Source organism: Gossypium hirsutum, chromosome A03, assembly GCF_007990345.1.
Source record: "Gossypium hirsutum isolate 1008001.06 chromosome A03, Gossypium_hirsutum_v2.1, whole genome shotgun sequence".
In the NCBI taxonomy this organism is placed as follows: Eukaryota; Viridiplantae; Streptophyta; class Magnoliopsida; order Malvales; family Malvaceae; genus Gossypium; species Gossypium hirsutum.
This window is the reverse complement of record NC_053426.1, coordinates 10,825,931-10,898,019: the sequence shown is the minus strand read 5'-3', so window position 1 is coordinate 10,898,019 and position 72,089 is coordinate 10,825,931. Positions and strand designations below refer to the sequence as shown.

General features: G+C 32.1%; 3 protein-coding genes across 35 annotated transcripts; 2 read left to right on the top strand and 1 right to left on the bottom strand.

Annotated features, from left to right (window-relative positions):
• The first annotated feature begins 8,584 nt into the window (after nt 1-8,584).
• On the top strand, nt 8,585-11,761 carry LOC107886041 (uncharacterized). Its single transcript, XM_016809834.2, has 3 exons — nt 8,585-8,849; nt 9,107-10,622; nt 11,222-11,761. Exons 2-3 carry the CDS (start codon nt 9,223-9,225, stop codon nt 11,460-11,462), a joined length of 1,641 nt encoding a protein of 546 aa, XP_016665323.1. The 5' UTR covers nt 8,585-8,849; nt 9,107-9,222; the 3' UTR covers nt 11,463-11,761.
• A 10,209-nt stretch (nt 11,762-21,970) lies between these two features.
• On the bottom strand, nt 21,971-26,891 carry LOC107886042 (GDP-mannose transporter GONST2). Its single transcript, XM_016809836.2, has 10 exons — nt 26,066-26,891; nt 25,427-25,629; nt 24,719-24,929; nt 24,334-24,473; nt 24,100-24,229; nt 23,633-23,731; nt 23,331-23,485; nt 23,112-23,228; nt 22,576-22,673; nt 21,971-22,487 (listed from the first exon to the last, which is right to left on the bottom strand). Exons 2-10 carry the CDS (start codon nt 25,618-25,620, stop codon nt 22,444-22,446), a joined length of 1,188 nt encoding a protein of 395 aa, XP_016665325.1. The 5' UTR covers nt 25,621-25,629; nt 26,066-26,891; the 3' UTR covers nt 21,971-22,443.
• On the top strand, nt 26,891-47,862 carry LOC107886043 (uncharacterized). Of its 33 annotated transcripts, none has more exons than XR_005922319.1 (7): nt 26,891-28,044; nt 28,121-28,258; nt 29,157-29,263; nt 46,008-46,112; nt 46,199-46,267; nt 46,372-46,472; nt 47,614-47,831. XR_005922319.1 is itself a non-coding variant. In XM_016809838.2 (7 exons), the coding sequence occupies exons 2-6, from the start codon at nt 28,198-28,200 to the stop codon at nt 46,446-46,448; spliced, it is 378 nt and encodes a 125-aa protein (XP_016665327.1). In that variant the 5' UTR covers nt 26,891-28,044; nt 28,121-28,197; the 3' UTR covers nt 46,449-46,472; nt 47,614-47,831. The 33 variants fall into 33 exon arrangements, 6 of the variants coding, with proteins under 6 accessions (XP_016665327.1, XP_016665328.1, XP_040964305.1 ...); XR_005922352.1 differs by having other exon boundaries at nt 29,157-29,274; nt 46,049-46,112; XM_016809838.2 differs by having other exon boundaries at nt 46,049-46,112.
• Nucleotides 47,863-72,089: the final 24,227 nt, after the last annotated feature.

Below are 72,089 nucleotides of genomic sequence, written 5' to 3'. Positions count from 1 at the left end.
TTCCTTTGACAGATCCAACCAATCACTTAATTAGACATGCAAATGTGTTCCTCAGCAGACCGAATACAACAGATGATTGTATCGATTTTTTCAACCATATACCTATGAATACCGAATCAACGAGCTCTTTTTGACTTAGTGCGAATACACCTTTTTGAAATGATAGTCTCTATCTCCTAAACTGAAGAAACAACAAATACCAAGATGAAAATTTTTAGGTAGGTTCAAGTCTCATGGTTCCAAAAACTAAATCAGAATTCAACCTAAAGCTAAATCAAAGTACTCATAAATTAAAGAACAAGGGAAGAAAAATATTATTAAAATAAAAATAGAAAGTAAAGAAATAGAATAATTGTTGACTGTGGCGACTTCCCTTTCACATGTATAAGATAGTGAGAAAGGAGTCGCATAGTAGTGCACAACCACGTAGGGTTTTATATTTTATTTTTATAATATGAACCCTTAATTCTACTTAAACTCATCAATTTAATATTGAGGAGTTATCTAAAAAATAAAGTAAAAGATAAAATACATAGAAAATAAAAGTACTATTTTTACAATTAAATTGTATAATAAAAGCTCCCAAAATAGATTTTTGTCCATCAACTTAGTTGTTTGGCACAAAACTTTTACAATTGCTCACGTCTTCGTCATTTTTTTGACATTTATTTTTACATCTAATCAAAAAGTTAAATAATAAATTTAAAATTGTGCGTATTATTTGGTTTTCAATGTGACATCATCACATTCTACCGGGGTTATAGAAAATAGTACTAAAGTGAGTAATGGAATTAAAATTAGGTATCAATTAGGTCATGTACCAATTAAGATAAGTGATTAAATTCATAAGGTAAAGTATACACTAAACCATTTTTAAATAAGAGTTTAGGTTTAAGTTTAGTATAAGGTTGATGATTTATAAAAATTAAAAATATATATTACTATAAAAAAGCACATTTAAAATGAACGGAGGCAAGATGACTTCTATGTGTATCTAAGTTTAGACATCCACTTATTTAGGTTCATCCTAAATATAAAATAATTTATGTACTTTTTATAAATTTATATTTTAAAGCTTTTTATTAATGCTTATAACGTATTATAATGCAAGCTTATTACATGTTGTCGTATTATTAATTATCAATATTATGCTATCAAATCCTAACTGCGTTAGAAAAAAATTACCAACCCAAAAAAATTTAGAGTGAAGAAGGAAAATATATGTTAACTCGTTTTCAAATAAGTTTTTAATTACGATTTAATCCCTAGATAGTTTTGATTTTTATACCTTAACTATTTTTAATATACCAAAAAGTATAGAAAATGCATCTGATACGTGTCTTGTCATTGATGAATTTAGAGAAAATTAAAAGGAAATGATATATTAAGATGAATTAAGGGTTTAAATAAATAAGATTTCGACGGTAGAGGAATTTCCTTTGTTTAAAAAAAATAAAGATGAGGGGAATAAATTATTAAAATAAAGAAATAGACATGTGTTTCCTTTGACGAATAACAGGGATATTATAATTTAATCAGCTCTCTATATATTCTAGCTAGCTGGATTCTGTTAATCATTATTTCTTTTTAAACAACTCTATTCATCATTCTACTTGTCAATTAAACTATTATTTTTAGTAGTCTAAGTAGGTCTCACCAAAACAATTTAATATTGCCCTTAACTTTTATCTCTTTCAGGTAATTGGATTATTTTACATAGGTGTAAGTTTTTGTTACTGTTTGAGGTGTGGTACACGAACAAAATGAGGATTGGATATTTGGTTTCAATTATTATTTTGGGGACTGTTCAGTTTTTGATGTCGAGTTTTGAGGTGTTTTGGACGGTCTAGTTCTTCTTCAAAGACGGGAGTACAACAAGGTATTGATCTATACTGACACTTTAGAGGTGGTCAATACCTTTCAAAATAGACATTCGGCTAAATCGACCTTAACTTTGGTGAAAATGATTTATCTGATATTGCAAACTATGGATCAGTGGAGTATTAGACATGTTCAAAGGGAGAAAAACCAAGTGGTTGATCGCATTGTTAAGATGACTTCTGATAGTATAGAAGATGTGCATGTGTTTGTTAACGTTCTCGAGGAGCTCAAAGCTAATCTTTGTGCTAATAAAACAAATGACTTTCTCATATATGAGGGATTAATTTAGTTGCTTTTTTTGTGTTTTCTTTAAAAAAAAATTAAATTTACAGTAATTCTAAAATATTTCAAAACACACATTCACAAACATATATAAAATTCAATTAACAATTTAAGCACAATTGTCTTACAACAGTGATTCAAATCTAGGCTATTTTTAGGGAAAATGAATATCCGATCAATAGGCCATAACTAGGGACGAATCCAAAAACATCTTTTAGTAGGAGCCAGAATTTAATTATAATTTTTTCATAGATCAAAATATAAGTCTATTATGTATTAATTTACAATTTCATTATTTTTGAAGGGATTAAACATTTTTTTTATTTCTAGGGGGCTAAAGTGTAATTTTACTATATATTAGTTTATAATTATTTTATTTATAAGAGGACCAATTTGAACTTTTTTATTTTAGAGGTCAAAGTATAATTTCATTATATATTAATTTATAATTTCTCTATTTATAAGATGATTAAATTGAAAACTTTTCATATTTGAAGAGCAAAGAAACCTACTTACTCCCTCAGAATCGCGTCTGGCTGTTGTTCACATTTCGTTTTACCTTTTATTTTATTTATTGGTACAATTATGGTTCCTAACCTAAATAATCTCTCGAAAAAATGAACATTTGAGCAATAAATTACAGTTTAATTTCTTCATTTATGATAAAAATATGTTTTGATTTATTGGAGTGCCCGGCATGTAATTTTGTCACTATACCTAGCTTAGAACAGACCAACAAAATGGGAACTTCATTATCTATGTTCGGTATTTTTAATTAAAAATCATATTCAACAAAATCCCATAAGTTTATTGCGAATATTCATTTTTATTGTATATTCGTTACAATTAATTAACTTCCATATTTATTATATACTTCCTATTAGCGGTAACAAGTAATTATCTGCTCCCATTGTAGTATATGTCGTGTGAGTCACATAATAGCATCAATAAAAGGGAGAGCATAATAGAATATTGTGTTTCAACTTACGTAATTAGTATTATTGCCAATCGAATTAAGATTCAATTGATGATCTTATTAGTTTCGATTACGATAAAATAGATGTTAACAATATTAAAATTAAAATTATTAATTTTAACCAATAAGTGTTGGGTGTAATAGTAAGACATATTGCACTCTTAAAAGGAGATACATGTTCAAACTCTAAAAACAACATTATTGAGAGGAATAATCCCAAAAAATATTTTAAATTTGTTTGAATATATATAACTATTTTATTAACTTAATTTTATTTTATTAAAAATTTTAAATAAATTATTATTTTTTAACATTAGATATTTAAATTATTATATTTTTTATTCAAAATTATCTAAAATTATCTAAAATAATATATTATATTCTGTAATTATATTTACTTTTTTTTCTTCTTTCATTTCCTTTCTCTTTTGTTTCTTTTCCTACTCTCCTTTCGTTTTAAAGAAAAAAAAAAAGCTTGGACAGGTGAAATTTGCATGGGTGCACACATTTCTGGTTCTATACAGATATAGTAAAATATTATACTTTACAAAAAAAAATTAAGAAGTTGACAAGTGTTCTATATGGATATCGTAAAATATTAAAACATAAATATTTTAAAAAATAAACATAGTAATTTTTTAAGACTATTTATAGATAATAAAAAAACACTATCACTATCACTGTACCAAATATTAACCCTATTTATTTAGTCTTAACAATATATTTTTAGTAAACTACACAGTTAATTACCCAATTTCATAAGTTTTTATTTTAGGCATAAAAAGAGTTTACATTTTAGGTACTACCATTATAAACCCTTTTCCTTTTGATCATTTTTATTAATTATGTTTTACCCTCGTTTGTCACCAACTTTAATAAGTTTTCATTTTGATAACCTGTTTCATTTAGAAATAAAAATAAAAAAACTTAGAGCTTTGTTGGGAGTTAAGTTATTCGGTCGTAGAAATGAAACCCGAATTTTTCTCTGAAACTCAATTTCCTATAAAAACTCAATTTTTTCCTTCCAAAAACGCATATAATTTACTGAAAAAACCTAAAATTTTCCTTTTTTTCCGGGAAATAAAGCTAAAATTGGTTCTAAAATAGGGGAAAAAGAAATTAAAAGCATAAAAATGATTTTTATTGTAAAACCCATGTGTTTCCTATGAAACCTCTGGTTCTTCCCTGTAAAATTGTAAGTTTACTAAAATTAATTATATGAAAAAGAAATTAAAAAGTTAAAATGATTTTTTTTTGTAAAAACTTAAAACTTTCCTATAAAAACTTACGTAATTCATTGTAAAACCCTAGATTTTTTTTATTTTTCTTGAAAAACTAAAATTAATTGTAAAAAAGAAACAAAATAAGGAAAAAAATGGTTTTCTCAGTAAAACACTAAGTTTTTCCTATAAAATTCATGTTTTCCCTTTTTTATTGAATAATAAAAATTAATTTTAAAAAAAGAAATTAAAAAGATAAAATGAGTGATCAAAATGAAAATTTACTAAAGTTGGGTGACTAAAATGAATGTACATTAACATTGAATTAGCAATAAGTAATCAAAATGAAAACAATTTTTAACGGCAGTACTTAAAATACAAAATTTTTTTGATACCTAAGATAAAAGCTTATGGAAGTTGGATGACCAAACTATATAATTTACCCTAAACTTTCCATAATTGATATTTGGTTGTAGTTACCTTTTGTTGTTAACTATATTTCTTAATTATATATTTTTATATCATCTATAAGATTTATCTAATCTAATTTATAAATAAAAAAAAATACTTTATTAATTAGATGGATTTATTAACAAAATTTATTCAATCGGATTTCATTATAAAGTCATTTGCTAAAAAAAGTTTAATTCACAATAAATTAAAAATGGTATGCAATTGCTTTACAATGAAACTTTTGAAAATATAGAAAGCTTAAACTTTACACTTATAATTTGCACATGAATAAACTTTAGGTTTTATTTAATACGTACGTTATTAACTTTATTTAGTAAAATATATCTGCCACACATGTCAGAATATAATACTCAAAAATTAAAAGATGCCATTCTTTTTCAATTTATGATAATTAAAACTTGGATTTTTTCCAACTATCATCAACAATAGGTTTTAAGTTAAAATGTTTCAAAGTTAAATAAAAAATAATATAAACAAGCCAAATTAACGATATATATTTCTTTGATACTAAAAATTATAATTACACAGTCGAAGTAGTTTGTTTCTTATTTTTTGTTTTGCTCAACGGTAGTATCAGTCTTCGGTTTAGTCATCGCCCACTTTTTTCATCTCCCATCAACCCTTTCTTTCTTTTTTTTCTTCTAATTCAATTCACATGTTTTCTCTCTTTTTTAGTTTTCAGATTTATTTTGTGGGTATCTTTGTTGTCTGCACAATTTGTGATGGATAAACGATGGTGCATGTCATTCGCTAAAACTCCACTCGCCACTTATAATTTTTCTTGTAAAATGGGTGGTTCTTCACCAACTTCTTAATCTGTTTCTATTTTGAGAGTATTTTAGAATAATAAATGGTTTCACATGTTGATTTGGACCCGTGTTATATTAAGTTTTATATGTTTTCTATTTTTTATTGTTTAATAAGTCCTTAGTTTTAGAAGTTTTTGTCTGCTCTTGTAATACGTTTTTTAGTTTTGCTTATGTATGTAATCTTAGTTTTACAAGTGATTTTAACGATAATTTTGTTGCCATCATCTCTAGTTTGGTGAATGCTTAATTCTTTTGTCTTTTTGCTCACTGTTTTGGACCATCCGGGGCTAATTTCCATCATTCCAGATATGTCGTGCTTGAGTTGTGATAAAGCCAATTGTTAACATGTCATAATGTTCTATTGATTCTGAGTCTAAAGCCTTTATTGTGTTGATGGAGCTTATCCTTCACCATCTACGACGAGTATTTGCTATTTTTTCTCTGAATTGTATGGTTCCATCTATTGAATAAATTAATTAATTTACCTTAAAAAATAATATATAATATAAAAAAATATTTAGTACACTGTTACTTGAGTTTTTAGATTTTATAAATAGAGTAAAAAAATTTACAAGTATCTTATAGAAGGAAAAATAATTTTATGAACCTTTCTCATCGTATCATTTACTGTTCTTTATTAATTATTTAATAGTATTTTAATAATTTTTTTCACCGCACTAATTTTAGTTTTAAAAAGATAAAATAGACCGTAAATTTACAGAAAACCATAAAAATCTAACCATTATCTACCCTAACATCTCTTATCTCGAAATAAAAAGAAGTTTAATTATATATAAAATAAGGACACGTGTCTACAGAGCAACGGTTAAAGGTTGGTAGAACCATCACGGTTTCTTTGATCTGTCTCACCATACCAAAATTTCTCAGATGACGGTGACTGTTTTGACACGTGGCGCATTTAAAATATTTCTTCACCTCCTTTCTCCACGTGAGAAACCAGAATGAAACATTGCAGAATTAATTAATTATTTTGAAATATAATAATACGAAAAAATAGTTAAATATCAAATAATTAGAAATTTATCACACATAGATGTAAAAAAATTACGTATTCAAAATAAAAATACATATTTAAAAGTAACATATAATAAAATAATAAAATATAAAATTTTATATTACTTAATAATAACACATGAAATATGTATAGTATTAAAATAAATAAATTAATAATAACACATGAAATATGTATAATATTAAAATAAATAAATTAAATTATGAATAAAACTGAATTTAAATAAAAAAATATTATATTAAAACCAAGTCTAACTTGATGCATTTTCAAATTTATGATATATTATTTTTATTTTATTTTATATAGTACATGATTTATATCACATGCAATTCAGATATACTATATTAAAAAGTTCATATTCTAAGATATGTTCTGTTAATTATATTTAAAAGAATATTGGTATATATTAAACAAAAATTATATATTATTTAAAATATAAAATAATATAGATAAATTTAAACGAGTTTAGATTAATATATTAGATAAAATTTAAGTTCCATAGTTGGAACTAGGTTAAACTTAAATAATTGTATATAATATTGATATTACGCATATCAATTATCAAGTCATGTAATAGTTTCTCTCTAAAATTTAAAAAATAAAAAGAAAACTAAATGTAAAAATATGAAAAAACCTTGAACCTAATCATTCGGTAGCCGAATATTCGTTGGGAGCAGCAGAAGCGAAGTCAATCATTTTATTTAGTTAAATTATAAAAATTTCGAGGTAAAAGGTAAAATATTAGGTAAAAAGAAAAGCATAAATTGAAATATTGTTTTTTATAGGGTAAATTATAATAGACGTTATTCAATTGTGATTTTTTATTATTTAATCAAGAAAAATTTATAAAAAGATCATCTAACTATTAGTAGATATTTTTTTTGATCACCTAACTATTCAATTTTTTTTTGGTTGTCACCTAGTTAATATAAAAATGAAAACACTAAAAAACTCAATATAGTTGGGCGACCAGAAAGAAAAAATTTAATAATTAAGAGATCATTTTATAACTTTTCATAGTTAGATGATTACAACTGTAGTTTACCCATTTTATAATGGATTAATATTTAATTTTCTCATATTTATCTAAGGGATCCTAGGCTTCTACCACCCTGCTTCGAGTCTAGTACGGAATACTTGGTTTTTGTTTAGAGATTAAGACTAAATTATTAAAAATTGATATATTTTTTAAAATTATTAATTAGGCCATTTTTTGAAAAATTACAGAACTAGGCCAATTTTACAAAAATACTTCTAATTGGAAGTGCTTTTTACCATATTAGCACTAAAAGTGGCAGTATCATATCCCATATTATTTAAGAACAAGTTGCAAATGGATTACGAGTCTATATATATCCATATTCTATATCCCACATCGCTTAAGAAAATAAAAAAAATAAAGATATGTTTTATAAATTTTATTTCCACATTAATAGATGGCATCAGAAAATAAAAAAATTCATGTTACCACTTTTAGTGCTAAAGTACTTTCGATTGGAATTGATTTTTTGCAAACCAGCTAAAATCGACTTAATTATGTAAAATTTTTAAAAAAATCTAATTTCATAATTAAAAAAAAAGACATTTTTTATTAATTTAGTAAGAGATTAAAATGTTTTACATTAATTAATTAAGAGAGTAAAAATAATTTCTCCTTGTTCAAAGAAAAATTTTCCCTCGTAAAAAAAAAAAACCAAATAAATGTGAATATAAGTAGGTTCCCTAACGAATGCAAGTGGTTTTATGAATGGATTTAGATTTTTTTCATCATGAATTTGCTTTTTCTAGAATATCGTGAAAATTAAAATGACATAAAGTAAAAACTCAAAACAACCTGTGACCGGAACTCCCAGTCACGTACATCGCGGTTTCTGTTCATAGGCCTCAATTTCTTTCCACTGTTTTAACCGGCTTAGTCCGTTAGATATTTTCTCCTCTTTCAATAAATTATTTTCGTCGTTTAATTATTCAGAAACACTTATTGGGAAGGAGCCAAAGAGGTCATTGTATAAATAAGCAAAACCCTTTAGAGTGCTTTTTCTTCTTTGATAACCTTCGATTTCAAGCTTCGCCGGAGCTTTCAATCGGCGGCAGAAAAGAAAGGAAAAACGAGTAATTATTTATATTTTATTTTTTTCACTTTCTTTGAAGTCCGAACCAAAAAGAGTTCTGAAGTAAGTTACTTTCTTCATCAAACTAATAATTTCTTGTAAAAAAAATGGTGTAATAATTTTTCTTAGGAAGTCTGGAAATTTCACAGTTTTCGAGCTTCGAGATCCGATTTTCATGGTGCCAAATGTGGATTTATAGATCCCATAAGAGGATTTCTTTCTTTATTTGATGAATGGTGTTTTCAATTTCAAGTTAGAGTGAGTGATTTCTAAGAATTACTTTTTTTTCCCTCTAATTTTTATTTTCATTTTTTTTTCAGGTTACCAGTGAAGGATAAAGCTTACGGTGTGGAGGTTCCAATTTTGCAGAGCAAGCTTTTTTGAATTTGCTTAAGGTTAGAAAGCCATAACTTTATACCGCCAAAAGCTTTTACAAATGGTAGTGAAAGTTGCGGCAACGTCGGCGCGTTTACAATGGTCGAAGCCGAATCTTCCTCAGGCTCCTTCTTCTTCCCAAGCTTTAGCTTCAGCAATCTCTTCACCTTCCCTTCCGCGGCGTTGCCGCAGCGACGGCGCTCTCGTTCTCAAGTCCGTACAAAGACTGAACCGGTCGGCTCTGTTCGGTTCAAGCTCCTCCAATATCCAAGGGTCCCGATCCTGCGATTTGCTCAAACCGAGATCCGGAACTTCACGACGAGCTTGCAGCGCAAGCTTAGACGCGTTTTCTGATGAAGAATTTTCCAAGAAAATCCAAGAATTGGCTCTCAGATTCCAGTTATCAGACAATGACGGCACAACCACCAACAGCAAAACTAACGGAGACGATTTAGTTTCCGAACGGGAAACGGAAACGGAAACCGTTCCCGATTTCGAAACTGAATCTTTTGAATTTACTGAACAGTTGTCAACTATAGAACGTAAAGCCAACAGCGTTGATCTTCCGGTTTCGCTGCGAATGATTAAGAGGAAATTACAATGGCAAGAAGGGTTTCGAGAGGCAGGGGAGTCGGCGTATTGTTCGATGAAGAAGGCGTTTTCCTCGATGGTGTTTATAATCCGGGAGCTCCATAGCTATACTCTGCAAATGCGAGAGCTTTTGTTTTATGAAGATTTACAAGGGATTCTCGTTAGAGTTCAAAAAGAGATGCACGCTTCATTCGTTTGGTTGTTCCAACAGGTCTTTTCACATACACCCACTTTGATGGTCTACGTGATGATCCTATTAGCGAATTATTCGGTTCATTCAATGGGAAGCAACGCCGCTCTGGCAGCAACCGCTGCTGCGAATCCGACGCCGGGGTCTTATGTTGCTATGGTTGACGTTCAAGATCAGAAGGATTCCAAGTTCGATTCTTCGTCGATAAAGTCATTTTCAGTGTCGTCATCGAGCGGGAAAACCGCTTCCATCGGGGGGAACAACGGCGGCGGTGGAAAAGTCCGGTCTGTAGCCAACGGAACAGACGGGGACGGTTGGTTTAACAAAGCAGGCCAGTTCAGAACCATCTTTCCCGATGGTGCTTCCCAGTTATCATCCCCCGGAACAACAGCAGAAACACAAAGCGAATCAACCAGAGAAGAAGAGCTTACTCTTTGGAACTCAATCGTCGATGAAGCTTCGAAAATGCTCGCTTCATACAGAGACGAAATGCTCGACCATGAAACAATTCAGAGATTCGTTTCGCCGGTGACGGCGAACATCGAACCCGACGGTGATTATGAAGATTATATAAGAACTGAGCTTCTTTATCAAACGGGGTTATCTCAAGACCCCACTAACTCTCTCCTCCTCGCCAATTACGCTCAGTTTCTTTACCTTGTTGCACATGATTATGAGAGGTACAGAATCTTCCCCATCTTTTCATTCAATTCCATTCAAATTCCCTTTCTTTTCAATTAAATCACTACTAATCAAGATGAAAGTAAACCCGTACTCGATTACTGAGTTGATTAGCTCCAAGTAGGAATTGCAATAATATCTTTTTTTTTTCTTCGACGTATGAAATCATTTAGGTCAAATTCTGGTTTTGGCATTTAGAATTTAGTTCTTATTTTTAATTTGACATAAATTTTAGTATAATGGAAGGGATTAAATCTAAAATATGATCAATAATTTACAATGACCTTTTCAGAAATTATTATGATCCACTGTCGTTTCGCCCGTACCGGGATGGGTTTTTCTTGAATATCTGATAAAAGAGGAATGTGTGGTGGTGGTAGCAGCATCGTAATGTTTCCCCATGGCAAAATCGAAAATATCCCAATATGATAACTTTTTTTCCGCACGTGATCACTCACGCGCTAATGTGTAGTCGTTAATGAACATTTGACTTGAAAAAAAAAGGATTTTTTCCTCCAATTAGACGCGTGAGTTAAGTTAAACTTTACTACAGCTGTTATGACTAACGATGTTTGGCGTTGAAAAAAAAAAAAAACAGAGCGGAAGAGTACTTCAAGAAAGCGGTAACAGTGGAGGCGGTGGATGCGGAAGCGTACAGTAAATACGCGAGCTTTTTGTGGAAAGCGAGGAACGATTTGTGGGCAGCTGAGGAAACCTTCTTGGAAGCCATTGAAGCAGATCCGAGCAACTCTTATTACGCCGCGAATTATGCTCATTTTCTATGGAGCACTGGCGGGGAAGATACCTGTTTTCCTCTTGACACTACTCAAGACGCTTAAACCAAAAAAAAAAAAAAAGGGAAATAAAAAATATTTTAGAAATATAACCCTGTGGAGTAAATCCTATGGCCACCTTCTCTCTTCTTCATTTGTTTGTTTTTTATTCTACCTTTTCTTCTTCCCGATTTTTGTTTACAAATCAAGAAAAAAAATAAAGCTAGTCATGAAAATATTTTAAAATGTTCAAGAATTTCACGGTCTAATTGCTTTCTTTTCTTAACCTGTTCATATTATAATATCTTAATAACATTTGTATCTTTTCATAATTAAATGTAACATTTTTATATCTTTTGAATTTATATTTCTTTTAAGTATAATATAATTAAAGTATAAATGTAAATACATGTTAAGAGTAATTATAATTATTAAATTATTACAACATAAATAAATTAAGAATTAGTATAATTTAAACTAAAACTTTTGCACATGACAATGACACATGATAGAATTTAAAATTCCATTTGCCCTCTTATAATTAAAAAGATAATTTAATCTAATTAATTTAATTTAATTTAATTCGATGCATTTTATTGACAAAAAACAAATATTTTAACTTAATCCAAAATATCTCAGTGGTTTTTTAAAGAATAAAACTATTTTTATATTTATTTTATAGTACATAAAAAAAATAACTTTTTCGGAGTTTATGTGTCATTAAAATATGAAAGTACAAAGAAATAAGTCGTAGTTAGTTGTTATAGAAACTAGTGTTATTGTTTTGAATACGCGTAAGCATTAGGTTGGCGGAAGTTGGGGGCTAATAGAGGTGCATGGAAGTAGGGATTCACGTGAGGAAGAGACATGGAATGGAAGGAAGCTGGCGGCAATGGGATACTTGTTTACCACTGTGCGGTGCCCTCTGCATCGCCACTTCATATCTGCAATTGATGATGGATACTTAGCCCTTTGGATGCCCGATTAGTGTTAGTGCGGCACGTTTGAAGTATTTTTCCTTTATCTATCATTTCTAATCTAATATTATTAATAGTATTTTTTTATTCTCACCTCACAATTATAATTGTACTTGAATTTTAACACATTTTATCGTTATTTTTAATTTCACTGTTAGAATATTCAATCTTATTATTATATTAACTAATTTTACCGCCACTATTATTTTAGTATGAATTTAGATGGACGTTACGTTTACTTACAGTTAATGTAAAAAACAACTCTAATGGTAAGATTAAATATTACAACGTGAAACAAAAATTAAACTAAACACTATCACATTGCACCGCCCATACAAACTTATACTATTAAAAATAAAGACACAGTGAATTTGCATTTAAACACGAAAAAAATAATCCAAACACAGGAGATTCTAGGGGGCTGGCATGGGCTCCAGTCCCCCTAAAATAAAAAATTACCATTAAGACCCTCTAATTTTTTTTAAAATTTTAAATTAATAAATGAAAAATTGTACTTTAACTCCTTCTAAAATTATAAAAATTTGATTTAATTCTTTAAAAATTATAAAGATATAAACTATAAAAAATTAAAATTTTATTCACCTCTTAAAAAATTATTTTGACTTCACCCTTGAATCCAAATAAAAAAAATTAATTTAACCCTCAAAATAGACTAATATTTAAAAATCTAAATTAATCTGATGCTAAAGTAACTGGTTTTTTTTTTTAAATTAAAAAGTTCACTTTGTTAGGTTCACACCAGACCAAAATAAAAAAAAATTTTAATTGTATGTTTCCTCTTATATTGCATTCAGAAAAAAGTTGGATTTGACGTACAAAATATCAAAATGGGAAATCAGAAGGCGATTATGTTTGCACCGATCATGCTTTTGATTTATTGGTTATGGAATACGGTGTGTGTCTGTGTCGACTAATTAATGGTTTTTGTTTTCGTAATTATAAAGTATTTGATCAAAAAAAGGGAGCAATTGCAGAATAAATTAAAAACCAATTCTTTTTGTCTGATTAGATATCTTTTCCCACCAATGGCTCCCCCGTTGATTACTGATCACACCCCTTTACTATAAATTAAACATAATAGTACTGTTATTTTATGGATTTTGGATTTTTATTTTTTTTATAAGATAATAACATAACAAACTACATGTATAAGCGAATCGTAAATGGTAGATTTTAAATTTAAGTTTTCTAAATGTAAATAAACCAGCTTTCGAAATTATTTAGTATATTTTCGAGTTTTTGTGCTCTATACATCACAAAATATAAAGTTAGGAGTTTACAAGTGTTCTATAGAAGTATAGTAATATATTAAAAAAATAAATATTTAAAAAAAAGATGCGTGTCAATTTTTTAAAGTTGTTTGTCAAATAAAAAAAATTATACTACTAATATACTAACATAAGAAAATTTATTTTATGGACCCGCCCCACCAATCATCCATGGTCTCCTTCAAATTATTTAATGACATTTCAATAAATTTTTTTATGTTATTGATACTTAATTTTGATAATTTTTTTTATTTCAAATCTCGAACCTTAAACTTTAAACCTTAAACCTCAAATCTTGAACTCTTTTAGGGTTTAGGGTAAAAATTACTAAAATTATATGTTAATGACATGAAAAAATATTGTTGAAATGTCATTAAATAATTGAAAAGGGACCATGAATAATATGATAGAAAAGGTCCATAAAATAATTTCTCCATAGATAGTGTTAAGCATTTTTTTTTGTTATTTTTTTTTATCTATGTCAATTATCCATTATTTTCTTAACGTCTTTAAGAGAGAAAGAATATTACAGGCCAAGCCAGTGTGGGAGAATGTCTCTTATTTTGACTAAATTTCATTTTTAACTTTTCTTCTCCCAATTAAACTCTGTTTTTAGTTTCCCACTTAAATTCTGATTAACCTAGAGTTGTTGTAGTCATTTATGGTACGAATTTCAGCCTATAAATAGGCCTTAGTTATTCTAGGTTTTACAAAAAAAAAATAGATTGAGAGAATTTCGTTCTTTGTTTCGAAGGAGTTTTCTTATGGGGTTTTGAGTTTTTTTTTAATCCTCTTCATCTTTTGTACTCTAATTTATTATAGCAAAATCTCCTTTTGTCCGTAGTTTTTTATCCTCTTTTAAGGAGTTCTTTGTTTCAAAGGGTTTTTCTTGTGGGTTTCGAGTTTTTCTTTTAATTCTCTCTATATTTTGTACTCTCATTGATTATAGTGAAATCTCCTTTTGTCTGTAGTTTCTTATCTTCTATTGAGGAGTTTTTCCATTTTAAATTTTTTGTATTTTGATCTTTTCGATTCTTATTTTATTCACTTTGTTCGTTGTTTAATCGGGTTTATCCCCTACAAACTGGCATTAGAGTTAGTTCGATTTTCGCAATCAACATGTTCAGAGATGACAACATCAAGGTTTGATATTGAGAAGTTCGACGAAATTGCAAATTTCAATTTGTGGTAAGTTCAGATGACAGCAATACCGGTTTAGAACGATTTGAACAAGGTCTTTACAGGGAAGAAGCCTGCAAATATGAATCAGTCAGAATGAGGAGAGCTCGATGAGAAAGCTCTATCCGCTATTCAATTATGCCTCACGAGTAACATATTACAGGAGGTTCTAATGGAGAAAACAACATCCGCGTTATGGAAGAAACTAGAAGCCTTATATATGACAAAATCTCTAGCCAACAAGTTAGTATTAAAACAACATCTCTACACGTTCAGAATGGCTAAAGGTGAGTCCATTAGAATTCATATTAGCAAGTTTGTTACCCTTCTTAGTGACTTAAAGAATCTCGAAATAGAGATTAGTGATGAGAATCAAACTATGTTGTTGTTATGCTCTTTTCCATATTATTAAACTTTCAGGGAAACTCCAATTTAAGGGAGAGATTGTCTTTCGTTCGAGGATGTGAAGGGGAATCCTCTGAGCATCGATAAACTTGATAATGAGTTAGGCCCAAACAAAAAATCAGACAAGCAAGCCTCAGTTTTAGTTACAAGAGATAGACAACAAACCAAAAAGACAGATTGAAACAGATCTAAAGCCAAATCCAAAAATCGTGACAAATATTGTAGCTATTGTAAAAAGGTAAGTCACGTTAATGTAGAATGTTGGAAACTTCAAAATAAAATCAAAAGGGATGCCGAAAACGACAAGAAAGATAAACAGAAAGTCGAAATTGTTAATGCTAGTGTACCCTAAGACAGAGGAGATGATTTCTTGTTAATGTCAATGAGCGAAAGCTCTATCTTACTTCCAAATGGATATTATATTCAATGTGCTCCTATCACATATATCCCAACAAGGACTGGTTGTCCATGTACAGTTCAATTGAAGGTGGAGTTGTATTGATGGGGAATAACTTTTCATGTAAAATATTTGGAATCAGAACAGTACAAATTAGGATGCACGACGAAATTATTCGGACATTGTTAGATGTTAGGTATGTTCTTGATTTAAATAAAAATCTTCTCTCATTGGGAATTTTGGATTCTAACGATTGTAAGATAATCATTGAGTCAAATGGCTTAAAAGTGTCTTATGGGGCTCTTGTTGTGATAAGAGGACAGAAATAGGGCATACTATACATTCTGCAAGGGTCAACGATTACTGGTGCTGCTACGATTACCGAAGAAAAGCCAAAATCACCACTATGTCACGATGAGAATCAACTTGATGTCGCGACAATATGACATAGCTCTTTCTCCATCGATTCCAATTCAACCAAACTTTAGCACATGTGATTGGGTTATATGAGTGAGAAAGGTATGACAGTCTTGTGCAATAGAGGTTTTCTTAAAGACATTTGAGTTGGTAAGTTAGGTTTCTACGAGCATTGCATTTTTGGGAAACAAGCTTGAGTTAGTTCGATTCATCAATGCACAGAACAAAAAGGGATTTTAATTTTATTAATTTCGATTTATGGAGTCCATTTTTTCACATATCAAAAGAAGGTAATAAATATTTCCCAACTTATATTAATGATTAGTTTATTTCTTGAAACAAAAAAGCGAAGTCTTCAAAATCTTCAAACCGTGGAAAACACTGTTAGAAAAATAAATTGTAAAATCTATGATGCGATTGAGAACTGATAATTGTATTAAGTACTGATCGTCAGAATTTAATGATTTCTGCAAACAGGAAGGAATTGAAAAACATCGATTCATTTTTGGAACTCTGCAGTAGAATGGAGTTGTAGAAAGAATGAACAAAACCTTGCTAGAAAAGGCTCGATGCATGCTTTCTAATACAGGCTTAATGAAGGAATTTTAGGCTGAAGCCATAGACCTAGCAAGTTATTTGGTAAATCGTTCTCCTCATCAAACATTGAATGGTAAAGTTCCAGAGGAGATATGGTTAGGTAATCCTCCTAATTATTCTAATTTTAGAATTTTCAGTTGTCTTGCTTATACTAAGTTAGCCAAGAAAAACTCAAACTAAGGGTCGTTAAATGCATCTTTCTAGGATACTTTGTCTGTACAAAATGTTTTAAGTTGTGGTGTTTGAAATTTGAAAAAAAGAATTGTTAGCAAATATGTTATGTTTGATGAATCTACCATGTTTCAATCAGAAAATGATACTTCTACTTTTAAAGACACAACAAATCAGAGTGTTTCGAGTAAGGTAGAGTCAAAAGCCGAAATAATAGGCGATGTCTTGACGAGCAAATGACCAACGTCGTAATGACGTGATGAATAGAGGTCTCGTCCCGATTAAGAGTCACACGACTTCATCGCAACACGATAAAATTTTGATTCATGTAAGATTGAAGCTATTTTAGATCTGTTTAAGGCTCCATCCAACCATTAGGTACCCTCATCATCTTAGTTAACTAATTAGAAGTTTGCTCATGATAGGAAAAGGTGAGAAATCTGACTGCCATAGAAATATTATAAAGGAAACCTTGTGGCTTATGTTCTAAGTATTTTCGAGAGCATTGATTTAATCAATCCTTCGTGTTATTATGATGCAATTCAAGCCTCTGATTTTAGCAAATGGCTCGTTGTAATGGAAGAAGAGATGAAATTGCTTCTAAATAACGAGACTTGGAGACTAGTTAAACCACCCATCGGTAAAAGAATTGTTGGTTGCATATGGGTGTTTAAAAAAAAGGAAGGTTCGGGTCTTAACGACATTAGGTACAAGGTAAGACTGGTTGTAAAGGGCCACAGTCAAGTGGAGGGAGTTGATTTTTATGATGTTTTCTATACCGTTATGAAATATACGTCCATTTGGGTGCTTTTGGCCCTTATTGCGTCAAATAATCTTGAGTTAAAATAGTTAGATGTAAAGACTTTTTGCCTTCACGGTAACCTTAAAGAGGACATCTACATGCAACAACCAGGATACTACAAATTTGAAGGCTAAGAAGATTATGTTTGTCTCTTACAAAAGTCTTTGTACGGTTTGAAGCAGTCTCCTCGACAGTGGTATAAAAAGTTTGACTCTTTCATGTTGAGTATTGGTTTTTCTCGAAATAAGTATAATAGTTGTGTTTATCTACAATGTCTCGATGATGGTTCTTTTATATATATTTTTCTTTATGTTGATGATATGTTAATTGCGACTAACAGTTCATCTGAAATTGATCATTTTAAAACCATGTTTAACTCGAAATTCGAGATGAATAATTTAGGTGCAGCAAAGAAAATTTTGGGGATGGAAATTTTGAGAGATATGCATTTTGGGAAATTATTTTTATCATAAAAAAAGTACATCAAGAAGATTTTTGAGTGATTTGAGATGTAAGATGCAAAATCAATAAGTAATCCTTTAGCTGCACACTTTAAACTCTCAATTTCAGATTCCCCATAAAATGAATGAGATGAAAGGTACATGTTAAAAATACATTATTTAAGTGCAATTGGAAGTTTAATGTATGCAATGGTATGCATTCGTCCCGATATTTCACATATTGTTAGTGTTGCTAGTCGATACATGGCCAATCGTGGTAAGTTACATTGGCATGTAGTTAAGTGGATTTTTATATATTTATAAGGTACTTCTAACATATGCTTAGAGTTTGGAAGAACTCAAAAGGGTTTAGTCGAATATGTTGATTCTGATTATGTAGGAGATTTAGATAGAAGAAGGTCTCTCACAGGTTACCTATTTACTTTTGGGAATTGTGTCATTAGTTGGAAAGCGACACTTCAAGCTATAGTGGCTTTGTCGACTACTGAAGCAGAATACATGGCAATTACAAAAACAGTAAAAGAAGCAATTTAGTTAAGGGACCTGTTTAGTGAACTGGTAAGTGAAAAAGGGGTAACTATCGTATATTATGATAGTCAAAGTTCCATACATCTCACCAAAGATCAAAAGCATCACAAGAGAAAGAAGCACATAAACATTCGTTATCATTTTGTTTGAGAGGTGATCATTCAAGGGGATGTTCTGATTCTTAAAATTGGCACAAAACACAAACCGACCAACATGTTTACAAAGATCCTTCTAGTTTCAGAGTTCGAGCATTGCTTAGATTTGGTAAGTATCCGACGAAGAATTAGTTGAGCCTATAATAGGGCTCCGCAAGGGAGTTGGTTTAAATACGAGTCAAGGTAGAGATTTGTAGGAAAATACCTCTTATTTTGACAAAAGTTTGACTTTTCTTCTCCCAATTAAACTATATTTTTAGTTTCCTACTTAAACTCTGATTAGCCTAGAGTTGTTGTAGTCATTTATGCTATGGATTTCAACCTTTAAATAAGCCTTAGTTACTCTAGGTTTTACACAATAAAAAAAATATTTAGATTGAAAGAATTTTGTTTTTTTTTTGTTTCGAATGGTTTTTCTTGTAGGGCTTTGAGTTTTTCTTTTAATTCTCTCCATCTTTTGTACTCTCATTTATTATAGTGAAATCTCTCTTTTCCCGTAGTTTTTTATCCTCTCTTAGGGAATTTTTTCACGTAAAATTTGTGTGTTCGATCTTTTTATTTTTATTTTATTGACTTTGTTCATTGTTTAATCAAGTTTATCCCCTACTGTCAAAAATTCAATTTTATGGATTAAAATAAAAAATTTAAAGTATAAGGGTTAAAAGTAAAAAAAAATTGTTTAAATAGGGGTTAAATTGAATATTTAAATAATTGGGAGGAATTACAATCATTATCAATCTATTTAACCAAGGGACTAAATCCTTGTCTACTCTCTTTAGCTACGTTTCCAAAGAGAAAGTGTGGTTGGAAATTCAGAAGTAGTCATTAGCTTTAATGATTCCAACATTTAAAAGGTTTGCTTTCAAACTAAACAATTGGGTAACCTTTCTTTTTCAAGAGATGGCACTTAAGCACTAACTGGTGCTTTTATATAAGGCCTCAATTAATTCGTTTCAACATTTTTTTATTTTACTTGGTTTTCTCCATTTCATATTGATTTAACAACAATTCAAAAGGTAACATAGCATTATATTTGGGGAATAAAATATATATTTTTGAAATCATGTTATAATGTATATTCAAATTGGTTAAGATTATAATAAATAAAATATATAAACTTAAATTATAATAAAAATACTAAAAAGAAACTTTCCTTCATAATACTCCTACCACCATAATTTTTAGGTCTTAGGTGCTCAAATTATACTTGTTATACTCCTATCTTGACTTGGGCAAGTGGAAATTTGGGAAACAACTAGAGAGACAAGTACAAATGGCCCTCCGCCTTATACTGTTTAAATGGTTACTCAATGACCAGCCACTGCATGCCCCTTACCACTCGTGGGGAGATCATCCATCCTTATCTACCTAGTTGAACCCTCTATAGGACAATTGAGGTCTAACAACCTCGTGTTACCTCATTAAATAGAATGTTAGAGCCGTACAGTGATGGGGTTGGCAGGGGCCTCAACCCCCCTAAAATGAAAATTTTCATTTAGGCCCTTTAAAATTTATAGAATTTGAAATTAATAATGGTAAAATTTCACTTTGACCCTCCCAAAATGATAAAAAATTAATTTAGTCCTTTAAAATTATAAAGATATAGATTATTAAAATGGTGAAATTATATTTTTACTATCGTAAAAATATACAATTTAATTTCGGGCCCCCAAAATATTTTTTTGGCTCCACCACTGGAGCCGTACATGACAAGGAACCTTATCCTGGGATTTTTGGTGACATAATGTAGCTAGGAAGGAGACGTCTCGCATATAAGTATCCCGGGGCATGACATAGAGAGGTGTCCTTCCTCTTTCTTAGTAACCTTAGATTACAATAGCACATGTCCTCCTACTCATTCTCCTCATCTCCTGTTTCTACTTTTCCTCAAGAATTTTGGCTCTTTGTCTATCACAGATGAACTAACCTCCTTATCACCACCACCATCTCGTTGTATGTTACCCTTGCTGATATCCAGTATCAACAATACTTCAAATATATAAATCATATTTTAGATAATAAAATCACGTACAAATGTAAACATTACAAATTGAAGGATATAATGATATGCATTCTAATGGGGGTTAAGGAACAATAGGAGCCAACATTACATTTGCAAAATCTAAAAGCTATAAAATTTGGCATTTTAGCTTGGATTAAAATTCTAATTTAATAAGATAATTTAGTTTGAAAAGTTTCTTATTTATTATTGTTATTTACTTGAAATTATGGTAACATAGCTTAAAATAGTTATATAAATGCTGATTGATGTTAACCCAAACACTAGTACCATTAAAGTAGTCAAGTAGACAAAAACAAATAGAACCTCCACAAAACAATGACAACCCTTTTAGTGTTAATTTTGATTTGAAGTAAAAAAGGTGACAAATTGAGATTAAGGCCAGGCACATGCACATGCACATGCACATGCACATGCACATGCACATGCACATGCAATTGTGTATATTCAGATCAGTGAATTAACCCGTAGGAGGAGGGTGAGGCTGTAACGTTGTTATTGTCGTTTCTTTGTTATTCTCTGCTCAAAAACATCATCCACCCAACACCTACCAAATCGATTAATATTGGAAGGAAACTCTTTCCTTTTGTTTTTCCTATATTCCCCCTTCTGCCAAACACAATCTGACAATTCTTCGAGGTGAACACTGCAGTGATGGTGATGGTGATGGTGATGCTTAGCTTCTCTTCTCCTACTTAGTAAATAATATAATCTAAACAAGTAAATTCTTCTTCGGCTTGTCAGTTTGATTTTGTATCGAATAAATCTAGATTTACTCAATTTGAATTTAAGTTGTTCTGGATTTACACTATTTGAGTTTAAAAGCCAAATTTTTCTTCAAGTCTGGGTCATTACATATTTGAATTGATAATTTAAATTTTAAGTTGTCTTGAGCTCAAATCATTTTGAGTTTAAACCAGATTAAGTTAAGAGTTAATTCATGTTCAAGTTGTATAATTAAATCCAACTGGTTCAAGTTGCTCAGACCATATTTTTTAGTTCAAATTGATCGTTATAGGTTTTCGAGTTTTAGTCCAAATTTACAGGTTTAAAACAATCCCATGGCTATCCTCTTAGTACTGCCCCACGCCCTTCTCTCTTTCATTCCCTTCAAAAGTACCGAAGGGGGGAAAAAGTAATCCAGCCATCTGCACACACATATGTACAAATGCAAAATGAAACTAAAATATTCGGAATTAAAAGCTTTAAAATTAAACAATTTTACAAACGTAGAGAATCAAGTTAACAACTTGACAGCTCTTCTCTTTAGCTTGCGTTTGTATGTCTATCAATACCCAAAACGAGGGAAATAAGTTTTATGAGAAAAATAATAAAGTTACAGCTACATATCAAGGGAATTACACACAATCCCTAGATTAGGTTGTTTCCTCAAAAAGAAAAGAAAAATGCAAAACATGCAATTATTCTGTTGACTAATGACCTTTCCGAGTTGTGTATAGGAAGTTGTATTTTTAAGGCAGTGGTATTATGTATGCTTAATCCTTGATATTGCAATCAAATTTTGTTTCCTAAAACTTTGAAAAGTTTTATGTAATCTTCTGTGTTTCATTTCCCCAGATATTGATGATCCTTACATAAGGAGAAGCTATGTTTACTATATCTTGTCTGCGCATTGTCCTGTTCTTGGATTATGACATTTTGGCTCTGGCAAAGAATATTCCAGCAAATAAACCTGGAAGAAGCATGCATTGATCGAACATAAGATGAAAATCTGAGTGTAGGCATTTTGTTCATGGTAAATGCGGGGTCAAGTCATTTACCAAAAAGTATGCTGAACATGTTTGGTACACTGAGTGGAACTTTGAACAGCATGAGTCCGGCTATAGAGATGGGAACCTTGTTCAAGGAACCTACAAGACTGAAACAAGGATATGATGTCAGTGTTATTGTCATGTAGTCATCACATTCAGGCACGAACGAAGGATATACTGCACAATACATGATTAAAAAGATTAGAGCAGAATGCAAATGGAGGGAATTGGAGGCTAATATACTATGACATCTATAGACACTAGTAATATGAAAACTATAATGTACTCCATATCAAGCATTACTCGAAAAGAAATCTCTGCTAGAAGAATGGATTAACACAGATAGCACTTATTTGCTTTGTTAACAAAGTACACAAATGTTCCCTGAAAGTATATTGATATCTAATTATATATACGAGCATAAAGATTATCAGAGGTTCATAAATTTCCAAGAGCCACTCTTTCTAACAATACGTAAGAGGCATAGGCCTTTTGAGGAGTAGCTGTGTACCACTATCGAGTTTAATCGTACACAAACCAAATACCTGTAAGTGGTTGGTCCAGTTTGATGCAAAAACCACATGGATGTGAAGCTAATGGCAAGTCCAAGCAACCCACTAGCTGTTGCAACAACCCAAAACACTGGCAATTCAATCACATCGCTGGAAAATCAAAACAGCAATTGTCAGAACGCGAAAGATGATATTTCCATGATGGAGAACTTATATAACTGTGACAAACTGTAATTTAAGGTGTTTACGCACGCATTTATTACATATTCCCATTCGTTCAAAACGAAAATCAAGAAGATTGCGAAGGGCAGAGACAACAAATTATTCAGTAAAACCATGGACACATTATTAAGTGATCCTAATTTGGTTGCCTGCTTAGCTTTATCCATGACAAGCCGCAAAGTAAGCTGTCACAAATTGCAAATGTAGCTCATTAGGTAATCATAAAAGAACAAATAGATCTGCACAAAAACCATAATTCCCATAGTCTAAGCTAGAGATGACAAATCTCAAAATCATAAGTTGACTAAATAAAGAAAATATTCAAGGCATACCGAATAGGCAGCTGTGAAGATGCAATTCAAAATCTGCCATGTATACCCTTTGGCGTCAAATGAGAGATCTGTAATACCACCACTGACGGCAGAGATAATCTGCAGCAAAATGACAGTCTTTGTAATCAATTTTAAAAGTTCTGAAGAAAGGAAAATTTGCATTCATCACTGTGAGAGAGTGGCTTTTTTCAGGGGGAGTTCATATTTGTTGAAGAGTTTTGACTTTGATTTGTGTTCCCCAAATAAAATCAACAGTAAGAACTGCTGAAAAAGAAAATCTTTTTAACTTCTAATTGGATATTTTCCCATTATTAACTTTTAAGATTCTGAGAACAAATCAGTACTCAAGGTGGTTCCTGCTCCATGAACAGGAGAAGCAAACAATTTCTGGCGACAGTAGCATACAGTTCATACAGAAGTAGAGAATTAGTTTTCCTGAATCAGATAACCACAAGTAGTAAATTTACCATCATAAACATTGCTGTCCACACTTTCTGATTTTGATGCTTTCGGAAAACATAATATTCTCCAATTGCTGTTAAAATATTTGTCATGTTCTTTAGGATGGTCACCATTGCTATATTTATGTATTTCAAACTGAAACGAAAAACACAGAAAATTGAGAGTTGGAGTCCACTTAGCTTCACTTTTTGAGTAAATAATATATGAGGAATACGCTGGAGGTGCAGTCTGTAACATACCTATACATTCCCGACACAAGCATGCCAACAAAGATTATATTTACAGGGAGCCAAACCCTGATCAGCTTCCAATTCAGCTTTTCGACTGAAACTGCTCTACACAGACCCAATATGGCAACAACTACACAACTTATCAGATTCTGCAGTGCAATACAGGAAAAAGAATGAACTTCCACGCTCACAAATTTTTAACAGTTCGCATAAAATGAGGCATTGAAAGGTGATCACAGATAGGACTAATGTTCAAAGATGCTAAGAATTCTGCATGCTTTTCAGTTTCATTTTAAAGACATAATACAGCTGAGAGAAACTTGCTTATGATACTCATGACAAGACATTTTGCTTACTTCAAATGCTATGAAGCTATTGAGGTGTAGTGACATACCTGATAAAACATCAATGATATTCCTGCATTAAAATTATAACTTGAGAGAACAACTTTATTCAGCAATATCATGCAGCACGAAGAAATACAGTAGGCTGTTCCGGATATAAGAGGTCCAGATCTTCTTCCAAATACATATGCATGTTTTTCATTCCGATCAAATGGAAGATTGAAACTATCAGCAATTGCTGCTTTATTCCCTTTAAATAACCTGATGAAAGAGTGATATATACATCAAATTGACCCAACAAACTCACTTTTAAAGTGGAAAATTTGATCATATAGTTCTGTATGATCATATTACTTTATACAACATGAATGCAAACAAATTAGTTAGTAGTTTAGTACTGTATATACATTAGGAGAAATTAAGAAACTCAAAATTTCAAATATTGAAAAAGCAACAACTTGATCTCCGATCAAAATTCTTTGTCAAGCAGAGGCAATCGAGGTTTAAAATATTCAAAGACAATAGAACAAGGAGTATATCAACTGTGATAATTGGCTCATCTCATTGTTGTGCAATTCATAACCAGCCAATTTCTTGTCTTTCAAGCTTGGACATGTAGTGTATATAAATTAGATTCGTATTGAAATCAAATTAATAAAACAAACATACATTACAACGAAGCACACATAAAAAGATAGAACTCATAGAGATGAATGAAAAATAAACCGTTAGAAGTCGAAACTTGTTGGTAAATCTACCTATCAGTCAGTGTTCCATTCTCAACATCTGGGGTGATACTGCCAAGTGACCTCTGCCCTTGCTTATGGATGCCATTTAGGATCTCATATACTCTATTAACCTTTTCATCTGAAGTCACTTTCTCATTCCAAGAGCTTAATTCTGATTCTTCAGAATCACGGCAAACAACCTCATCTAACTTGATATTCGACATGTCACTGACCTGCATATGAGAAAAAAGAAACATGAGATTTGGAACTATCAGCTCCAAATTGCCATTGCCAAAACTTCAAATGAGAACTTGCCAAGGAAGTGAAAGAATTCTAATTTCTAAAGCATGAAAACAAGCTAGTAGACAACTTCAATGAAGCAATAATGCCACAAGTAGAAGCTTTCGAAGCAAATTATATTGTTATCTCTATCCATATTCAGATTCATAAGTTGTGAATTTGAGAAACAAGAAGTTGCCCTGCTTTTGACACTCTAATTTTGACCATCCCAAAAAAAGAAAAAAATTGCCACTAAGGGAAATTTAAAGCAATATGGTCAATTCAATTGAAAACCCTTGGCAACAATGCCAAGATTTTATCAAACATTTGGCAAACATAAAAACAAAATTCAAAAAATTTAAACATAACCCAAGAATTTGAAGAAGTTACCAATTTGACTGGTTCCCTTCAAGCTTCAAATTCAGTAACCTCCCACCCTGAAAGGTTATAGAGGGGGAAAAATGAAAGGATGAGAGTCCAATCAAAGGCGTTGGAAATGAAAGAGGAAACTGAACCGACAGAGGCAAAGGAACATGCAAAAGACGTGAAAACTGAATGTGAAAAACTCTTTTGAAATGGCACACAAAGGGGAAGAAAAATGAGAGATCCAAAAGTATGGAGAAAGACAAGTTTGAAGTATAAAACTTTAAATGCGTAGTGGAATTAGCGTGAAAAAAGCGAAATGGAGAGCGAGATTCCAGGCAAGTAAGGGAATTTGAATAATGGATCTTGGAGCAACTCCCGAGGTTGCCACAAAGTCAAATGTTGTCTGAATTTCGCCATTGTAAACTGAACAAGCAACTCAGTCCTCTTTTTCCGATTATGGATTTATTTGTATTTTAATTCAAGGGTTGAAGGTGTTGGGTGACAGACACATGGATTCCCCTCTTTTGATGAGTTTCCAGCGGAATATATGCCTTTCTTTTTGGCACGAAAATGGAGGAATTTAAAGCCCATCAACAAACTAATTTGAGCTTTAATGCTTCATCTTTTTGCCCCGAAGAAAGAAAGCCCTAAACTTGGAGTAGCGATGTTATAGCATTGGACGCCCAAAATGATGAGATTCATTCATAAAAAAACAAGTTACCAAGCAATACAAAGCCCATGAGTTGAGCCCAACTAAACAAATAGGTTCTCAAAGAACCTTAGTAGAATGCTTCCGTCATGCATGGGGAAGAGAGGGAAAATGCTCCGAGAAACAAACAAAGGTTACTGTAATTGGGCATGCCTCTAGTGGCAGCAATGCCACTGTGACACCCCAAAAAAGACATTGACAACCACCACAGGATCGACAAGGACACCAAATGGAGGAGGAGCCAAAGCCAAGCACTGGCAACACAACCACCACAAGCAGATCATGTGCGATGGCACCGTGACAGCTGAGGGTCATAATCGATGAGACTATAAAAAAGTGCCAACGAAAAAGGGCTTCACTGCATTAAAGGAAAAAAAGAAGAAGCAAAGTCTGTCAAAGGCAAGGCCTTACTAAAGACAAGAGGGATAAACAACCAAACATGGGAGAACCTATGGAGCAAATAGACAACCACCTCTCACCAACGATCACAAACGGTTAGAAAGGAGGTTAGATCTTGAAATCATTATGCTGAATGACATAAATAAAAAAATAGAAAAAAATTGAAATAAAGATGTGAGTGGTGCCAAACCGGAGGTTGACTGGTTGCTCATAGGAAGCTAAAAAACCAAAGAAAACTTAGGAGTAAAGGACCTTATAAAGAGAAGGGAGAAGAAAAATTTAGAGATAAGTGTAATGTAATACAAGATTTTTATTTTTGTGTAGTTTTTTTTTTACAAGAAATATTGATTTGATTTAGTTTTTTTAACCAAAAAACAATCGGTTTCCATTAATTAAAAGCAAGGAAAGATGGTGTGTCGGTTTAATGCACCAACCCACTAAACCATAAGACAAATAAAGAACCCTCGGGCTCGTCAATACATTGTCCAAGATTTGAAAAGGCAACCAACAGATAAGGAGAGATTACCATCTGAAAAAAAAAAAAAAACAAACTCAAAACTCTTTCCTTGCTTTCCTCCTAACCCGATGAAAACCAGTCGAAAAACTCTCTCCAATCGAAGCTTCAAAATTCTGGTCTGCGAACAAACCATTGATATCAAAAGAGAGAGAAAAGCTTTAGAAACCAGTTGGAGGTAAAAGATTAGAAAATCTCCAAATTCCAAAGCAGTCAGGTGCAGATTAATTCTGATGAAACCATCTTTGCAAGTCCCTTTTGGCCGCCCGTTCCACCATAAATGACGCTTTCTCTATCCAGTACCGCTGGACCGAGAATGGACAACCTTCTCCAGCCAGTGCGTGAGCAATGATGTTGGCTTGTCTTCCAGCAAAACAAAAGGTGACTTTTGCAATTATCCCCAATTTTGCCTTAATATCTTGAACAATCGGGCTAATGATAGACTTGTCTAGTGTAGGAGAATTCAATTTCTTGGTGGCAGTAAGTGAATTGCCCTCCATCTGTACTGATCAAAATCCTAACTCAGCCACAAAGATGATGGCCTACTCATACGCCCGTGCTTCGGCAATGAAGGCATCAGCAACACCATGGTGGGGTAAGTACATGCAACCATAATAAGGCCTGAAGAATTTCTACCCAGTACTCTTGAGATAGCAGTTTTTGCATTAGGGCTAAAAGATGCATCAAAATTAAGTTTAATACTGTCAGAACCTGGTGGCACACATTTCTCCTGTTTAGGTGAAAAAACTGATGGATTTAGTTTACCCAGAGCCTGTAGCTCTAATAGGTGTGCCTTAATAAACACTGTTAAACCCTGCACTGATTATCTAACACCCTCATGAACAAACTTATTTCATGCATACCAAACCAAATTGCCCAGTAAGATATCACCGATAACTTCTCTAATCTTGTGTTAGGTTGCATGAAAACCTTTGCTAACCATGTTTTATAATCTGAATTATGTGAGATAAGGATAGTCGTAACATTCAATGAGTCCAGAACTTTCTTGGAAACAGAGCAGTGTCGTAACAAATGGTCAATAGATTTTTTAGCTGAATTGCACAAGGGACAGACATTTTTAACTTGTAGTTTTCTGCGTTGTAAATTATCAAAAGTTGGTAGATAATTTTTTGAGAATCTCTATACTCTAATCTTGATTTTTGTTCGGAGTTGTAGTGTCCACAAATTAATGTAGAATGTTGTAACTAAATTAGGCATGGCTGTAGAATTTAGACCCTTGTTTTGTAACTCCTTGTCTAGAAGCCTATAACCACTCTTTGAAGAATATTCACCAAAACCTTCATGTCTCCACACCAATTCGTTTATTGGCTTTGATTGGACAAGTGGAATACATAGGATTCTCTCTACATGGTCTTCATAAAAAAAGAGTCTCACTCTTTCTTCTACCCAGGTATTGGAATTATGATTAATTAATTTTGATACTTTTGTGTACCTGAAATCTATGTTCTGACCTTGTATTCTTCCATTTCTAGGTCCAGGGATTCAAGAATCATTCCAGATATTTATATTCTCACCTATGCCAATTTTCCAACCGACTCCCTTTTCGATTAAACCTCGAGCACTCCAAATATTTCTCCAGGTAAATGATGGGTAAGCATTTAACTGAGCATTCATAAATTCTGAATCCAAGTAATACCTGGCCTTCATTACTTGTGCCAACAAACTCAATGGATTAGATAAAATTCGCTATCATTGTTTGGCTAGCAAAGCACCATTAAACTTAGTCAAATCGCGGAAACTTAATCCTCCACAAACTTTTGGTAAATAGAGTGAATGCCATGTACTACAATGAATACCATTAGATGATTTGTTGTTTCTCCACCAAAATTTGTTGAGAATGTTTTCTAGTTTACTACACATAATTTTAGGTAGAAGAAAACATTGCATTCTATATAGAGGTATAGCTTGTAGTATCGCCTTAATAAACATCTCTTTGCTACCCATAGATAGATATCTTATACTACAACATTCAACTTTCTTACGTCTGCCAACCATTGTAGGTAAACCTAGGTATTTCTCCGGATTATTCGACACTCATACTCCCGAAACGCCACCTATGAGGTCCCAAATCGAAATTTCCATATTCGAACTGACATAAATTAGGGATTTATCATAATTAACCTTTTGGCCTTAAGCATTTTCGTACTCTGAAATAATTTGTCATATATTCTTTGCACCGGTAATTGAAACATCTCTGAACAGTATGGAATCATTCGAAAAAAACAGATGGTTGATTGCCAACCTTCCTTTTCCAATTCGAGCCCCTTTTATCAAACCAGATTACTAGCCTTATTTAGGGTTATAAATGAACCGAGCTTGAATGAAAAAACCTTTGTTCATGTTTGTTTGTTTATTTTTAAGCTAGTTTGTGTTCAGTTTGTGTTCATTAAGAATTTCAAATTTTTGTTCATGTTCGTTTATTTAAAATTATGTATGTTCATGTTCGTTTGTTTATTGTTCACAAACATGTTCATTTAACTTAATTGAACATGTTCACGAGCAAAGTTAATAAATAATAAACAAACAAATAAACAACCAATAAATACACACATATATTGTTTAGATATAAAATAGTCAAATATAAATATCAATAATTATATTATAAATGAAAAAATACAAACCAAGATAATTTTATTAATATATACTAATGGAATTTTTATAAAAAAATTTCATTAATAAATAAACGAGCTTACTCGTGAACATAAATGAACTGAACACACATCTGTTTGTGTTCATTCGTTTATTAAACGAACATAAAATTTTTGTTCACTCGTTTATTTAGTTTAATAAACGAATATTATACGAATGGTTCACGAACAGTTCATTGAATATGCTGTTTATTTACACCCTTAGCCTCATTAAGAATGGTAGACAAGCCCTTAGCACATAATAGAAATAAATAAGGATTAGGTGGGTCCCTTTATCGTAGCCCCTTGAAAGGTAGGAACTTGTCGTTGACTTCTTCGTTAATGCCCACCGTATAAGAGACTGAAGTTACACATCTCATCATCAATGAAATTCAATGATCATGAAACCCAACCTTGCCATCATTCCAGATAAAAAATTCCACTTTACCCTAACATACGCTTTGCTCATATCGAGCTTAAGTGCAAAAGTGTCTGATGCTCCTGAACGCTTCATCTTAAGAGAATACAGAACCTCATAAGAAATAAGCACATTATCAGATATCTATCTACCAAGGATGAAAGCCTCTTAGGTTTCATCAATGCAACTCTCCAAAACACCCCACATTTTGTAAGCAATAATTTTAGCAAAGATTTTGTACAACACATTCCACAAACTGATTGGCCAAAATTAAGTCATGTTTTTTAGTTTACTGATTTTCGGAATTAAAACAATACGAGTCTTATTAATATCTTCTAAATCGATCTCACCATTTAACATAACCAAGCAATACCTGAAATATGACAATTTTTTTTTATAAAACATAGTAGTAATCTTATTCCCTAAAATATGAAATTTTTTTTATAAAACATAGTAGGGAAACCATCAATACCTGAAGCCTTGAGAGGTGCAGCAGCCCATACTTCCTTCGTCTGAAAGGGTGTCAAAAAATCCTTATTCATTTCCAGGGAAACCCATCGTTGGATATTAGCATAAATACACGATGCATCCCCCAAACTTGAAGCTGTAAACAAATCTGTAAAATAACTCGAGGCAACCTTAATAAGTTCTTCTTTATTTGACACCCAACGACCATGTTTATTCTCAATACCCAAAATTTTATTTTTCCTTTTTTGAGTTGATGCAAAATTGAAAGAAAATAGTGTTTTTATCTCCTTTTAGAAGCCACTTGATTTGCATCCTCTGCTCACAAAACAATTCCTCCTTATCAACTTTTAAATTTAAGCTAATTTGGACTTCTAATAGTTCAGCAAGAATGTCTTCATCAGGTTCACACTTATATAGTTCCTTTATTCGAGCGTCTAATTTATCCTTTCGAACATCCCCGTCTTTTTTAATTGTCTTGCACAATTTTCGCAGATTTTCACCTAGCTTGTCTAATTTTAAAGGTAATGCTTCCGAAGATTATAACCAAAATTGTCTAATTACCTCTTCACAAGACCCTTCCAAACACCAATTGGCATCGAATCTGACCCATCTTATTCATGGTACACTTTTGACCTAACTTGTCCATTAACATTGGGCAATGATCAGAAAAAGAGTGAGTCCAATGTAGGACTCGATAATCAAGAAAGGTATTCCACTAAGCCGTATTAGCTAGTCCTTTATCTAATCTTTCCCGAATGTTATTTTTTGACAATCGACCTCTTTCCCAAGTGAGCCAACAACCCGAGAACCCCAAGTCACTCAGACCAAAATCTTATAATATTGATCTGAAAGCCTTCATATTTTGTTTCGATCGAAGATGATCACATATGTTTTGAAAAGAATACGTTATCTTATTGAAGTCGCCTATTACCAACCATGGTAATGAATGATCTTGACCCAAATGTCTGAGTAAATTCCAAGGATCACTACGCAGCTGATCTTCAAGATGTCCGTAAAATCCAATGAATTGTCACACTAACTCACCATCATCTTTATGAATTACCGCATCAATGTGGTATTGCGAATAACTTCTTAAGCTCACCACACAATCATGCGTCTATCTTAGAAACAATCCACCTCTAGAACCAATAGCACCAACGTTAATTCCATTAACAAAACCACATTTATGTCAACCTCTTTCCATCCTCCTCACAATGATTTTTGTTTCCATAAGAAACAAAATTTAGGAACGAATATCTCTCAGTTTATTCTTGAGACGATTCACAGCCCGTGATTTCTTTAGACCATGAACATTCTAGTTTAAGGTTTTCATTGTGGCTAATTGTCTTGCACCATAGAGCCAACCGATATGTCATTGATTTCCTCAAAAAAATAAATATTGGCCGAAACAATTGGTATCTTGCCTATCGTGCGCTGCTTGTTCTTTTCGTCAGAAAATGAAAAAGGGCTATTTGAACCCAATTCCATAAGCCCTATATCATTAGGTCCAACAGTATTAATGGCAGGTTCCCAAATTGTCAACCCTTTATTAAATAGAAACAATTGAGATTTTGAGGATACTAATAAATTCAAATTAGCATTATGATAAGGATTTCCTGAATCCTCACTTCAAATTACTCATTATCTCTCTCTTTTCCTTATCCAAACTCTAACTTGTGCTCACACCTGTGCTATTCTTCATAGAGCTTTTAGTGAAATATCCCATCCAAACATGATCTTGGATGGCGCCACCGTCACCCTCGCTGGGCAAAAACTTTCTCTGTGCCCAAGCTTGCCACAAGTGAAATAAAACAAACTAATCTTTTCATACTGGAATTTAGCATACACAAAAACGGTTAAGCTCTAGAGTAATCTTCTTTTTTTGCATTTCAATAGAAGCCAGACATCCGGTTTGGCTTTAATACTCATAAACCTTTTCATTTCCGACACCACCATTTTCGCATCATAGTCAAGAAATGTCCCTAAGAAAATCCCAAACTTCTGCCTCACTGACTCCGACATAAGTCTTAGGGGCAAGTTATGTACCTAAACGTAGAACTTCGCATAAATCAACGGGGCCATAAATGAGTCTTCCCTTGGTTGAAACTTGTGGAGAATAAGCAAATGGTTATTAAAAACCATGGTGTCTCCTCCAGCAACTGATTGATATCCACCTCATAGACCACCTCATAGAAAAATCAAGATAAACATCGCTTGTCACCAATATCTGTAATGGAGATGCCCTCTAAAGGGTGCCATAGATCAGCCATTTTGTTCCTCATTGAAGGAAAATGTACTACGTTTACCGTCAAATAGATTCCCACCAAACATAGTTTATAGTATTCAAATAGCGCCTGTATTTCTCCCTGGATCTAGAAAGGTTCCTCTTCACCGTCAATTATGTACAAATTAGCCAACTCTTTCTGCATTATTCTCCTATTGAGGAAGACTAAAAACATGTCAATCGGCAGTTGAAAAACATGCCAAACGACAGACAAGAACCAACACCTAATTAGATAAACATTATTTTTATGTATTGTTTTCTCTTTCTAGGATTTGATTCAGTTTTTACAAACTACTAACATCATTCTCTATATAACATCACTTATTTTTGTATATTGCATACAAAAATAACTATACTTATCTAATATAAAAATAAATTGGTGTATTTATTTTTTTAAAAAAAGTACAATTGTATCAAAATCAAAATTTTATTTATTAATTTGAACCACATTCAAAGCTTATTGTGTATAATTGCACCAAATCAAAGTTTTTGTATCAAATTACACATTGAACCAAAGTTCATATATAGTCTTAATGTATTTTTGTTTCCAATTCATAAGTTTGACTCAAATTAATAACCTCGATCAACTCAATATTATTATAAGGCTTAATGCATGATTTGGCTATAAAATTATACCATTTTTATCACTTTGCTAGCTAAACATTTTTTAGTTTGGATTGATAACTAAATTTATATCTTATTACCCAATTTGTTGGCATGTGGCTCCTAATAGAATGTGTTATGTGATACCTAAGGTCAATTAAAACACAATGTGTGGCACCCATGTATATTGAAATTAAAAATATATAATTTCTGAATAATTCTAATATATATAAATTGAAAGAAATAAAGTATTTAAATAATTAAATATTTTAGAAAAACTTTGTTGATTTTGACCCAGTTGACTTTAACTAACTCCGTTTGATTGGTTGTTGATCAAGGATGACTAATTCTTGATTGAATTTGACAGGTTGTTGACTAAAAAAATAGATTTTTTTTAGAAATTATATATTTTATTTTTAAGTTTAAAAAAATATTTTTTTAAAAGTTATTAAGATTTCTCTAATATAATATATATGAATTTTAAGCTTTCGTAATTAGTAATTTCCAAATATTTAACTATTTTTTAGAATTTTTAGAATTTTGAGTATATTTTTGAGTTCATTGAAAAAAATATTTTTTAAATTATTGAAAAATTTCTAGAGTTTATATATATTTTTAATTTTATGAAGTTTAAATAAAATTTTCTATTATAAATATATTAAAAGTTGATGTCTATAACCTCTTAAAACCTTCTATTAAGTTATGAGATAAAACTCTTTCCATTCATTCACGAGATTGGAAAATGCTAGAGTAAAGTGGATGTTTGAATGAAGAAATTAAGCGTTCATTTATATGTACTTAACTAAATGTTAGAAGGCTTATAAATGAGCCTCTTGTAAGTGAAAAGAAATATACAAGAAAGTTCTCTAGTGCCTTTTGCTTGTTATTTAGTGTTTACTTGTTAGTATTTTATTTATTTTGATTATTCTATAACATGCTGTCGACATAATAAAATAAAAAGGTTTGAACCTATGTTACGGGCCGCAATTCAAAGCTCGTGACCATCGTATAGAAAGCCTCCCATGCAGGGGCATACCTAGGGGGGCTGGCATGGGCCCAGGCCCCCTAAAATAAAAAATTTCATTTTAGGCCCTTGAAATTTTTTAAAAATTTTAAATTAGTAAAGGTAAAATTTCACTTTGCCCCCCCTAAAATTATAAAAATTTAATTTAATCCTTTACAAATTATAAAAATATAAACTATAAAAAATTAAAATTTCATCCGGCCCCCTTAAAAAAATTTTCTAGCTTTGCCTCTGCTCCCGTGGAGGTTTATCGTTTAGATGGGGATCATTTAACCCACGAAAATTGACCCGATTCAAAGAACTGTTGAAGAAACCTATATTTGAAGCTTGGGTGGCCCAATGATACGGATATGGAAAGTTAGGTTACCTTGATAAATAGGGAACTAATCTTAGAAGATTGAATAGAATAACATCTTGTAAGATTATATTAGATTAGATTATATAATCTGGTAAATCCCTTGATTGTAGGGATAGATTTCATCTCGTCTGTTGATGTAATTCGATCTATATCGTCAGTTTTGGGGGAGCTCAACTACAAATAGAGAGCCTTTCCTCAGTTGTAAATCATCCATTAATCTTCTGTTTTTGTATTCTTTGAAAGTGAATAGAATTGAGAGCATCTACTCAAACACCTCTCATGCATAGTTTTTCTGTGACAATTCTGTTCATAGAGCACTTTTTTGGCTTTGTGTTGCTTTTGCTATACAAATTGGTGTGTTAGAGGATTTTCTATGTGAATCTCCAATTGTTGGTGGTTAGGCTAACTTAGGTGTGTTTGAGACGAGGGAATCGCCTAAGGTCGCACGGATTGTGAGACTAAAGTTTTAGCTCCGTGACAGCTACACATAGTTATTAACAAATAGAAATTTGTCTTTGTAACCATTAACACATATCGACTATAATCTATGTTCTTGAGTATTGATGATGAACATGTTTTTAGTTTTAACAATAAATTATTTTTATTGAATTTCTATTAATTGTGTGATATTTTATATTCTAATTACTATCAAATTTTAATATATATTATATAACATTCCTTACTTGGTCTGGAAGCCTGGTTAGTTAAAGAATGTTACATTCGTTGCTAATGCAACCTATTTGATCCATCATACAAATAAAACATATTTTAAAAATGAGTTATAAAATATAAAAATATCATATTCATGCATCAATGATCATTATAAAAAATATATGAGGTTAAATAGGCCATCATACAATGTTATGGTATTAAATTTGGTCAAACAATGAGCCAATCTGAATCATTAGGCCAAAGTATCGAAAAAGGTCTGATGTCTTAAGGCATAGGGTCCATGTCTCAAGACTTGTGATACTTGGAACCAATGTTATCTGAACCAGACTAACCAATCAAACCAGTTGGATTGAGAATTGGTCGGGCAATCGGTCTAGAGAAAGGCTTAGACCAATTGAGTCAAGAACCAATATGGATTGGTTTAACTAGGCCAAAAATAAATTAAATAGGAAGTTGAATAGATTGAACCAATTTTTAATATTATTTTATTTGTTAATAATTTTAATGATTTACTTAATCAAATCATTTAGGTCAATGAAACCATTCAAATCGATTGGACTGGTGAACTGATGGCATGATCCATTCGACCATTAGTCCGATTTTGAAAAGCTTACTTGAAACCGAATTTTAGATACTAACTCGTATTGCCTCGAGACTTGTCCTTTCATGTCTCGAGGCATGGACCCAGAAAATTCATGTTTAAGCAAAAATGCTTTATCTATCTCGAGACAAGTTTGTACTATCTCCAGACAAAAGCCTAGAAATGCAAAAAAAAAAGATAGTTCAAGCCATGCAATCATGCTCCTAAATGCTTCCTAACATGTTAGATACTAAATCAAAGATACTTTAACAATTTTTAAACAAGTTATTCATAATAAAACAAATTTAAAGTCAACTAAAAAGAATTATAAACTATATTATTTTCTCTTTCTAAGGGAAATCCTCTCCATTCTTTCTAGAAATATCTAGAAAAAGTTCCCTCCCTTCTCCAAGCTTTAACTTTGGTATCTTTGTGAGGCGCCAACGAGCCTCTGGGTCGATTTTTCTCACCCTTCCACCATAGATCTTATGTGTTCTTTCATTTGTTTTCTTTTAGGTATGATAGTCCAAGCTTTATTCTTTTTGTTCATCGCTTTAGGTCGCCGACAAAAGAGTAGGGGCTTTTATCATAGGAGGTCCTTTTCTCTACCATTCTAGACCTTTCTTTCTCTTGTTCGCAGTTTCCTTTTGGTGAAGGACGTCAATTTCCTCTCTTTCGTTCTAATGGACCCCATTGTTTTCTATGCTTTCTTCATCAGCACCCATCCAAGTTTTTGTTGGATCTATTTTTTTGATGGCATTTGGTGTTATCACACAAGATCTAATATTTGGTGGTTGCCTATTGTGTTTCCTTTTTTGTTCGACTTTGGCTCCTCTTCGTCTGGAGTACATAGTAGAGTTGGCGATAACCTTGGTGTTTCTTTTCAGGGTTTTAACAATGTCATGACCTTCTTTGGGTGCTGTGGATGTCGTTTGCCAAGTGCAGTGCCTTCGCCAGAGCTTGATGCTCTTCCCTCCTCTATTCTTGGGTGGTGGCTGTGAATAATCCTAGGGTTCCTTTGCGTTGGTTTAGGCTTAACTGTTAGTTTAGCTATTATGTTCTTTGGGTTTAAAGCCCTTTATTTATTTCTGGTTCTTTTTAGTGAATATTTTCATTTGAACAAAAATATTAATAAAAAAGTTCAAGACATATAATTTCATGAACATAAGCATTGCACATCAAAATTTGATTAGATAGGTAATAGTAAAATAACTTAATAATGCGTTTAATAAAATTCTTATTTCAAACATGAAATAAGAGCATACAATATCACTGATTTTAAAACTAGACTAGACCAGTTGGTTAGACTAACTGGGTTGAAATGTTAGTCTAGAATAAGAGGTTGGACCAATTAACCTATGAACCGGTTGAACTAGCGATCGAATTGGTTGAATCAATTTTTACTATTTTTAATATTTATTCAATTGAACTAGTCAAATTGATAGGATCGAGAACTAGTAGTCTGACTGGTTTGACTACTGATCCAATTCTGGAAACCTTGTAAAGTATAATATATACCAATATGTCAAGTATCTAAACAATATAAACCTTAACAAATTATCCCATAATAGACGCACCAAGACCTAGGTACATGCCAAGATTCACTAGAAAGCAAAAGCGTTATTACAACAAGTATTTGTTCCACCAACTGAAGATAGATGCTGCTCAACCACAAAAATCACTCCCAAAACGATTGAACTTGTACGTCGAACAAAAATTCGTAGACTCAACTTTCCTCAAAGCTCAATGGTACTCATCCAAATTCCAGTGATACTATATACAAATGCACAATTCAAAGCATACTAACTCTTCATAACATGCTTCAGTACAACAACAAAAAAGCACACTTGAGGAAACAAATTAGAGTAGTACTATAATAACATCTGTATGCACAATTAAAAGCATACTAACTCTTCATAACATGCTTTATTACAACAACAAAAAAAAACACACTTGAGGAAACAAATTAGAGTAGTACTATAATAACATTTGTATTAGAGCAACATGGAATTATCACATTTTGTATTAAGGCATTTGCCCTAATTAACCAAACATGGAGTTGTAAAGAGACGTGTATATTCAAACAATTCCCAGAGTATAATACCTAAAGCATACAATGCACAATAACAAATCTCTAGTACATGTAAAATAAGAACTATCTTTAATGAGAATGCACAAAACATTACAAAATTAATCTCTTATACGCACTAGGAAAACCCGTATACACAATATCTTTAATGAGCTCTACTTATACTATGACATGGCAACTACACTCAAGAACTATCTAATATCTTTTAATAGAGATATTTTTACCATTAACACTTTAAATTTCAATATAATTAACCACTTAACATAACATAATTATCACAACTACTTAAATCCTAGAAATAAGGTTACGAGTTTACATTTGATCAAAAACAGGGTTAATATTCGAATAAAAACTCTATTAATAAAATTTCAGTATGAAGCCTCGAGACAGACTACAAATTATTTTCAAAATTTTGCTTCAATGTTGACACATCTCGAGACATTGAAATACATGTCTCAAGACATAGCTTTTCAAGTATAGAGACCGAGTCTCAAGATAAGCCTCTCCTATTTCATTATTTTAGCTTCGATGTTTAGATGTCTCGAGATAAGAGGATCTTGTCTCTAGACCTAGAACATAGCAAAAATTATTTAGGTTTGATGTTTATTCATCCCAAGATCATAGAGTAAATGTCTCAAGGTCTACAATTTGTTGGCTTGATACTTGATCAACATGTCTAGAGACAATCACTAAAAAATGTACCATTTTTGTCATTTTATTCATATTGTCTTGAGATATAACAAATGTGTCTCGAGACCGTCTTGTCAAAATGTAAAAAATACAAACTTTCCAACAAGTAATTGATGTCAAAAACACTTCCTAAGTCATACGAAAGTTGTATCAAACTAAAACATATTCAATTGACATATAAGAACATAATCAATATAAAGAAACTTAGAAAAAGATTATTATTCATTCTGCTAATTAGTTTACACCTATAAAGAGAAGAATTCACACAAACAAGGAAAATAATCCCTAAAAAACAGTAACTTCTTAAGAATCAGTGATTGAGATTAGTTTCTATTTACAAGGAAACTCACTAGTAATAAGGTAAGTTTTTTGTCCTTAATCTTAGGAATTCCAACACTCCCCCTCAAGCTGGAGTGTAGATGTTTATCAAACCCAGCTTGCCAATAAGTTCTTCAAAGATGTTTCTGTTCAAACTTTTAGTTAATACGTCTACAACTTGTTGTCTAGTAAGTAGGTAGGTGATGCACACTTTTCCTGAGTGTATTTTTTCTTTTATAAAGTGGTGATCTATTTCCACATGTTTGGTGTGATCATGATGCACAGGATTATGTGCTATGCTGACAGCTGCCTGGTTGTCACAGTACATCTTCATAGGCCTGGTGTAAGGCACTTTTAGTTCCCTCATCAGTCTTTGTATCCAAACTCCTTCGCATATACCATGAGATAGTGCTCGATACTCTGCCTCTGCACTGTTTCGTGCTACAACAGACTAATTTTTGCTTCTCCATGTCACGAGGTTACCCCAAACATAACTACAATAGCCACTTGTAGAGCGTCTATCGTTAACAGAACCTGCCCAGTCGATATCAGTGTAGACTTTCACATTCTGGTTGGCAATTTTCTTGAAATGCAGGCCTTTACCATTTCAGATACCTTAATATTCTATATGCAGCTTCCAGGTGCTTCTCCCTCGGGGCATGCATGTACTGACCGATAACACTTACACTGAAGGCTATGTCTGGACGGGTGTGAGATAGGTAGATGAGTCTTGCTACTAGTCGTTGATATCTCTCCCTGTCGATTTCTTCTCTATCCTCATCAGTTCCCAATTTAAGGTTAAATTCCATAGGAGTTTCGGTTGGTTTGCAGCCCATCAAACCAACTTCTGATAGTAGATCAAAAACATATTTCCTTTGGGAGATGGAAATACTTGTTTGGGACCTTGCTACCTCCATACCAAGAAAGTATTTAAGATTCCCAAGTCTTTAAGCTCAAACTCTGTACCAAGGAATTCTTTCAACCTCACAATTTCGCTTGAGTCATCTCCTGTTAATATTATATCGTCCACATAAACGATGAGGATGCAGCATTTTCCCTTTTCTGAGTGCTTGTAGAACATGGTGTGCTTCTCCCTTGTATCGATCAATACGGCCATCGGGTTTAAATTTCATAGTGAAGATCCATTTGCATCCTACTATTTTTTCCCTTAGTTAGATCCGAGACTTTCCATGTTTCATTGTTTTTGAGAGCTTTCATTTCTTCCATCACAGTTTGTCTCCACTCAGCTGATTTAAGAGCCTCTTCTATATTTTTTTTAAATTTTTACAGAATCAACATTAATCACAAAAGCTTTGTAAGACTTAGATAAATTTTCATAGGATACAAACCGAGAAATAGGGTGTTGAGTGCAGCTCCTTATGCCCTTTCGAATTGTAATTGAAAGATAGATGGATGGTGACAGAGGTGAGTCTTCTGTTTCAGAACAGTCCTCGGTTGGGGATGCAATTGGCACTGCTGTATCAGTTTTAGGAGAACGATTCCGTCGAGAGTAAACCTGTATTTCGAGAACCTGTTTTTGCTATTTTCCTTGATCAGGGGGCTGTTGTACTTCGGTGGTGGTATTGTTATTGGGAAGGATCGGGCTAATTTCTTGTTGCACAGAGGAAACAGTCTCTAAATCTGGGATTACTATAACACCTTGGTTGTTAGGCTTGTTTGTGATAGTAGTTGTAGGATCATGAGGTATAATGAGGAGAGTATTAAGGGTCTCATCTTTATTGAAAGTCTTCTCCTGAAGATGAGATGCTGCAAAGTATGGTTTATTTTCAAAGAAGGTAACATCTCGAGAGACAAATATTCGGCGCAAGGTTGGTGAGTAACACTTATAGCCTTTTTGTGTGGGGGAATATCCAATGATGATGCAGGTGTGGGCTCGAGGATCAAGTTTGGATTAATTTGGTTGATGGTTATGGACAAAAACTTTACAATCGAATATTTTAGCTAGAAGAATAGGAACACGAAATAGAGGAAAGGATTTTAGAAGGGTATTTAGAGGTGTTTGGAAATTGAGGACCTTTGATGACATTTGGTTTATGAGATATAAAACTGTGAGGACAGCTTCTCCCCACAAGTATTTTGGAACATTCATGGTGAACATTATGGCTCGAGCTATAGCAAGGAGATGTCGATTTTTTCTCTTGGAGATCTCGTTTCGTTGAGGAGTGTCAGGACAAGAGCTTTGGTGTATGATGCCTTGGTTAGAAAGGTATGGGCTTAGGACAGAGTTAAATTATTCTCTCCCATTGTCAGTGTAGAAAGTATTTATGGTAGAGTTGAACTGGGTTCGAACCATTGAGTGAAAATTTTGGAATACTTTGGGTGTTTCAGATTTTTCTTTGAGGAGATAGACCCAACATACCCTAGTGTGATCATCAATGAATGTTATAAACCACCTAGCCCTTGTAATATTTTCACTCGGCTGGCTCCCCATAGGTCACCATGGATTAATGAAAATGGTTGGGACTGGATATATGGTTTTAATGGGTATGGCACACGGGTATGTTTGGGTAATTGGCAAATTTCACACTTCAAGGAATTAATACTTTTATTTCGAAATAACAGCGGAAGATGTTTCTTCAAATACAAAAAGTTTGAATGCCCTAACCTAGGTGCCATAACATAATCGTGTCCTCTTTTGAAGTGGATAGAGCCAATCCTCCTTGTGTGCGGTCTTTATTCCAAACATATAGTCTATCATCAACTTTAGTAGTGCCAATCATCCTTCCCGATTTCTGTTACTGTATCACAACCAATTGCAGAAAATTCAGCAAGAAGTTTTTCATCCTAAGTAAGTTTACTGATTGAAAATAAATTGCAGGACAAGTTTGGGACATGTAGGACTTTATTGAGAGAAAAATTTTCTGTTATTTGTACTTCTACTCCAGCTACAGGTGAGTAAGAACTATCAGCTATGCGGATTCGGGACTTGTTATGACAAGGGGTGTAGGTGTGAAACAAAGTAGAGTTACCTGTCATGTGATCGGAGGCACCCGAATTGAGTATCCAAGAGGATTGATTATTTGATTCAAAGGCAATATTGAGGGCAGTACCTTGGGTGGCTAGAGATCCATGAGCAGTGGAAGTACCAAGTATCTTATGGAGAGTCTCAAGTTGGGTTTTGGTTAGGCGAACATCGAGAGCATCATCTGCAACAGTGGAGGATAACAGGGCAGTCTTATTATCCTTATGTTTTTTTCAGGATAGCCATGGAGTTCAAAGCACTTTTCTTTTATATGACCAACACGGTTGCAGTGGTTACACTATGGCCTGGTTGATTCAAAATCATTTTCAGCATGTGGTTTTTGTGGCTGTGGACCTCTGGAGATGAAGGCAGCGGTCTCAGTAGACTGATTGCCAAGAGTTCACATGTTTAGGTTCCTTTGAGTCTCCCATCATGACAAGACGACGTTTTTCTTCTCTTCTAACTTCTGTAAATGCTTCACCGATGGTTGGTAGAGGTGATCTGCCCAGAATTCGGCCATGGACCTCATCTAACTCACAGTTCAGTCCTGCTAGAAACTCATAAAGACGTTCATTGTTAAGGTGAGTCATAAACTTGGTGTGTTCCAAGCCTTCACCCCAATCTGCCTTATAGTACATATCCAGTTCCTGCCACAAAATTTTTGGATTGTTGTAGTAGTGAGTTACTTCGAGTGTCCCTTTTCGGATATCCTTTAACTTAAGCTTGATCTCAAATACTTGGGAGGCGTTTCTAAGATTTGAGTAGTTTTCTTTGACTGCATCCCACATGTCTTTTGCAGTTTTGAAAAAGAGATAGGTGCGGCTTATATGGCCTTCCATCGAATTAATTAGCCAAGCCATTACAATCGAGTTGTTGAGTTTCCAAGTGGCATAAGTCAGGGCAGCTATGGTTGTTCATGGAATTTTTCATTGATGCATCCTAATTTGCCACGACCACGAATCACCATAAGGATCGATTGAGACCATTGCAAGAAGTTCTTCCCATCTAGCTGATGATTGGTGATTATAAAAAAGGAATTAAGTTCACCTTGAGTGATTCCCTAATTGACATTTTGAGTTATTTTTGAAGTCTCAGTTTCAGACAGAGTTTCATTGAAGTCACCATGGGAGGAGGACTAAACCGGAAGAATTTTTTGGAAGGGAGATTAGAGACGAATGAGCAGGATCGAATGAATCTTAAAGCTCTGATACCATGAAAAAACTTAGAAAAAGATTATTATTCATTCTGCTAATTAGTTTATACCTATAAAGAGAGGAATTCACACAAACAAGGAAAACAGTTCCTAAAAAACAGTAACTTCTTAAGAATCAGTGACTGAGATTAGTTTCTATTTACAAGGAAACTCCTAGTAATAAGGTAAGTTTTCTGTCATTAATCTTAGGAATTCCAACACAATACCTTAAATTTATGGCATTTCATATATCTTATTTCAATATTGGTAAAAGGATAGTTGAAACTAACTAATACATACTTTAACTATTTTAACCAAGTAGAATTCCAACAACTATTAACACAACAACCATATCAACCTATATCAATCTTGTGCACACATATTAACTTGATAATTGCATTCAACACCTAAAGATCATAACATTTATTCCAACACAGCTAGCCTAATTAAATTAACTACTAACTTATTCACAATTAGCCATTCAACCAAAATTACTCCATCAAATATATATATACACCAAAAGATATGTAAAATCCAAAATCACTCAACTAATCAACAAAGCATGCTTCATTAACATATTTACAAATCAAAATGACAATGAAATCAAAACACTTCTTAATGACTTATGTAACACCCCTATACTTAACTCATTCGTTGAGTCAAGGTACTAGGAGGTCATATTCGTTGTCGAAGCAATTACAGAAATTTCAGATCGATTTATCATATTATTTTATTATTGAAGATCATTTTACTCATTTTAGTAATAATTGAATTCATGACAAAACTATTTATGATTTAAAGGAGCTTATTAAAACATGATATTCAATCAAAGATAAAAAAGTTTATAAAATTAACACAATTATCAAAGTTTTACAAATAAGTCCATTGGAGGACTTGCACTTTCTAAAGTATATTTCATATTTATTTCTAAATTGTGCCAGTTAATTTAATTATTCATCAACTTTTAGCCAAGATTCCAAAATCACATCAACTAACAATTATTGACTTATTATTTTATCAATTCGTTTAAGCATTTTCACGTGTATTAATTATTTAATCACTTATAATCATTTTGTAACATTTCAAATTCATCTTTTATTTTTTTCCTCCTCCACCTCTCCATTCCACATCCTTTATGTATATATGTTACAATATTTTGCTTTTAGTATGGCATGCTTATATGTAATATTGAGCATGAACTATAATTCCATTATTTACTTATTTGTTCATATCAAAGCTGTTGACTTATGTCATATTCATTAAATTATTTATATCTTAAGCTAAAGTATTTGAAAGAAGGATCTGCTTATTGTATTTGAAATTAAAATCTATTAAATTTTTACCATAAAAATTTCGGAATGTCCATGTAACGCCGCAAAAATCTTTATAATTTATTTTTGTATGTTTGTAACACAACTGTGTATCTACCTTAGCTTGGGAAAATTTTTATTTTTAATTGAAGGAATTATTATCTTTAATTCATAGGCTTATAAGTAAATTTTGGTGAAATATGTCAGAATGGGTCTGTTGGTCTAGGGGATGAGTGTCGTGTTATTGTTACATGAGGTCTGAAGTTCGAATTTTTGCATGCGCGAAGGGATTAAATTTTTGCAGAGATGGACCGCTAGAGTTTGTGTTTCTTTAAAAATCTGAGTAATGGGAAGGTTGGAGTGATTTTAGGAGGAAATTACGAGATGTAGGAAGTTATCCTGATTTGAGGGATGTTAAATTCGACTTTCTCTGTTGAATTCGACTCTCTTTGTTTTAAAATTTCGGTGGATGATAGATTTTTTCTCCTTATTTTTTAATTTTGCTGCCGTTTGCTTCCCCTAAAACCTCACTGTTGCTGTCGAATTTCCTCGATTTTCTTCTCTCATTTGATTTTTTCGATGATTCCAAGTTTTTTGGTGCCGTTTCTGTCATTCGATTTTTGCTGTGACTGTTTCCTCTCCATCTGTTCTGCTCTTTTTTGGTTTTGTTTTAATTATTTTGCCTCACTTGCTACTGTTGTTTTCAGAAATTCAGTTCTCTCTTTTTGTTCTCAATTTTTGACGCTAGCTTCCCTTCCCCTCAAGTCGGCCGTGCATAATTTTGGCTCTTCTCCTTGGCCGAATATTAATAGGTGAGTTCTACGTTGCCCTTTGTTTATTTCGGTTTTGCATTTCCCTTTTCATTGGTCTTTGTTTTCCTGTTTTGTCTCTTTTTTAGTTTTCGAATCCCTTTTTGATTTGCTCTTGCTTGCGTTTCCAAAGTGCACTCTACCCTGTCGACAGTTTGGTAAGTGAGTAGGTATTTTGTTGTTTCGTTTTATAAGATACTGAATGAAAGGTTTTATGTATATTCTTGGGTTTAATTGAATTGTTAAGTGAAATACGATTAAGGGTTGAAACAAAAAGTTTTTGTGGCTCTCGTGCTAAGTGGAGATCATGGGTTGGTTAGTGCTTCATCAAGGAACTAAGGGTGCGGTTTCGGTTGATTTTGGGTAAGGGGTTTCAGTTGCTGATCATTCCTTAACGTCGTTTGGCTCTATTTGATTAATGAATTATGTAGTTGATTAAATGACGTTTTGGTTGAATTTAGGTTTTGGTGTACCAGGAGTGCGAGTTAACTTTTAACGAATTTAGATGTGTAAATACAACCCCAAAAATAGAATTCGACAAAATCAAAATAGGTGATTGTCGGCGCCACATGGGTGTGTGGTCGCCCATGTGGTAGGCTCTGTGATCAAACACGGGCGTGTGATCATGTGCGATTCATAGGCAGGGTCGAACTGGGTCGTGTGTTCCCACGAACGTGTGGGCCCCACACGGGTGAACCACACGAGTGTAAGAATATTGGGCTAGGCCGTGTCATTCACACGGACAAGGCTATTTTGGGTCATGTGGGCCACACAGGCGTGTGGTTCCACGTAGGCATGCAACATCGGCCTATGGGCCCATTTTTACTGTTTGGCTGCTAAGGTAGCACGGGTCGCCCGAGTCGAATGTGGACCTACTATGGGGTCGGTAAGCTTTAGCTAGATCCTTAACTGACTGTGTGATATTAGAATATGTATGACTGTATACTGAGCATAATATTTATACTATTCTGATTATATGCATGTTTTCATGAGATGGCATGTCATGATTGTATGATGCATTGCATAGGTTTGGGATAATATGATTGGAGGAAGTGTACTGTACTGGCAGTTCCGTTGCAAATCACTGATGGCTCTAAGCCTGTTATATTGGTAGCTCTGCTGCAATTACTATTTAGTTCCGCAACTGGTGCTAATTTGTAAGTGTAGGGATGGGTGGACTATTTTTTTTTCGTATAGGAGTGCAGGGTTAGACAGGAGATAGTGTATAGCGGTTGGTTGGGTAGGCCTTGCATATTGTAATTGTATTATTGCTACTGCATATTGATTCTGTAATAGCTAAGGCCCTACTGCTACTGTATATTGTTACTATGATGGGCCAAAGTCCTACTGATTACTGAGATTGTGATGGGCTAAGGCCCAAACTGATACTGGTACTGCGAATGGCGTAGGCCCAATCTGTTACTGTTTGCATTTTGACTATATAACTGCATGGGGATTACACATTGAGTTTTTTTAAACTCACCCATTTTATTTTACTGTACAGGTAATCCCCAGTTATAGGCGGATCAGTGTAACGGGACTCAGAGGTGGCCACACGACTGCATATATTTTCGTACTTGATTATGATTTTAAGTATTATTATTTAGGGTATTTTTACTGTAATAAGGCCTTTATGGATTTTTACCTTAATTTGGGATTTGTTTATCGTTGCTTATGATTTATAATTATTAATGGTAGGGAAACATGGGCTTTCAAAAGTTACAAATGTTTTCTTTCAAAGTACTCACCACTACGCAAACTGTTTTAAAAGCTTCTGCAAATTATAACGACTTGTAAATAAATGGATAGCGTTTTGGAAACAAATAACTTGATTTAGAGATAATATAAAATAACAAAAATTGTTTAAACGAGAAAATGGTTTATCAACGACTTAGTTTCTGAAAGCATTTTTATGTGACACCGTCAGATTCGGCCATAGCGTCTAGGCCGAGTTTGGGGTGTTACATTCCACATAAGCCAATTAATACAGTTTATTTTTCAAAATTCCCCCTATTCTACTGCTTAAAAATTTTGACCTTTCTTCACTAAAAATTAATTATCTTTTAGTTCAAGATTCATACCGCATTAAAGTTTGTTTCAATTGAAAACAGACTGATTTGGAATATAAATTTCATATCCTAAAAATTTTTGTACAACTTTTTATGATTTTTCAAATTCAGAATAGGGAACCCAAATTCATTTTGACTTTGTTGTACAAAAACTGATATATCTCAAAACCTACAATTCCATTTCTTCAATACGAAACTAGACTCAATAGGATTTAATTTCATATTTAATTCAATCTCTAAATAAATTTATATGATTTAAGGTGAATTTTCAAAGTTAAGCTATTGCTACTATCTAAACTGTTTTAATGAAAATATTTTATTTCCATGGTTCTTTGCACTATCATTCATTCAATCATACATAATAATCATACTTTTGATGACTATTCAATCTAATCACTTATGTTTATACGTAAATTACATATTCATTTCTTAATCTTAGTACTTTTCATAATACAAATCACATTTTCTCTTATCAATTTAGTGTTTTAAGTCTCTATACTTTGTCAAATACTTTTTATTTCTAGTATTTAGATTAAAATACATGTTTCATACATCTAATTCAAAACATATTTAACTTAGTCTATTGAAATACAAGTAGGATAGTATGAACCTTACCTCATTTGTCAAGAATTCCTTTCTTTTCTTCTTCAATTCCATTCCTTTCTCATCTTCACAACTTTCCTTCCCCCCTTTCTTTTTTTCTCTTTTTCTTCACTTTCATCTATTATTTTCTTGCTTCTAAATTGATGAACATATTTTCTAGAAATTTAATTTATCTTTTCTCTTTATAATTCTTAAAAATTTCATTATTGAATCATCACTTAATTTGGTAAAATTGAGATTTAATCTCTCATAATTCTCCATTTATTCAATTTAGTCCTTATTCATCCATTTTTCTTATTTTCAAGACCCTTCCACCCTTAATATATTTTTGTTATTGGCCCTTTAACTTTTTTGTATTTATACTTTAAACCCTCACATTTTAAATATTTACACTTGGACCACAAAATATTTCATATCCTTTACAATTTAGTCCTTCTCAAATTAATATTTCACAACTTACTTATTATTTCATTTTTCTTTAACATCCATTATCATTTACTTTCTTTATATCTTATTTCACTAAGAATCTATTTCATATTATTTTCAGCCAATGGGGTTTTGAGGATATTATGACTTAGGTACATTCCACTTATAATTAAACATAGGAAAACATTACAACTGATGGCTAAGCTGAGGATTGATGGCTTGGTTGCTAACAAGATCACGAACACAAGATGGGTTTGCGCACTGAAACAAATAAAACTATACGCTGAGTATTAAATATTTAGTGGTACTTGTTGGAAAAAATTTGATTTAGAAACGGTTTTTTTTTTCACGGAAGAAAATTAAAAATTTGAAACCCAAGACGGTTTGTGATATTTATAGAAATAAAATTTCCCTGAAAAGTACATGTGCTTTGTGCGAAACGGAATTTAAACGCTTCCAGCTTTCAGTGGAACAACCTTCTTTGCTATTCTCGTACCACGAATCGTTTCAAGCGTGGGCTAATTCATCATCTCAGACCACTAATATATTTTTTATGGCCCTAACTTTTTTGAAACTTTAATCATTTTAAATATTTCACTTGGACCACAAAATATTTCATATCCTTTACAATTTAGTCCTTCTCAAATTAATATTTCACAACTTACTATTATTTCATTTTTCTTTAACATCCATTATCATTTACTTTCTTTATTCTTATTTCACTAAGAATCTATTTCATATTATTTCAGCCAATGGGTTTGAGGATATTATGACTTAGTACATTCCACTTATAATTAAACATAGGAAACATTACAACTGATGGCTAAGCTGAGGATTGATGGCTTGGTTGCTAACAAGATCACGAACACAAGATGGGTTTACCTTTGTACGTACCACGAATCGTTTCAAGCGTGGGCTCAAACAATCACGTCTCAGACACAGAACTAAATATAATTTTTTTCAGTAGGAAAGTAAATCTTTCTCTATAGAAACTGATATAATTGTTATTTCTAGAAAGTTGAATTTCTACTTCGAAAATAAATTATAAATATTTCAGGAAGAATAATAATATTGAAAACTTAGGTGTAAATATCTTTATCAATATCATCTATTTATAGGAATAGATAGAAGAATCATGATTGAATTGGTAGAATACAAATAATACTTATATGATAGAAAAACAAGTCTCCTAGTTTTACTAGGGGAGAAGGACGAGTAACCCAAGTTAATTATACTAGGGTTGTCACCCTTCTTGAACTTTTTAACCTTAACTTTAACACTTTATAATTTAATCTAACCCAATACATATTTTTTCATTTCTCAAAATACATATTATTTATTAAATTAATTAATTTTTAATTAAATAATTTTCTCAACCCAAATTCTATTTCTGTTAAAGTCGTAACAGCTTTACCATAAAAGAATTTATGAGAAAATATAATTAATTTTCATATTCAACGGATTCACAATGACCAATTAATTGAATTCCATTTTCAAACTTTAATTGTTTAATTAAATAATAATTTGAAAAACTTATATTAATTCTCAGGTCATTTTCGTACTTAGTGAGAAACCACATTCATTCCCGAATGTAACCCGTTTCTCTAACTCTATCAATTTTATCCATTTCTGTTCATTTGGTTCTAAATGCAATTCTTTTTTCTTTTTTTCTTTATTGTTTCAATGACCTAGCGAAGGGACATATTGAACATATGTAATTAGGGCTCAAATGATTTACAATTAAATTTCATCTTTTTGCCTATTAATTATAAACTCATTTAGTCACAAAGTCATTCCACTATAGTATAGTGACTTAGTTCTCTCTAATTACATACCATTACGAAAGCTACTATATCAATATTCGTCCAATGACATTGTCATAAGTGTGTTACTCTCATTAGACATCCTTAATCTCTTTGGGATAAATATCTTCTCCCAATGTGATCCTATTTGATCTCATGCTAACCATTACACATTTCTTCATGAATGAAAAGTCAATTACAATAAAATAATAATTATGTCGTTTATCACAAACAAACGAATAGTGGCCACATTTACTTTCCATCTATCATGTAATGCCAATGAGTGTAAATCATTATTATTTACCCATTTCTTGGGCTATGAATTCTACTATTGTGAATAATGCTACATACTGTAGAAGCCATATATCCAATGCACCAACTTTTAATTTCTTATCTATTTGAACTCAAGCTTTTACTTACATCAAAGTATACGAGTCGCGCATACATAGTCCACTATCCACACAGGATTAAGGTATGCAACACTATGAACATCACAAGTGAATAAATCCATAAACTAATTCATGATCTATTCTACTTGGGTCTTGCCGGATGTAATATCAGTCCTGTCAGTCACATTTATGTCTTTATCTTTTGGGAGTCATTCGCTCTGGTGCTCAAGACAATGCATCTCTTCAATTGGACTTTATAAATGACATATTAGTCTTTCAATCGGTTTGCTTATTTTCAATTAGACTAAGGACATGTTTAGGTTCATCTACTAATACAAGTTGTCTTTCCGTATTTTGATCCAACCATGTAATACTGCTTAGTATTAGTTAAACAATAGATAACTAGTGAGCTAATATTTGCTTTCATTCTGCTTTGCGTGCAAAAACTATTGAGGACAATGTATAAATGGTATTAGTTTAATTCATAGAAAATTTTATTAAACCAATTTGTTCGAAAAAATACAAGTCTACAAATGAATATACTACATTTAGGGCACCAAATCCAATAGTACTAACTAATTTGAATTCAAATATAAAAATATTAAGTCGGTAACACACAACGAATACGTTACATCTAATGTTAAGAATCTCAAAACATCATCTCAATAGGATTATCATAATATATTATACTTAGAATGACCTTTCGTAAACAAAATCAACATAGTATTTGACTATCAAGTTCAAAATGATATTTTTATCAACGAATTAGGATATAACCCATAACACTCCACAGTAAGCACCAAAATGTTGATAAAGCATAAAGGCATTGATCCCTTGCACGCTCCACAGATTGTAACGCATCAAAGTGACGGAATAAATTGTGCTATAGTGCCAAAATGAATTTCACTGTAGTGTTAGAATGCTCCCACCAATGATATAAACAAATCCTATGGCATAGCAACTATATCCTAACTATGTCTAGCATTATTTAATAAGGCAATCTCATACTTTTGGTATATCTACTCATGCAGTATCATATATTTCTCATTATGATAGGAAAGTAAATAATCATTTTAGCACTATAAGGAATTTCATACACATATACGTACCTGTCAACTTATCTATTAAGCCAACATATAATCCAATATATTCAAACACAATTTGTAATTTTGTATCACTAGAAATTCATCAAGATTAGTTATTTATTTGGATCCACAAAAGAAAAGCATATTATGAACGTACAAACCAAAATAGCTAGTCCTCAGTGGCTTTTGCCTTCACTTTATCTCTTGACGGTCTGGTTGTCTTTAGCTACGTTTAATAAATTAAAATACAAACACAAAGTTAAAATCACATATTCAATTTAAGTGTGTTATGCTTTTATTCAATTTAGTCCCTATAAACCCTTATTATTCGAAATGCTGGTATCTTTTTATATTCATTATCGAATTGAAATTCGACTTTGAATTTAATCACTAGGGACGTCATACTTTCATTCTATAGAAAAATTTTCTAATAAGTTTTAATCTATTCAATTTGTTCGCTAATGCCATAAAATTAGTTATAAGACAACTTAATCCAACTATTTTTACTACTTTCTAATAGGATCGTAACATATACTAAACATATCATTCATGAATCCATTATTATTTTCAAGCTTCAATTTTCATCAAACCACTATAATGACAACTTGATATGCACTTGATAATTTGAAAATGGGCATTTTATATCTAACATCACTAGCTAATAATCCAAATTAAATTAAAAGAATGGAGAAAAATCTCACCTAAGATGGCTTGGGAACTTACGGCAATGGAAGAAGGACCAAAGCTGTAACGTCCTCTAACCCTATACCGTCATCGGAACAGGGTTACGAGACATTACCAGTCAATACAGTCCAATTTTGGTCATTAATTAAAATAAATATTCACACACATCCTAGTTTTAAGATGTCGTCTCTTTAATGGGCCCTCGCGGTCCAATATGAACAGTAAATTCAATTCGAGACTAATTTAGAATCACTACGAATTTTTAGTAAATTTCAAAATTCATACTACATACCATTGCCAACCATAATTTACTCATTTCATCAATACTTTTACAACCTAAATGACTCTCATTAAACATCCTAGGTACATGCCATTATCAATACTCAACATACTTTACATTAATGAATTCGGGATCGTCTTGGGATGTTGATTCAACGTACTATCTTTACTTAACCTGCGCACGGAAACAAACCGTACGCTGAGTATGGTATACTCAGTGGTATTTCTATAATCCGAGCAATTAATAATATAACAAATACTTAAGATCATAATAACAATTACAATTATTCAATTATTTATTCATAGATAAATTTCAACTACTTACCATATAAATTTTATACAAATCATATAATAAACACAATAACATAATTGTTCAATTCTTAACTAAATTCATTATTATTTACTCCATTCTTTCACTTACTACTCGGTATAGCTTTCCTTAATTTACTCACAATTCAATATCATTAAACTATATTCAACTATACACTTATCAATCATATTCCATTTTAATTCATTTCAATAACAGTCAATTTCATTTATATCGTATCAACTTACATCCCTGATAGCTTTCAATATATACATACGATTCATATATCTCAAATCACATTTCAATTCATCAAGTGGCATCATATATCATCAATTCGAACTCCAATCATTTCATGAACCTTTGGTTCATATTTTCAATTTCATATCTAAATTTTCAATTCTCAATTCAATTTCTCGTTTCATTTCAATAGCTTGATCAATCAAATTTATTCGATTTATCTTTCACTTATTTACCCCTATTAACAAACCCGGACTTTGACGGATACACGGATTCCAACCCAAACACACCAGTACGGTACATTGTGCCTAAAATGGTACATAGTACCTGATCAGTATACGACACATAAAGTGCCTAAAACGACACACGAGGTGCCTGATACGACACACGAGGTGCCTGAAATACGACACATAAAGTGCCTGATCGATAAAGCCGGCAAATCCCGTACACTTCCAGATCCTATGGCATGCCAATTATATCCGACTCAGCCCGACTAGTTAATAGGGTATTTCATTCACTTTCTCAATTTAATAATTCTTTCATCAATATACCATTATGATAATCACATATATTCACCCATTTTCACAATTCATACAATTTCATTCAATTCAACAATATATTTCAATTATTCACATTAATTCATATTTCAATACAATTCAATTCACTTTTCAATATCAAATATTCAAATATCACAATCTCATATATTCATATCAATTTCCTCATATTTCCAATCAATATATTTTTCAATATAATATTCATTCAATATTCAAATTTCTACATAAATCATATATATTATATAATTCAATCAATATAAATTCAATCAAATAATTTCAATCAATATAAATCCAATAAATTCATCGCATACCAAAATCAATCCATTCCAATTGTAAAACATCATAATTCTAACACTAACAATTGTCATATGCATATAAATATAACAAATAATGACTGAGTTCGGATTATAGAAATACAAACCGTAATTTTCGAGCTAACTCCCGTTGACTTTGTCTTGTCCTTTCTTAGCCGAGATTTCCGGTACCACATTGACTACGAAATTAATACAATTCATAATCATTAATACATTACTAATTCATATCTTGAGTTACAGAATTCTAAATTATGATTCGCTAATTTTTCCTGAAACTAGACTTACAAATCTTCTTACAATAAAATTTTCAGAATTTTTGGTTTAGCCATTAAGTACAGTTTATTCTTTAAATTCACCCCTATTCTGCTGTCTGACAGTTTCGTCCCTTCTTCACTAAAAATTAATTATCTCACAGTACAGAACTTGGATAATATTCCCGTTGATTTCTCCTGAAAATAGACTTATTAGGGATCCTAAAAATATAACTTTAAGCCTCTAATTATTTTTCTTCAATTTTTGGTGATTTTCCAAAGTCAGAACAGGGGAACTCGAATTCATTCTGACCTTGTCTCACAAAATTCTTTATATCTCATAATTTACAATTCAATTTCTTATATCGTTTCTTCTATAAGAAACTAGACTCAATAAGCTTTAATTTCATATTTTATTCATCCTCTAATTCAATTTCTACAATTTTTGATAATTTTTCAAACTTAGACTACTGCTGCTGTCCAAAATAGTCTTAGTACAAAATGTTGATTTACTTTAATTTCAATTTAATCTTAACTAAATTCACTTACTTTTCTATCTTAATTCATACTTTATTTCTATTCAAATTTTTTCCAAACTCATACTTAACTATTAAATTTCCAGTATATTTTCATAATTTCGAATTTATTTCCATTTAATCCCTAAAACTCAAAACTTATAGCTTAGTTTATGATTCAATCCTTTATTCAATTCCAATCAAAATTTCTATCAAATAAACCCCCAATTCCATCATTTTATTCAACATGAACCAAACTTAGAAATCTAATGACTTTCAAAATTTCTACTTAAAACAAGTACTATTTATCTCTAGGATTCCAAAAAACTCAAAAATCATAAGAAAATGAGCTAAATTGACTTACCAAATTAACTTGGAACCTTTAAAACCTTATTTTCCCTTTTTCTTTTCTTTCTTTCTTTCTCCCTTGTTTCTTCTCTGTTTCGTTTCCTGCTATTCTGTTTCTTTCCTTTATTTTCTTTTTATTTACTTTACTTTTAATAATAATAATTTAATATATATTTTAACACATAAAAATATTAGATTTTTATGTTTATGCCGCCTCACTTAGGACAAATGGTATAATTGCCATTTTGGTCCTCTTCATTTTCTTTTAATCTACAATTTAACTTTCATCCTTTATTCAATTTAGTCCTTTTTCTTAATTACTCTTAATTAAATTAAATTCACTTAATTAAACTCTAATTAACCACTCATTTTACTTCGTAAATATTTTTAATAAATATTTACGAATCCGTTTTTAAGAAACGGAGACCCGAAAATACACTTTTTCGGTAACGATAAAATTCGGGTCGTTACAAAAGCAAATTCCTTTTCTTTCTGTCTTTGGTAAAGACAAACACGGGGGGATGATAATAAGTTTTCTCTTTCCACTAATTCATGTATATATACTATAAATTTTATTCATTAAACTAAATCAAGGGTTATTATCTAATATGATAATGGTTAATGACATTTAATGGTTATGATCATTCATGAGCACTAAGCTCATTTCACCAATGCTTTGTTAACTCTTTCGTCCTTGGATTAATAGCTTAATAAGGACATAGAGTTATTACTAATTACAATCTTTCTTTCTAATTGTTTCACAACTTGGTCCATGTATTGTTTATAAACAATTTGAGCTATTTAATTACCATTCAGTTCTATTTACTAATCTCATATTTGACTCACTAATTTCTCAGTTTAAAAATTTTAAACAATTTGATCTAAAGAATTCAACCTTGAACCTGATTTTCAGACACGAGTGAAAATTGGGTGGTCACAATTGTCAAATCCTGATTACTGATGTTTATTACTTTCCAAGCATACCATAGTTGTAAAATTTTCAACACTTAAATCTCGATTACCTATATTTCTAAGGTCCTCTCAAAGGTTTTGTAAGGAATAATTCATTCGATTATTGGTTTTGGGGAGCAAATCTTCTAAGGATTCCATAGGAAAATTCTATCCTTTAAGGGTCCGTTTGTTTTCCAGTAAAATGTTTTCCAGAAAATGATTTACTTTTCTGGAAATAATTTACTTTGTGGTGTTTGGATGAATCTGTGTAAAATATTTTCTGTTGTTTGGCAGATTTCCTGAAAATATTTTTCGAAAAAGTTATTTTTACATATATAAATAAATTTATATATATATATTAATAAATTTATATTTTAAATTATTTTTACATATATTGTAATGATTTATTTATAAATAAATAAAATTAAATATATAATAATACTCAATTATTAAGCTAGAATATTAACCGTCATAAATTGAAAACAACCAAAGTCAAATAAATTTTGTAATTGTGTTATAAAAAATAAAAAACAAGGGTTGAATAATTATAAATTAGCTTCCAAACCACAATTAATATTAGAAATTAATAATATTATCCAAATGCATAATTAGTAGTACATCACATAATAACAACAACATTGTCCAAGTGCATAACTAATATTACACATTGTCCAAGTGCATAACTAATATTACACCACATTAAAAGTATCAATATCTTCAACCTTGAGAAATTTTTTGAAGCCAAATTTTTCTATGCTTCTTTTAACTAAAAAAGCTTTGGCCTCGGATTCATGACTCACTAGATAATCAAACACAGAACACAGGAAGTCATCATCAAATCCTTCTTCTTCCATCGACATCACTTCTTCGTAAAGATGTGGGGTCTTATCCGCAGTAAATTGTTCCAAAGCATTAGCAATTTTGCCAAGTTGTTCACCCACAAATTTAATTTATTCATCAACGACACTTTCTTGAACATTTTTTCTTTTACGTTTGGATGTGCCAGATGAAGATACTTTTGTTCTTACCTCTTCAGTCTCTTTATTGTCGCAGTCTATGGGCACTGAATCTTGGTTACCATCATCCAAATCTATGTCAGCAAATGTTTTGGAAAAACTCCCTGGTGCCATATCTTTGCCAACAACCAAAGCCATTTCATCATAATGATCAATGCTTTTATTCAAAAATGGTTCATACTTCTTGTGTGCTTGTTGAATATTATACACAATTAGAATAACAAGTAAAAAATAATTGAAATAACATATATATATACATATATTACCATCACTGCTGCATCATATGTCGCTCTATCAGATGTGATCATTTTCATGTTATCATCCCATCCAAAACCACTTTCACCCCGAATTGTGCATATAATCTACCACTGGTTTTTTACAGTCCTCAAATGATTTTCTACATGCTTCGCATCGCATTGGACTTGAAATCTTTCATAAATAGCTTCGACAGCTCGATTAATAAAAACTACTTTGAAAGTATTAGAAGGCTTATTTCCTCTCTGGGCCTCCTCTGCTAGAATTTCAAGAAAAAGATGTTTCATCGGTTTTGTCCACCTGAATTGCTTGGAGGTCCCTTCTTTGTTGCCCTTACCCATTCTACATTAATAATTGTCATTGTCAATTTCAAAATCCAACAAGTTTGAAACATAATAAATTCAATATCCAACAAGCTTAAAACATAATAAATTCAATATCTAACAAGTTTAAAACATAATCAATATCTAACAAATTCAAGACATAATAATTTCAAAATTCAACAAACTAAATTTTCAATATCATTATCCAACCAACATTAACAAAAAAAAAATCTTAATACTAAAACAAACATAACATAGAATCAATAACCCTAAGCCTTAAACCTACCTAATATTTCTAGCCATATAACCAGTCCACATAGTTTGTGCAATTTCGTCTCTCGCAGCGGACCATTCTTTTGCTTCTTCTCTTTCTTCTCACTCCGTAAGTGTTGGTATTATCAAATCAGACTCAGGCTCCTCGTATAATCCTTGATTAAGTAAATCATTAGGATCAACTCCTATTATATGATTATGAATGATACAACAAACCAAAACTATATCTACTTCAGTTTGAAAATTCCAAAATGGTTCAGCATCTAATACACGAAACCGTTTCTTCAAAATCCCTAAAACACGTTCAACAGTGATTCGTAATGATGAATGACGAAGATTAAAGAGTTCCTTTGCATTTTCAGGCCCCTGAGCACTAAACTCTTTTAAATGATATCAGACACCACGATAGGGGGTAATATATCCATTTCGAATGTCATATCCATCTTCAGCAATATAATATTTACCTACAATTTTACAAAACATAATTAATACTAATAAATTATGAGCTCACAGGAACTATTTGGTATTTAATGATAATTATTACCTTCTGAAATTCTTAATCCTCTTGGGCGTGAAAGTGCATCACTTAAAATACAAGAATCATGTGCACTACCTTCCCAACCAGCTATGTAATGACCCAAATTTTAGGTCATCTGAAAAGTGAATTTTTGGGTCTTCGATTCTGAAAAATTAGATTCGTAAATATTTATTAGAAATATTTACGAAGTTAAGTGAGAGGTTAATTAGATTTTAATTAAGTAAATTTAGCATAATCAAGGCTAATTTAGTGAAAGGAATAGATTAAATATAGTGTAAAAGTTTAATTCTAGAATAGAGAAAATTCAAGGGATTAAATTAGAAATTATACCATAAAGTGACAAGTGTGTGGGAAGTATAAATACATGTGTATTAATTTAACTAGTACAAATGTGTGAGTATATATGTATTTACTTATTATATAAGTAAATAAATAATTATTACTAAATATAATATAATAATATAATAATAAAATAAAATAAAGAATGATTATAAGAAATATAAACAAAAGCAAAAAGAAGGTCACGAATGAAGCAGGGAAAGAAAGAAAGAAAAAGAAAGGAAAAATTAGGGCTTTGAGGTTTCAAGCTTAGTTGGTAAGTCAATTTGATCCCTTTTCTTGCAATTTTGGTGTCTATGGAATCCTAGGAATAAATTATTTTTGGGTTTTGTTGAAATTTAGAAATATATTGAATTTTTAAATGCTGATTAAGTTGAATAAATGGAAGAATTAAGTGTTAATTTGATGGAAATTCGAGTTAGAAGTGGGAGAAAGATTAAATTGTAAAAGAAAATATAAGTCTTGCAATAATAGGAATTGAATTGAGAAGATGTTATAATTAATGTTTTATGCTGTAAATTTAAGAGTTGGAATAGTTTAAAATGATAATTGAATGAAAATATAGGATTTATTTTGAAGAAAAAGAATGGTTATGGTGGAAAGACTAAATTGGAATTTAAGTAAAAGATACATGGAAATACAAGAGTGTGTTATTAAATAATATAGATTGATAATTTTAAATGTTAAATTTTATGTAGCTAACTAGCACCGAAAATGTCATCGAAAAAGGGAAAGAAGAAAGTGAACGAGGATATCGAGTAAAATCGAGAATTTCGGTTTGTATTTCTTAAACTGTGCTTAATGATTTAATAAAAGTAATTGCTATTTTTAATTGTCAGCGTGTATGATAAATGACATGATGAAAATTGTTACTGTTTCTGTGTCAAAATGAAATGATTTGAATACCCTATTAACAGTGTCGGGCTAGTCGGATATAATCGGCATGCCATAGGATTAGAAGTATTCAGGGATATTCCGACTGTGTGTCGATGAGACACTGTATGTGTCGATTACTGTGACTATTCTGAATTCGTTCCGAAGAGGTACTTTGTACCTGACTATGACTGTTACTGTTACTATTACTGTTACCCTACGGTGTATTCTGGTTTCGGCTGAAAAAACAATGTACATTATCCCCGGAGTGTGGGTTGGATCCGTGTATCTGTTCAGGTCTGAGTCATGTTAATAGGGGTAAATAAAAGTACTGAAGATTGACTGTTATCGTTTATGTGACTGAGACTGATATACGTTGTTGAAAGACATTGAATGATATGTAAAAGATATAAATTGAATGAAAGAGACGAAATTATTAAGAATTATGAAAGTAAAAAGTTTAAGTTACAATGTATATACATAGCTTATTATTTGTTTGAGTATTAGTTTATAGAAATACCACTGAGTGTATACTCAGCGTACGGTATGTTTCCGTGCGCAGGACTAGGTACGAAAGGAAACTAAGGACTCAGTATCCAAGCCAATCCCAAACTCAAAGTGGTGAAGTACCTTTCTTTTGGTATAATGGCATGTACCTAGGCTAATATGATTTTATTTTGTAATTGAAAAGAATGAGTATGAAAGATGTTGAAACATGGTATGAAATATGTATATTTTGGAAGTTAAACTTACATGAGTTTGACTGGTACGATAACTTAGTATAATTTCGATGTGAATTGAAGTATTGATGTGAATGAATGAATATTTGCTAAGTTTGAGTGACATAATGAATGATATTTTATTTAAGAACTATTAGTAAATGTTTGGGCATGAAATAAATGTGTTTAGCATGTGAAAATAGCTTAAAATGGTAAAAAATCATATTTTCACACGGCCAAGTCACATGGGCGTGTGCCCAGGCCGTGTGGCAAAGTCAGAATTGCCAACGAGTTAGTTCCATGACCATGTGAATAAGTCAGATCTACTTACGGCCTGGCCCCACGGCCATGTCCCAGGCTACACGGGCGTGTGCCCCTATCTTCAAAGAAAATTTCCAAAGTTGCCAGTTTAGTCCCGAATCACTTCTAAAACATATATTGGGCGCCGTAGGCCCATATTGGGGACTTTATGATGAAGTAATATTGATCTGGAATGTAAAGTTTATGACTCAGTTTTGTATAAATGATTAGTGTATAAGTCCGGTAATACCTCATAGCCCTATTTCAGTGACAACTCGGGTTAGGGGGTGTTACATTTAGTGGTATCAGAGCTACTCAGGTTTAGTCGATTCTAGGACTAAATCGAGGTCGAAATTGAGTCTAGGGGTACATTCCATTATTATATTATACTTGAGTCAGGATTGGATGCTAATTTATATATACTGATAAATTGATTCTATTTTATGGTGTGTAAAAGATGTCCGATGAAAGTATCGAGGGTACTGATCAAGAAATGTGCACTAGAGATGAATCATATGATGTAAATGAATCTAAATTTGCGACCCCAAGTGTAAATTCAGTAGGTAACCAACCACCAAATACTGGAAGGGATAATACAAAAATATTTAGAATGATTGCCGAAACTCTTCAAAGAGCGGTAGGAAGTATGCCTGCTACTACTTCTACCCTTGCTACCCGAAGAGCCCCTATTAAGAAACTGCGAAAGTATGGAGCTATAGAATTTTTAGGATCAAATGGAACTGATTTAACAACAGCTGAAAATTGGTTAGAGACTACCAAGAGAATTTTGAAGCAATTAGAATGCACGCCCTAGGAAAGTTTGGTATGTGTTGTTTCTCTATTACAAGAAGAGGCTTACATATGGTGGGAATCATTGATTCAGAATATACCGAAAGAACTGGTAAACTGGGAATTCTTTCAACGAGAATTTTAGAAGAAGTATTTGGGAGAGACATATATGAAAGACCGGAAACAGGAGTTTTTAATGTTGAAACAAAGAGATGTGTCTGTAGTGGATTATGAACGGGAATTTCTAAGACTGAGCAGATATGCAATAGAATTTGTACCGACTGAAGCTGATAGATGTAAGCAATTTCTAAGATGACTGCGAGATGAATTCCAACTGCAATTGATGCCTATACGGATTACAGAGTTTGCAGATTTAGTAGAAAGAGCTAAAATGATTGAGCAAGTACTGGGAAAAAGTAAAAAGTATGAAATTGTCTCTTCAGCTGAAAAATGTTCTGGAACTGCTAGTTCAAGTTTGCAATTCAAACGATCGAGGGAATCTCGTGGTAGTGGAAGATTCAGTTAAAGATCAAAAAGAGGAGATAGAAGTCGAAAGAGACAAACTGCTCTATCTACTGGCAGTATCAGAAGCCTAGCTTAGAACACTGAAATTCCAGAATGTGAGTATTGTGGAAACAGGCATAGAGAAGAATGTAAAAAGTTAACTGGGGGTTGTTTCCCATGTGGATCCACTGATCATTTTGTTAAGGATTGTCCGAAGATTGGTAAGTCAGTACCAATGGTATAACAAAGATCTGAATTTGCTTCTAGAGGTCAAGGATCAGGCCGAAGTGGTCCAGTTGCTAGAGGAGGTACTAGAAAAACTAGTGAAAATGCTATCTAACAATCTGAAGTAAGAGCTCTGACCTGAGCATATGTTGTAAGAACTCGAGATGAGGGGGATGCTCATGATGTAGTGACAGGTATATTCTTATTACATTCAAAACCCGTAAATGCTTTAATAGATCCAAGATCGTCACATACCTATGTTAATACAAAACTAGTTGAGACGGAAAATTTAAAATCTGAACTGTCTAGAATAACGATAGAAGTGTCTAGTCCATTGAGGAAAACTGTGTTAGTAAATCAAATATGTCAAAGATGTTCGTTGATGATTCAAGATAGAATCTTTTCTGTTGATCTGTTGATTATGCCATTTGGCGATTTTGACATTATACTGGGTATGGACTGGTTGTCAGAACATGAAGTAATTTTGGACTGTTATAAAAATAAATTTACTGTCCAAAATGAAGATGGTAAACGGATTGAAGTAAATGGTATAAGGACTAGTGGTTCAGCTCGAATCATGTCTGCAGTTAAAGCTAGTAAGCTTCTTTACCAAGGATATGCTATTTTCTTAGCATAGTTAGTAACTCCGATTCAGCTGAGAGTCAGTGCAGTAAAATTCAGACTGTATGTGAATTTCTTGATGTGTTTCTTGAAGAATTTCCTGGATTGCCTCCTGATCGGGAAGTTGAATTTGCGATTGAAGTATACCCGGGTACAGATCCAGTGTCAATACCTCCATATCGAATGTCACCTACTGAGTTGAAGGAGCTGAAGGTACAACTGCAAGGCTTATTGGACTGAGGGTTTATAAGACCTAGTACGTCATCGTGGGGAGCTCTAGTGTTATTTGTTAAAAAGAAAGATGGTTCGATGCGGTTGTGTATTGAGTACCGACAGTTGAACAAGGTGACTGTTAAGAATAAATATTCGTTACCTCGCATTGATGATTTATTTGAAGAACTAAAGGGAGCTTCTGTATTTTCAAAAATTAATTCGAGATTGGGATATTATCAGCTGAAGGTAAAGGAGAGTAATGTACCGAAGACAGCATTCCATACACAGTATAGACATTATGAATTTTCGGTGATTGCATTTGGGTTAACAAATGCTCCGGCTACTTTTATGGATCTTATGAATCGAATTTTCCAACCGTACTTGGATCAGTTTGTAGTAGTTTTTATTAATGATATTCTATGATATTCAAAATAAAAAACTGAACATGAACAGCATCTTCGAATTGTTTTGCAAACATTGCGAGAGAAGAAATTATATGGAAAATTAAGTAACTACGAGTTTTGGTTAACAGAGGTTGTATTTCTTGGTCATGTAGTATCAGCAGACGGGATTAGAGTAGATCCAAAGAAGATTGAAGCCATACTTCAGTGGAAAGTTCCTAGAAATGTGTCAGAGGTACGTAGTTTCCTTAGTTTAGCCAGATATTATCGAAGGTTTGTGAATGGATTTTCAAAAATAGCTTTACCGATGACAAAGTTACTACAAAAGAATGTTCCGTTTGTTTGGAGTGAACAGTGTCAGCAAAGTTTTGAAACGTTGAAGCAAATGTTGACAGAGGCACCAGTATTGACTTTGCCAGAGTCGGGAAAAGATTTCATATTGTACAGTGATGCTTCTTTAAATGGTCTTGGGTGTGTATTAATGCAAAATGAAAAGGTAATTGCTTATGCTTCACGACAATTGAAATCACATGAACATAATTATCCGACACATGATCCAGGATTAGCAGCAATGATATTTGCCTTGAAGATTTAGAGACATTACCTATACGGTGAAAAGTGTTATATTTACATTGATTATAAAAGTCTCAAGTATCTTCTGTCACAGAAAGAGTTGAATTTGAGATAGCGTCGGTGGATAGAACTTTTAAAAGATTATGATTGTGTTATTGACTGTCATCCAGGTAAAGCTAATGTGGTAGTTGACGCGTTAAGTAGGAAGGTTGCAATTGAGTTAAGAGCAATGATTGCACAGCTCAGTATTGTTGATAATGAAAGTATTCTGGCTGAATTAAGAGTAAAACCAGTAATGTTTGATCAAATCAGAACAGCACAGTTAGAAAATGAAAAGTTAATGAAGAAGAGGAAGACGGTACAAAACAGTACAACAGGGAACTTTAGTATTGATAAAAATGATTGTTTGAGATTTCAGAATCGACTTTGTATCCCAACTACTTCTGAAATTAAGGAATTGATTCTTCGAGAAGCTCATAATAGCCAGTTTGTATTACATCTCAGAGGAACGAAGATGTACCATGATTTACGGAAACTGTATTGGTGGCCAGGTATGAAAAGAGATATAGTGGAATATGTGGCTAAATATTTAACATGTTAGCGAGTCAAAGCTGAACATCAGATTCCAACTACTTTACTTCAGGCTATTAATATTCCTGAATTGAAATGGGACCGAATAACAATGGATTTTCTAACTGGGTTGCCACTGTCTACAAGTAAAAAGAATGCTATCTGGGTAATCGTTGATCGACTTACGAAATCAGCTCATTTTAGAGCTGTCAGAACTGATTGGTCACTACAGAAACTTGCGGAGGTGTATATTCGAGAAATTGTAAGGTTACATGGTATTCCAGAATCAATAATTTCTGACAGAGATCCACAGTTTACATCAAGGTTTTGGAAACAGTTGCATAAGTCTCTCGGTACTCGACTTCATTTTAGTATAACTTTTCATCCACTGACTGAAGGACAGTCAGAACGAGTCATTCAGATTTTAGAAGACATGCTCCGAGCTTGTATAATTGATTTTGAATCAGGTTGGGAATGGTATCTACCATTGGCTGAGTTTGTGTGCAATAATAGTTACCAATAAAGTATTCAGATGGCACCGTATGAAGCTTTGTATGGTCAGATATGTCGATCACCAGTATGTTAGACGAAATTGAATGAAAGAAAAGTGGTTGGTCCAGAATTGATTCAAGAAATAGAAAATACTACTAGAAAGATTGAAAGCAAATTTTGACAGGCAGAAATCATATACAGATTTGAAACGACAGGACATTGAATACTCAGTCGGAGACAAAGTATTTCTTAAAGTTTCTCCTTGGAAGAAAACCTTGAGATTTGGTCGAAAAGGTAAATTGAGTCCACGATACATTAGACCGTATGAGATTATAGAAAGAATTAGACCGATGGCATATCGTTTAGCTCTGCCTCTTGAATTACAGAAGATTCATGATGTTTTCCATGTTTCCAAGTTGAGAAGATACCGATCAGATCCATCTCATGTGATTCCAATTGAAGATATAGGATTCGATCTGATTTGTCATATGAAGAAGAACCGGTTAAGATATTAGTACGTGAAGTAAAAGAATTACATAATAAACGAGTTCTCTTAGTAAAAGTGTTGTGGAGAAGTCACAATATTGAAGAAGCAATATGAGAACCGGAAGATACAATGAGATCACAGTACCCCCATCTCTTTTCAGGTAAATTTCGAGGACGAAATTTATTAAGGGGGGAGAAATGTAATGACCCAAATTTTAGGTCATCGAAAAAGTGAATTTTTGGGTCTTCGATTCTGAAAAATTAGATTCGTAAATATTTATTAAAAATATTTACGAAGTTAAGTGAGAGGTTAATTAGATTTTAATTAAGTAAATTTAGCTTAATCAAGGCTAATTTAGTGAAAGGACTAGATTGAATATAGTGTAAAAGTTTAATTCAAGAATAGAGAAAATTCAAGGGATTAAATTAGAAATTATACCATAAGGTGACAAGTGTGTGGGAAGTATAAATACATGTGTATTAATTTAACTAGTACAAATGTGTGAGTATATATGTATTTACTTATTATATAAGTAAATAAATAATTATTACTAAATATAATATAATAATATAATAATATAATAAAATAAAGAATGATTAAAAGAAATATAAAGAAAAGCCAAAAGAAGGTCACGAATGAAGCAGAGAAAGAAAGAAAGAAAGAAAAAGAAAGGAAGAATTAGGGCTTTGAGGTTACAAGCTTAATTGGTAAGTCAATTTGATCCCTTTTCTTGCAATTTTGGTGTCTATGGAATCCTAGGAAGAAATAATTTTTGGGTTATGTTGAAATTTAGAAAGTTATTGAATTTTTAGATGTTGATTAAGTTGAATAAATGGAAGAATTAAGTGTTAATTTGATGGAAATTCAAGTTAGAAGTGGGAGAAGTATTAAATTGTAAAAGAAAATATAAGCCTTGCAATAATAGGGATTGAATTGAGAAGATGTTATAATTAATGTTTTATGCTGTAAATTTAAGAGTTGGAATAGTTTAAAATGATAATTGAATGAAAATATAGGATTTATTTTGAAGAAAAAGAATGGTTATGGTGGAAAGACTAAATTGGAATTTAAGTAAAAAATACATGGAAATACAATAGTGTGTTATGAAATAATATTTATGTAGCTAACGTAGCACCGGAAACGTCATCGAAAAAGGAAAAGAAGAAAGTGAATGAGGATATCGAGTAAACACGAGAATTTCGGTTTGTATTTCTATAAACTATGATTAATGATTTAATAAAAGTAATTGCTATTTTTAATTTTCAGCGTGTATGATAAATGAAATGATGAAAATTGTTACTGTTTCTGTGTCAAAATGAAATGATTTGAATACTCTATTAATAGTGTCAGGCTAGTCGGATATAATTGGCATGCCATAGGATTGGAAGTGTTTAGGGATATTCCGACTATGTGTCGATGAGACATTATATGTGTCGACTACTGTGACTATTCCGGATTCGTTCCGAAGAGGTACTTCATACCTGACTATGACTGTTACTGTTACTGTTACTCTTATTGTTACTGTTACCCTACGGTGTATTCCAGTTTCGGTCGAAGAAACACCGTACATTATCCTCGGATTGTGGGTTGGATCCGTTCAGGTCTGAGTCATGTTAATAGGGGTAAATAAAAGTACTGAAGACTGACTGTTATCGTTTATGTGATTGAGACTGATATACGTTGTTGAAAGACATTGAATGATATGTAAAAGATATAAATTGAATGAAAGAGACGAAACTATTAAGAATTATGAAAGTAAAAAGTTTAAGTTACAATGTATATACATAGCTTATTATTTGTTTGAGTATTAGTTTATAGAAATACCACTGAGTGTATACTCAGCGTACGGTATGTTTCCGTGCGCAGGACTAGGTACGAAAGGAAACTAAGGACTCAGTATCCAAGCCAATCCCGAACTCAAAGTGGTGAAGTACCTTTCTTTTGGTATAATGGCATGTACCTAGGCTGATATGATTTTATTTTGTAATTGAAAAGAATGGGTATTAAAAATGTTGAAACATGGTATGAAATATGTATTATTTCGATATGAATTGAAGTACTGATGTGAATGAATGAATATTTTCTAAGTTTGAATGACATAATGAGTGCTATTTGATTTAAGAACTATTAGTAAATGTTTGGGCATGAAATGTGTTTAGCATGTGAAAATAGCTTAAAAATGGTAAAAAATCATGTTTTCACACGGCCAAGTCACATGGGCGTGCGCCCAGGCCGTGTGGCAAAGTCAGAATTGCCCACGGGTTAGTTCCATGGTTGTGTGAATAAGTCAGATCTGCCCACGGCCTAGCCCCACGGCCATGTCCCAGGCCACACGGGCGTGTGCACCTATCTTCAAGGAAAAATTTCCAAAGTTGCCAGTTTAGTCCTGAATCACTTCTAAAACATATATTGGGCCTCGTAGGCCCATATTAGGGACTTTTTGATGAAGTTTGATGAATATTGATCTGGAATGTAAAGTTTATGACTCGAATTTGTATAAATGATTAGTGTATAAGTCCGGTAATACTTGTAGCCCTATTCCGGTGACGGCTCTGGGTTAGGGGGTGTTACAAGCTAGAACATAGAAAAATTTTAAATCAAATGTAATGGCAGCCAATACATTTTGTGTCCTCCCCCTTTTACGGCTACGAAATCTTCCTTGAATGCTAAGTGGAACGGATGCACGAACTTGAGTTCCATCTAATGCTCCAATACAATCTTTAAAATAAGGATAAAACCTTATATTGTTTCTGATTTCACTAGGAGTTGACTCATCAGGTAATCTACTAACTAATTTATACAATTTCAAAATAGCTCTCAATACAACCCTAAAGTAACGGTGAACTGTCTCAGTTGATCTACAATATCTAGATCCAATCACTCGAAACCTCACATTATGACCAATTATATGTAAAAATATAACTACTTGCTCTCTAATATTCACAAATTTAGTTGATTGTAACAAATTATTCCTACTAAGAATATCAAGCAAATTAAAAAAGGCAATCGGTCTCATCTTTATCACATCAATACAATGTTGGTCACCTCTATATAAAATACTATTAATATAGTTTTCTCTTTCATAATCTCAATTCACACGAGGGTGAGAAGCAATTTCCTTCCTAGTTTTTAATTTTTTAATCCAAAGAGCCCCAAAAGCTAAAACTGAAGCCACGACTCCGACAATTGAATTTTGATCTTGATTACGATCCATCTACACAAAATAATGCCACACAAATATTTGATCACTACAAAAAAGATGCAAGATTTTCATAAGATCACATATATGACTAAAGTTACCATGACTAAAGTGCATACATACATATTAAGCTAATTATAATTGCATTAATAATTTTTTGAGAAATTAAGCTACTTTCTTTGTACCAATTTAGTGACACAACTAAAATTAGATATAATTCAATTTGAGAATAAACGAATGATTGGTCATAATATAATGTACATATGTAATGTTGAAAATGGACACCGGACCTATACTTATTCATCATTTCATATTGTTATTCTATTCTTCAATAAAATATTGCAACCACTTCCCTCTTTTTTTTTTTTGAAGTTATTTGTAGATGACATAATGTATAGTGGTAGTAGTAAAAATGTTATTTTATTTAATATTTTACTCTTCTATTTAATATTTTTTATTACACTTTCCCTTTTGAACATACATATGATTTTTTTACTTTAAAATTTTTGGACTTAATTATTTTAAATTTTAAAATTAAATACTTTAAATTGTAAAAAAAATATTTTATTATGTTAAATTTTAATTTATTTTAATGGTGGTATTATTTCATTACATTTTTTTTATTAATGTGAAATTCTTCTAATTAATGTTTTTAATTGTATCTTTCTGGCTAAACATTGAAGATAGGCATAATATCAAATTTAGCCTTTAATGTTTATATTTTGTATCAATTTGGCTCTTCCAATTAAATTTTCAGTTGTAGATACAATTAGATACTCAAGTCAACCTTTGTATTATCATATGAATTCACAAGAAGAAACATAATATCAAAATTCACATAAAGTAGAGGATAAGGTTAAGAGTTAACAAAAGGATGCTTGTGGATAAAAACACTGCGTTAATGATGTATGATAATATATTATTGACAGATAAAATTTCTTAATCCATAATGAAAGTTGAAATTGAAAAAAAAAATAGGCTAGCATATACTTAAAACTCAGAATAATACAACTTAGAACAATACAAGAAATGCATTGAAAGTGGCAGTAGTAAATTTATTCGAGTGTTTTTTCTTCTCTCCTTTAATTTAGTCAATCATTCTTTCCTTTATATAACATCACTCATGAGCCATGCCTCAAACCCATAAAAAAGACAGTCGACCACCATTGGTACATGCCCCTATATAAGTTATGGAAAACTTTATATATTGCTCAAATAATGGAGGAAGCTAGAAATGGAGTTGGTTATAATCTATAAAAAAACCATTAGTCCCACAGAATATGTGCAGTGGGAGGGCTTTACCTTTCAAGCTAGAAAAAAGAAAAAAATACTGCATTAAGGGAGTATATAAATATAAATATATGTAATAATGATGTAAAAATTAACAAAGCAAAGTGGGCTAACTATTGAAGTGCAGCAGGTTGAACTTTTGAAGAATGATGAATAGATCATCAAACAAACAAAAAACACATCACACATCTATTTTTGTGTATATTAATTCTATGCCTACTAAAAATAACAGAGAGATGTGGAGGGAAAGGATCCCATCATCTTCTGCTTGGCTCTATATGCTGTTGCTGAATGAACCATCAAACTATCCACTAATCTCTCAAAATGGAAAATTTGTTTTTTAGTCAAATAAACTAAAAGGCCCATGTATTCCGCAAGCATCCAAAAAGAAAAGCAGCAGGTAATGCCCCCACACCATTTCCTTTTTAAAGGAATATGACAAGGGTAATCATTTAGTAAATTTTATTTTATTTTATTTACCTGACTATAGAAGGAAACTAATGAATCAATTCGAACACTGATCCGAGCAAACAATGAAACAAAAGAAGAATATTCAAGTTTCCTTATTCTTTTCAAAGAATGCTAAAACTATAGGATATTGGACTCACTAATTGTGGCAGATAGTTGAACAAGCTTTTAACTACTAAACTGATGCACATGGACATAATAAATACATTAATTTAGTATATATTATATCCACAATTTCTAACTTAACCAGGATATGAATTTCTTTGAACTTCATGGTGAGTGAAGTAGTTTTTCTCTTGATTTTGATAAGTTCTGGTAGTGTGATCATGCATCATTGATTCTTTCGGCATTTCTGCTAACTGAATTAGCCAATCACTAGAAGTAGCTAGTTTTGGAAATGATTCCCCACTCAAGAAACTTATGGTGAGGCTTGTCTTTTATAGCTTATAGACAAACCTATTGATGTGGAAGATGCTTTTGGCTTGGCAAGGATTGATTTTAGCCCAACGTGGAAACTGTAGTGTTCTATTGTTTTTTTAACACTTACTGAGGGTAATGTAACTTTATAAAGAGGAACAGAGAAACAAAAAATGAGAAAGAAAACCATTTGTTTGACAATATAGAGCTAATAACTTATGCATGAACTTGAATGTTGGATCACATGAGAAATGAGTTCAGGTCAGAGTTCAATTTTATTA

Coding starts and splice junctions, on each gene's coding strand:
- LOC107886043 (XM_016809838.2), top strand. CDS start 28,198: ATGATGGCCTACTCATACGCCCGTGCTTCGGCAATGAAGGCATCAGCA. Junction 28,259..29,156: donor ATCAGCAACACCATGGTGGG/GTAAGTACATGC, acceptor TTCCATTTCTAG/GTCCAGGGATTCAAGAATCA. Junction 46,268..46,371: donor TCTACCCTGTCGACAGTTTG/GTAAGTGAGTAG, acceptor AATACGATTAAG/GGTTGAAACAAAAAGTTTTT.
- LOC107886041 (XM_016809834.2), top strand. CDS start 9,223: ATGGTAGTGAAAGTTGCGGCAACGTCGGCGCGTTTACAATGGTCGAAG. Junction 10,623..11,221: donor GTTGCACATGATTATGAGAG/GTACAGAATCTT, acceptor AAAAAAAAACAG/AGCGGAAGAGTACTTCAAGA.
- LOC107886042 (XM_016809836.2), bottom strand. CDS start 25,620: ATGTCGAATATCAAGTTAGATGAGGTTGTTTGCCGTGATTCTGAAGAA. Junction 22,674..23,111: donor ACTGGACCAACCACTTACAG/GTATTTGGTTTG, acceptor TCCTTGTTTCAG/TCTTGTAGGTTCCTTGAACA. Junction 22,488..22,575: donor CATGTTCAGCATACTTTTTG/GTAAATGACTTG, acceptor TGCTTCTTCCAG/GTTTATTTGCTGGAATATTC.